The sequence below is a fragment of the Ostrea edulis genome, chromosome 7 (assembly GCF_947568905.1).
Source record: "Ostrea edulis chromosome 7, xbOstEdul1.1, whole genome shotgun sequence".
Classification (NCBI taxonomy): domain Eukaryota; kingdom Metazoa; phylum Mollusca; class Bivalvia; order Ostreida; family Ostreidae; genus Ostrea; species Ostrea edulis.
In genome coordinates, this window is record NC_079170.1 from 2,637,089 (window position 1) to 2,703,453 (window position 66,365).

Here is a 66,365-nt window from a genome sequence, read left to right on the forward strand (position 1 = left end):
ACAATACAGTATTTATTGTGCATGTTTAATTTCGTTGATTTTCTATTTCATAGGCCTAGTTCGAAGGCCTATCAACGCATCAGTGTTCCATTGTCCAATGTAAAATTACAAAAGGAAAAGTAGTGTCTTCTTGGTTGTCAAGGAGGTGTGTCCCCATACCAAGTTACATTTATCCAATATAAACAAATATTTTTTTCAGCATGCTCAACAAGTCAAATTTCGTGATACAAGTAAAATTAAATTATGACAGACGGGCTGAATGCTATATTATATATGTTTTGCCAATTAATAAACTGGATATGTGTTTTGCCAATAAATATATCTTAATTTAATAATCCAGCCTACAATAGCAATAGGAAATTGTGCTTAAATTGCCCAATCTTCAAAACCTTAAATTGTGTACATGTGTGTGGTGGCGGTGGTGGGTGGTGGTCTTCAGCAACTCAAACTGTCCCAATCCCCCTCCCGAATTCAATTTCTTTGAGTGTGCAGTGGATAGATCGCCACATCGACCCATCCAAGTCTGCTGTAAGGGTGTTTTGAAATCTCGGTATCAAATGCAACTAGTTTACACAAAAAATATACAGACAAAATGATTTGAGGATTTGCATTTTAGTTGCATCTATTCATACACGCTATACAACTGTACTGAATCTATAACTTCGATCGAGAGAGAGAGAGAGAGAGATCTGTAATTGTATACAGGTACGGGAAGTTTAATCAAATCTTAGAATGAACAATATTTTTCTTATTATTAACCATTCCACTTCATTCTGATATATTTAATTTCCCTTTTTTCCGTGTTAAATTATTCGGCTGGCGCAAGTTAGGACTGTCCCTCTCTTTTTTAAACCGATGTTACGTGCCTAACTATCAAACGTTTGTTCATTTTTAAAGTTAAATGATCCTAAAAGTCTCTTATTTGGTGAACTCGTGCTGCTCGTGCTGTGAAACAATATGCCGACTAACACGTACGGGATGTCGAGAATTTGGGCGTTTCATAAAGGTGTGAACGTCTGCGGGGAAGTCTGCATACGGATATATATCAATATCTTGATATATCTATATACAAGAAATAATCCCGATTTACAAACATGTTGAGGTTTCTATTTAGAGATAATTAAAATCCATTTAGCGACACTGTCCACTCTATTTCTGGGGTTTTTAAAAACAATTTATCTGCTTCAAACATATAAACGTGAAAAATTAATACATAACGAACGTCATAAGTTAAGAGTAATTAAAGACAAAAAAAACACCGTACGGTTGCTCCACGGATCACTGAATGTGGGCGGAGCTTATCCATGGTCAATGTTATTTACCTGGAATTTACCTGGCCAAGAGATCAGTTGTTGTGTATATTTTTATGATATACACAGGAAATTTCTCAGGTTATTACAAATTATACTTAGTGTCTTGATTTGTGCAAAAAAAAATAATTGAAATTTCTACCTATATGCATACCGCATTTCTATTTCCCGTAAACCTTGGTCATATGATTTACTGATAGGTCGGACCAAAACAAAGTCGGACTATAACAAAGTCGGACCATAACAAACTCGGACCATAACAAACTCGGACTATACTTATAATTGTGAATGTAAATTGAAATTAACAAATTAACTCATTTAATTTTTCTTTTCTTTTACATTTGGGCGATATCATGAACTTGAAAGTGACAGATTTACCTGTAGATGTGACATTTACAGGATCCAGCGAGGTGAAGGGGGGGGTGGGGTGTGTGAAATTTCACAGTTTTTCTGTTGGGGGACTTGTAAGTTTACTCTACTTGGAATTTATTTTGCCAAAGTTAAAGAGAAAAAAAAGCAACGGTTTCAATATAGAATTCTGAACACAATTTTAGCTTCAAACTCATACTTATTCTAAATCGAAATTATGTACATTCTGTCAGAAACCATTGAACATTTGTTTTAGGGATTTGCTAGTGTTCAGCATTTCTTCAGAGAATTTGAAGGTTATTCAAATATCAATAACAAAAAATAATTTTATGAAATTCAGAAACATAAACATATTGCATATAAAAATGATGAAAAAGATATATCCATATATATACCTTCAGTAGTTTGTTATAAACATTTTGTACAAGTTTCTTTGCAGAATGTATTTACTGTATGCATATAAAAAAGAAAGAAATATAAAAAACAAAGGTTTTCTATTAGAATCTATATACTTGCACCCCCACAGTGTGAACCCCCCCCCCCCCCATTGGAAAATTAACCTGGATTCGCCCTTGTGATTGATTGTTTATACGATTGATGAAAAAATAGATTATTATATGCCTAAACTAATATTTACTAGATTACTATATGCGTAAATGATGTTTTAGGATGAGAAATGGCCAACATATGTTTTCAAAATAAATATTTTATTTTCCATGGTATAAAGAACAGTGATATTATACAAGACAGTCACAGAGATAAAAGAGATCAGGTTTACAATCAAGCACATCACAGTATCATACACAAAGTTCAACGCATTGGCATATCACACACTCGGACACATCAGGGATTATCAGTCAGTTTGGCCCATAGATTCCTCCACACTCCCGCAAAAGCTGCGATACTGTCAGGAATTGCTGCCACTCATACCACCCAGGATGATAGAAACGTCAAACTCCCTGTATTATGGTGTTGTGTCCAAAGACTATATGAGTTGAATCCCTTGACCACTGTAGGAAAGGAATATATATATATATATATATATATATATATATATATATATATATATATGATAGTACCATCATGTAAAATCAGCACTCGTACTGTATATCAGATTACCACCACTCCTCCACCCCCTTAAAACACTATATGGTATGTATACAAGATTTATCAATAAGTATATAAAAAAGATATGATATATGATGTGGATTTTAGCATGTAATATTCTCTATATATAACTCAAATATTTGCGCATATTGCACGTTTTATTTCATACGACTTAATATTACCCAAAGTTTTAAATTCCATACCTGATTGTTTCTTCTTGGCTTCCCTTGCATCTGGTGCAGGTGAAGTGAATTGTAACATCTGTAACATCTCTCTGTACGCACGCACAGAAATTCTATAATATAAATTAAAGTATTATTTCATGAATTAGCTCTACGAATGATTGATTTTGAAATAGTTATTCAATTTCAATTAACATAATACGATTACGGCAAGGTATGACATTCAATATGGACTCCGTAGATTTGTGACGTTTTGAACGCCAAATTATCATTGTGACACATAGCTATATGCATTCGACACCATCGTAACTTTGACAATAAACTGCATGTCGTGTTAAATTTTTGTTCAAAAAACCTATTTCTAAAATCGTTTTAATTTAACAACGACCATTAACTTAATATAACCAAAAAACTATATTAACAGGCATCATAGAATTGTGACACATAATCTAACTAGCATAACCGCAATGAATAATCCACATAGCAAACACATATGCTACAATATTAATCGTTTCTTAAGTATATCACTTATCCAAATATCAATTCAATTTTGAAAAAATAATTCAGAATTCTTTCAAATATCCAAATTTACCTACAAAATGTATCATGGACATGGTCTATTTTCCTAACGTTAAGGCTTATAGATGACATCACAATCTTGATAACTTATATTATCAAAATCACCATCTTAGTTATTCTTAAAAATTTTATGTTTGTATCATTAGTTTTAAGAAAGCTATCGACATTTTGGTAAAGTGTTTGGGACACTGTCGTTACCTTTGTATATGCTATATTTACGTAAATATTAGAATATCCAAACTAATAGATTCAATAATTCGTATTTTAATGACGGGTATTGATATCGAATGGATAGATTGTAAAACTGTCGTCAAAATTATATGCAACTTTCGTATAATAAAGTGTTTTCATTCATATAAAACAGCGTAAATGCTACCATAATGCTATGTAATACGTTTTTCAAGACACCCATTCAACAGTGCACGACGTCAATACATATACAATAAATAAATGCAATAGTAGCAACTATTTTATCTATTAATTCACTTTACTCAATGTGTATGATTTTGATAGAGAAATGCTTATACAGAATTTTTTTTTTAAAATTGAAAATTTGATGGTAACAAATGAATATAAATTACACAATTAAAGCAAAGGAACGTTTATACTTCTCAGAGTCTCAACAATTCATTATTTTGATATGTTAATATACAAAACACATGCGCTATTTTTTCTTGAAACTGAATAGTTTTTCATGTACCTTTATTATCAAATTAATTATGTTTAAATTGGCATACATGTATAGACCCGACGGGCTGGGTGTAAATTTTAATTGTATATTGGTTTAAAGATTATGTATGATTGCAGTTACATATTTTATATATTATTTATTCTATGCTATAGACAGTTTTGCAATAAAGCATGTTCCAATGAAAGAGAAAACATATATCTGTTTAATCTCTTCTCTTTACATTGTGTCGAAAGTTCAAAAGAGCAAGGGAAATGGTATTCACAATTTTCATGGAGTGTATTACTCTATACTGTTACTTCAATAACTTGTGTAGCAAACCAAAGGATTACATAAAATATTTTAATATAAGCAATTATTAGCGTAAATCGTTAGTAAAAGTAAGTAGTAAGTATTTGTCTAAATCAACTATGATACATAATGATAAATTTCTGCAATATTTAATGTATTTAATGTTCCTGTGAATAAAATAGCATTAGAACTGGCTACTACTTAATCAAAATTTTGATGAATCAAATTGTTTCATACAAACTTGTTTTCTATGGATGATATTTATCTTTCATTCAAAACCTAGCGCTTCTAAAGACCTATGTATTAATAATTATTTGTAATTTGCTTATAAACATGCGATGATATACATGTGTAAATAACTTATTTCATATAAAAATCTATACACTCACCGGTATCGCATATTCTGTGTTGCCAGTGGTTGCAGCAATCGTTTTTCCAGACCAAGGTTATGTTCTTTAAGGATCATTATCTGTCATTATTAAATTGACCGAGTTATATTCTATTTATCGGTAGTCCGACTTTGTTTTGGTCCGACTTTGTAATAGTCCGACTTTGTTTTGGTCCGACTTTGTTATAGTCCGACTTTGTTTTGGTCCGACTTATCTGACAGCGGGTCATATTTATGTATTGCAAATGACAGGTTTAGCCCATTTCTAAACCTTTGCTTTTTATAACTTCTAATTAAATTGTTATATATCGTATATAAATAATTTCCTAAATATAATATTACCCCTCGTTTCCGGGCACTTCCTGGTGTCCTGGGAGTTCGCGGTGTCGTGGGTGTAGTAGGTAAAATATCCATGTTTCGAGAGAATGAATGAATTCAAGTAGATCTGTGTACATGTACAACCAAATGAAGAATGATCAAGATACCCCTCAATATGGGCTGTCTGTAGGGTTTCTGTAGCTGTAGTGTTTGCGTAATGGTGGTATCCCAAACAGAAGCTGACACAAGTCCACCCCCTCCTCTCTCTCTCTCTCTCTCTCTCTCTCTCTCTCTCTCTCTCTCTCTCTCTCTCTCTTTAGGGTTTCTGTGGACGTAGTGTTTGTGTAACGATGGCATCCAAACAGAAGCTGACACGAAGTCTACACCCCCTCCTCTCTCTCTCTCTCTTTAGGGTTTCTGTGGACGTAGTGTTTGTGTAACGATGGTATCCCAAACAGAAGCTGACACATAGCTAGTCTAACCCCCCACCCCCCCCCTTTCTCTCTCCCTTACTCTCAATCATTGACTAAATGGGTAATTATTGTCATACGTATGCAACACTGTTGCCATGCCATATTATTTCATCTATATTATTGCTACAGTTTTACACATTTCTCTCTCTCTCTCTCTTTATAAATATAAAACGTGATAAATTATAAATAGCTCAATAACTCTCTCTCTCTCTCTCTCTCTCTCTCTCTCTCTCTCTCTCTCTCTCTTTATCTTTATAAATATAAAACCTTGATAAATTATAAATAGAAATATCTCAATAACTCTCTCTCTATCTCTATAAATATAAAGCCGTGATAAATTATAAATAGAAATACCTCAGTAACTCTCTCTCTCTCTTTCTCTCTCTCTAAATAAAAAGCCGTGATAAATTATAAATAGAAATATCTCAATAACTTATTTATGCTTTTTTTTTTAAACTATTGTTTGATTTCTGATTGTGTAATTTATAATAATCCATGTGGTATCTCAAACAGAAGCATTTTTTTTAAAACTACTGTAACAGTTTTACGCATGGGCAATATAACCATTATACATGTTAATGTGCTGCGCCAATAAAGAATTGTTCATGTTTTTATAAATATAAAGCCACAATAAATCATTAATAGAAAATATTCCAATAACTTATGTTTGTTTGGTTTGTTTTATTATTATTATTGTTTGATTTCTGATTGTTTAATCTACAATACATGTATAAAGATGGAGAGAGAAAATACGATGATAAATTGCATTGTATAGGGGACGTTAGAAATTAAAATATTCTAGGTGCGAGTCAATGCTATCAAAACTCAGGTATACTGGGGCTTTCCTCAAGATCTGAAGACTGCCGGTCATCATTAGCCATGATTGTTATTAAAACATATTTCTCAGGTAACTGTAGACCACGGTCTCTGCAAACGTCAATCAACCTAAGCTCTATTGTTAAAAGTTTGATTGACCAGTGGCTTATCATTGATGAATTGTTTCGAATAGCAAACTCCAACATGTAAACAATTTAAGTAAGTTATCAAATCAGTATGATAATTCTTTAAAGATAGACAGTGAAGGTACATTTTTTTTTTAAATTACTATTTTAAATTTACAATAATATATATCATTAAATGTATGAATATATACAAGTCGCCGTTTTATACGTTTTAATTTTCACCCACTAATATTTCGCTTAGTATTTATTATCTTTTTTTATCACATGTACATATGTAGGTGCACGGTGGCACAAAGGAGACACAGATGTCAGATACATGTATGCACTTAGATCCTCCGTGGACTTAAAGGTCTACCTTGCTCAGAAAATTAAGACTTCAGAGGTGCCGACAATTTTAAAGGTCCACCGTGTTTTATTTTTTAAAATTTTAGTTTACGAGGTGGATGTTCAAAAAATCAATTTTTCTAATTAGTTACTATAATTACTCAAGTTTAACCAAAATTATACAGTGGTCTCTCTTTTTTTTTATCGTCAGTTAATATCAATTTTAATGGAAATTGATACGAATAGATATATGCAACTTGAAAATATAAACTCGTCTTTGAGATAGACGGTAAAACAATACTATTTGCTGTGGTCTTTTCACTGAAAGGAATTTTAATTTTTGATCACGATTTTTCAATTATATCCAATATAGCGGGAAAAAATAGTAAAGTGTTATGTAGTGGGGAAGGGGGATATATCACAAATTTAAACATCGTGATAGAAAATATACAAGTTCCTAGTATTTTAGCAATTGTGATTTACAACCAGAATAAGCCCAAAAAATATATATTAACCTATGCGTCCATTTGTTGTGTATTACACTGTGATTCTCATAACGTCAACACCATGACTTTATATAGCTTTTCTGTTGAAAAACAACACAAAGTTTAAACGACTGTAAAACGAAAACTAGAAAAGATATAGTTGTAAAATAAATTGTTCTATAACCTATAAATCCTAGAGCATTCACTGTGAAAGTCTCATTTATTTTGGCGAAAGGGCCAATTTTAGTACTTTGTGGCTCTGGTCATAGACTTTGTATGGGAAATATGACGACCTCGTTTTTTGTCGCGCCAAAAAACTCGGTCGTCATATTTTCCCATACAAAGTCTATAACCTATAAATATCATTTCAGTTGCGGATTTAGAGGGGGCATCCCCCCCCCCTTAAAATTTTCCAATTTAAGGTAAATCGCGGTATCTTGTTTCGGAAAATGTACTAAACGATAAAAGAAGCAATAATTTTCCACTCCTGGAGAAATAATTTAAATGACAAAATCTTTTGATTTCTTGAATTACTTTATTGGGAGAACTTAAGAGGGTGTGCATTGTGAAATCAGGTAGAGGTCGGCACATGCTATCTCTCAGATTTTCATGAAACTTTGTGTACAGGTTCTTACTGACCCCAATATTGAATTTGCCAAATAAAAAGTTTCTATCATATTTCGTTTTTGTTTAACATGAAATAACTACTCTAAAGTCATTTTTCGGTGCAAAAAGGTCACGAAATATTGAGAAGAAGTGCAAAGTTTGAATAGCTCTAAAATATCATGCAATCAAGAAATAGAGAAAACCAATATTTATATGTTAGATATACACTATATGCAATAACTAAGAGGGTTTTTGTGTGTATGTTCATCCAATGAATGAATCTATTAATGGCTAAAGTTCCACATATTTCCTATCAATATATTCTACAAGATAATGATCAAATTTTAAGATTTCATAAAACTCAATACAATGTCACCAAAGAAATAAATTCTATATACCCACAAAGTTGAAGAGGTGTATTTTAAGTTACAAAAATAAATTCAGTGGGGTAAACAACGTTTGATAAAAAAAAAAAGTTGAACTGAAATCTCTAAATTTTCAATTAGTGCAAAAAGGTCAACCACTTTAATAAATGTCGATTATCTACATAAATTGTAAAAAATATAAAGTAGATATTACCAATCAATGATTAAAAGATTAGAATTCATGACAAAACTAGAACCAATAAAAAATCAGTATTAAATTTCAATTTTTATATACAATGTACATTGAATGTAACCAAGGCAAAACAATGCTTAGGTCAGTCTATAAAATTCTATAATGTTGATTAGTTTGGGGTCATTTCTCTAGGATTTAACATTAATCAACACACACTAATGAGCACACACATAATACCAGTAAAGCAATTACACATCGCAAAGAATCCTCGGCTAATACATTCACTCACACTACCAATTTATTAGCATTTGTCTTTATTCCTGGTCCTTGTTTTAGTTTGCAAAAAAGAGCTAGCATGCATACATGCTACTGACACTTGTTTAAAACAAACTCCCCCCCCCCCCCCCCCCCCAGAAATTATGAAAATTGATGGAATTTATATATAATATGTAGATACAAATCACATACTAAGTACTATGGATATAGTATGGAGTCTTATTTGCCCCCCCCCCCCCGCCTCTCATTTTATATATTATGCCCAGTATATAAGGAAGGGTAATATCATAAACTTTGAACATTACATGGAATTTGAATTTTAGAAAATTTCATATTTGTTCTAATTAAAACCAGAATTGGCAAAGAACAAGGGACGTTATTGGCCAAAATTGGCCGCGCTTCAAAAACCGATCATATTTTGCAGGTAGAAAGGTGATAATTTTCTCGTTTCATTCATATATAACATGTACCATTTACTTGTTGCTGATATTGAGAAAATAACGTTACAATATTGCATTGTTAACTCTGACGCTATCTTCCGACGGTCGCTTTTTCGGAACGACGTCATCGACCTTATAGGATTTACAGTCCCCTGATTCTTCTAGAATATTTTTCTAAAAGTTACAATTTTAACTTTTTATATAAAAATACTCATTGAGATCAAAGACTATTGAAAACTGGCATGCTATGGAAAATACATTATTCATTTACATGTAACTTTATCGTGGTCATAGACATTTTGCGGAAGAATCTTCTGTTAATTAGAGTGAGGAAAATAATGCGTGCATTTGTCAAAAACTGTTCAGTAGAACGCAATCATATTTTCCAAGGTGCTGTTCGATGTCCTCCTATTCAAATGAAATATGAAAAATAAAATGGCTTTTGAATTTTCTTTTTCCTGGTTTTGTTTTTTGGTTATAAATATTAACACTTTGATTAAAAACGTCGATTGAGTCGGATAAAATTACATGTACTTGTTATGCCATGTACACCAAGGACTATATAACAGGTCTGCTTACATGTGTATGCAATATACATGTTACAGTACATACGAATAAAATATGATGTGGGTATTTACAAAATATATTGAATAAAGTGTGGTAAATGTACATATACTAAACGATACAAATTTATGTGGCATGAATGGGATATCATTTTCTTGGGTACACTAAAACACGTCAAGTAATATGCATGTAACTTCAGATGGTATATTTCATATAGCAAATGCATTTAAAAACCTCACAAAAATGCGTCCAATGCATTTAAAAGCCTCACAAAAATGTGTCCGTGTTTATATCTTTACATTCCCCTAAATGGTCAACAAAGTAGTTCCAACTCTCTCTCTCTCTCCATATAGTGTTCATCTTTGATAAATGAAAATACATCAGTCAGTGGGCATGTCATTGCATGTACCGACATTCAGTGCAATCTAGAACGGACTCTGGGAAGTTGTTTGAGTACATGTATAGACAGTGTGATATACGTAACTGCTTTTCCCAGGCACTTATTTTCATATGCGAATAAGGATATATTGAGTGAACCCCCCCCCCCCCCCCATATTCTTGATAGTAGTATTGAATGAGAAAAAAAATAGGCTTAAAATTATTAATTGAACCCATGTAGCGAAGGATAACCCTCCACCCCCCGACGATTTAAGAATTCGAAGATCAGGCAGAAAGGTTTTTTTCATTTGCTAATTAACTACCAACTTATCCTTCGACCCCCCCCCCCCGATAAATGATGCTACGTGTATGTTTCCAACAGACAGTATATGTAACTACAACAGACCTTTTATAAAAATGAATTTAATAAATATCATGCATGTATTTTCGTTTTTCAATGTGCGGGCCAGGCCTATCCAGAACACCTTGACATGAGAGAGAGAGAGAGAGAGAGAGAGAGAGAGAGAGAGAGAGAGAGAGAGGGGGGTAGAGGAGAGAGAAAGAGAAAGAGAGAGAGAGAGAGAGAGAGGAGAGAGAGAGAGAGAGAGAGATGTCTACATCACCTTACGGTTATACTCCAGTATTCCTAATCATGGAGGGGGCGTACGTCAATACTAATATAAACTTTTAGTAACAATCATCACAACATATATATTATACATTTTATAAGATTGATAAACGTTGAAGTGTCATTAGGCTGGTGAAGTTGTTCCCATAGCAAGGGAATGGTCAACATCCCCCCCCTCAAAGTGGAGGGCAACCCCTTCTCGATACTACGGTGTCTGAATATTTATATCTATACATGTATATATACACATGTTCATCCTGCCCAATTACCTTTGTTATATATGTGTACCTGTAAATGTGCATCTATTACATATACATGTATATATGAACCCGTGGGGATCCGGGTTTGAGTAAGTCCTCAGTACTCCTTGCTTGTCGTAAGACGCGACTAAATGGGGCGGTCTTCGGATGAGACCGCAAAAACTGAGGTCCCGTGTCACAGCAGGTGTGGCACGATAAAGACCCCTCCCTGCTCAATGGTCATAAGCGCCGAGCATAGGCCTAAATTGTGCAGCCCTTCACCGGCAGTGGTGAGGTCTCCATGAGTGAAATATTCTCAAGAGGGGCGTTAAACAATATTCAATCAATCAATCATGTGCGATATAGAAAAAAAATCTGCCACCACAATGGTCGAAGTTTCAAATCGATCACAGGTTTTCGACGTTTCAAAGAAACCACATCTCGCTGGAAGATATAAATAATGATTTGCTGTTATTTTATTTTTAATTTAAACCGTTTTAAGAACCTTTGGAATCAATATCTTGTAGCGGTCAGTCGGGTTCGATCGCCGGTGGCTCAGTTTCAGTTTCAGTTTACTTTATTCACTCACACCATATTATGGTACATGAGGTACAATATATACAATATTTACAAATAGAATATATTATATGCAAGGTACACGTGAAATAAGCAGGGAGTTGTTTTATATACATAAAATGAGTTAAGGAGGACAGAATTGGTCATATATTTTAGATATAAAACTACACAATATGATAAGTGGCCAGTTAGCTCAGTTGGTAGAGCAGCTGACTAAAAATTCAAGGGGCCCGGGTTCGAATCCCGGCCCGGTCCGTTGCATTTTCTCCCTCCCCGTTACAATCTAATTACTAATGTAGTAATATTTAATTTCAACATGCATTATATATACATACATGCAAATGATATATTTGTATAAAAGATAGTTTAAAATTTAGCGAAAAAAGTAACAGAGTATCTAGCTCTTGGGATATAACGTATCAGTACCCATTTTTGCCGAAAATGAACGAATTTTGGTCCGATTTTTGTAAAAAGAAAATAAATTCGAGTTTTTAAAGGTCTATGTGTGTCTTTGATTTTATTACTTTTTTAATGCAATTTATTCTTAAATAATCTTATTTTGAAAAGACAGGACGTCCAAATATATTCCCGTGACCTTTAAAAACGAAAGTAGAATAATTTCCATTCATCATGCGGTGGATTTTTTATCCGCCTCCGTGACTCGAAAGGCAGACATCATCTGCATTTATTGGGTGCATTTTTTTATTGCAAACTAGGTAACGCATTAATTGTTTGACTGGACATACATGTATTTATTAAATCGCAAAGAAAGTAAAAGTATATGAGGTTAAATGATGGAACAGTTTGCTTCAGTTCTATAAAATGCAAAATATTGACTTTGTGTATCGAAAACAGCCGATTTCGCATTCATTCTTTTTTAAAATTCATTTTTGCTAAAGTCTATTCATAATTTATTTCAAATCAACAGATTCCGCTAAACAGCTCATCTTTAGCGTATATTCATGACGTCATAATAAAATATTACGTCATTTTCATGTAAGTGGGATTAGAAGAACATCCTAGTTGTGTAAATAAAAATAATAATTAAGCATAGTATGAAAGTTGAAAAAATGAAACAAAATCTCGGCGGTATATAGCCAATAACGTCCCTTGTCCTTTAATAATGCATAATCCTAAATGTGTGCGAGGAATCGCTCACAAAATGAAAATACTTGCTTCTTTTGCATACGTTTTTAAGGTCATCTCCGAGGACCTGTGACATTCACACCTGATGCTGAGCGTTTGGCAATGGAACTGTCACTAACTGTTTTAACGACTTAGGGTTTGTCGCGGCCGGGATTCGAACCCCGGCCTTCTGCATGCGGAGTGAACGCTCTAACCTCTCGGCCACCGCGGCGGTTGAAAAAAATGCTGTGGAAGCCAAGGATTTGTGTATATATATATAATGTATATGTTGTGTGACCTAAACCTTTACTAAATGACTTTGATTAACCTTTGTCTGAAAGTCATTTGCCTATTATTTTATTTGTGTGTCATAAGGTCAATACCTGTTCAAAAACTTGCAATAAGGAAGTTTTTCCTGATTTAAGGTACGTTCTGATCTCTGTTTTCTTTAGAGCAATTGTAAATGCAAGACAATGGTATAATTATATTCTGTAGTAAAGAACAGATTGCTACAAAATCTTAAAGAAAATGACTACGTCCATAAAGTTAAAAAAAAAAATGTGAAACGAAAATATCAATAACTTCCTTGAATGTTAGAGAATCTCAATAAAATCAATAAAAATGACAAGTGCACAACTTCATAATACATAATATATACACAAAGTGTGAATCAAATCTGTTCATTGGATTCTGAACATTGATAATACCCCTTCAAAATGGAAAAAAAATATCCATGAATTTCTTTAAAAATCTCAATCAAAGTAGCAGGTGCACATTCGACATCATTATTCATATAAGATGTACATATCAGCTCATTAGTATTAAAGATATTCTGGACCAATTATGTTTACAGACAGAGAGACAAACTGAGGGACAAGGTGATTTAAATCAAAACACACTGGTGGTTCGGGTTCTAAAGTTCTTTATTGTTATATCCTAATTCTGGAGGATGATCTAAAAAAGATGTAAAATACATGTAATTAAATTCTCTCTCGCTCTATCATTCACACTTTTAGTTATATTAAAATAATGATTTCAAAATATTTATAAATTAATGTAATAGATAAATATTTACCGATAGAGTAAGTTCAAACTCTTACCGTAAACTCGGAAGAACAGAAACTGCTGTGAAACTTAGTTTATTTGATATGACAATACGTGAATAATAAGGCACTCGGTCCGGGTATGGAGTGTTGCTGGGTTAGTTTCTGGAATTGGCGCGAATCTTGCTTATATAGCACCAAACCAGTAAAACAACTCACAAGATACTCACAACTACACACAAACCATACTGACCTTTCACACTCCTCTCTCTACCAATCAGCGTTAATTCATCCCGATGAATATGAATGAAATGAAACGACTTACGATGAAATGAGTAACGTAATGAAATTATATTAGTATGTTAAATATGGATTATTTCATCCTGTGACATACGTAACAGTCAGTACTTATCTGACTTCTTTCATTTCTAGATAGTATAACACTCACATGCCAGTTGATGCCCTTTTCCCCATAAAAATCAGTTTGCTTTTCGCGGTCTATTCATGGTAGAAATTTCATGGCCCAGTCCATTACAACAAGGGCTATTCTCATAAGTTCTCATGACTTAGCGAGTATTGTATGCAATGGTCTGGAATGTGTGAGCACTCTTCAACATATCATCGGTAATCATATGAGAGATATCGCTTTGCAGTGTGCAATCTAGACTCGATATCCTGAAAAATAGGGGGAAATTTTAGATATTGAAGAAAAGACATAAAGGTAAATTTTAGAAACAAGAGATACTGTGAGCGATGCTTACCCCAATCTCCCAAAGGGTGTTGTTAACAGGTATAAATTACCTCTTACCTAAGTGTTAGAAAACAAGAGACCCATGGGCCACATCGCTCACCTGAGTCACCTTGGCCCATATCTGAAGACTTTCCATATATATTTGCATGTAAAACCTTAGCCCCTATTATGGCCCCAACCTACCCCTGGAGGCCATGATGTTTGCAAACTTGAATCTACACTATGTCAGAAAGCTTTCATGTAAAAGTCAACTTCTTTGGCCTAATGGTTCTTGAGAAGATTTTTAAAGATTGTCTCTATATTTGGAGGCCATGGTTTTAACAAACTTGAATCTGCATATAACGTCTGGAAGCTTTCATGTAAATCTCAGCTTTTCTGGCTCAGTGGTTCTTGAGAAGATTTTTAAAATATTGTTCCTATATATTTGTATGTAAAACTTTGATCCCCTATTGTGGCCCCATCCTACCCCCGGGGGCCATGATTTGAACAAACTCAAATCTGCTCTATGTCAGGAAGCTTTCAAGGTTTACAGACAACAGACAACAGGCGATCAGAAAAGCTCAGGTGAGCTAAAAAGGTATGACAAAACCTTGGATAGTCTCTTCTCTAGAACTGCACTTGAACTTTGACCTTTTGACCCGAAATTCGATAGGGAACATCTTCGTCCCATGGGTAGTCTATATGTATGATATGGTGACTGTAGGTGGAAAGGATAACGCTTTAGAGCCCGGAAACCATTGCGTCTACAGACGGACAGACAGACAAAACAACCCGATTCCAGTATACCCTCCAACTTTGTTGCAGGGGGTATAAAAAGTAATGTTATAAATATATTCATTCCAAGTTTCATACCCATAAACAAGAATATTACAAAAACTGATGGATTCTCCACGAAATACTTCTAACCAATGATCTATTTCATATGAGGAATGACTGTTCACATATAAAGTATATGTTCAGTGATGTTGACCTTTACAAAATGACTTTGAGTGACCTTTGTTTCTCCCAAATTTTTATTTTTAATAAGGCACTTTTTCCTCATATAAGGTATATGTTCTGAGTGACCTTGACTTTTCCGAAATGACCTTGAGAGACCTTGGTCAAAAAAATGAATAACTGTTGAAATAATGTTAAAATGAATAGGAATACATGGTCACCTGTGAAATATGAAAGTTCTATTTCTCATTGGTCTAAAGTTATGGTCAAGATTAATAGTTTTGTACAGAAAAAGTTCAACATCAGGAGGTTAAATTTGGGTACCATTGGAAAGGTTTCATCATAAGTACACTTGTACATTGTACACGTATTTCTAAATATTTCTATTTAATATACATTGAATTTATGTACACATTTTCTCTTGGATTTGAACTGTATGCAACCATATTTTCTGATAACTGCACCAGTTTGTCAAATGCTGTCATGCCATCTGCTGTAGTATTGTCCAATTCAAACAGGCTTTTCCTCTGGCTTGCTGCGCACTGTTTTAAGATGTGATAAAGACTTGATCTCTTCAGTGCATGGAAATTGACTTCCGCACAATATGCAAGGTATGAGGATATTATTCTGCTACTAATCACAGTTCTTACTACATCGGGAATGTGTACTTTTTGGCCACTTGACAGTTTTAAGATTCTTTCTCCAAAAGCTACATCTTGGATAAATTGTGACTGGGAAATGAAATTGGTGAAATGTTGAACTTTGTGAGGAGTTTTGATGAGAATGAAGAGGTTGAATCAAGCTGGTCAGTTCTATTCACCATATCATACTTCCTAGCAGAGTCTATCTTGTGCTTTGTGTATCCGGGTATAGCAGGAAGTGTTTCTTTTGAATAGTGGTTCATAAAGAGTGATAAAATTTGTCGCTTTAAAAATGGAGATCCTGCTTCTTGATATGCTGCAACCATAGAGTTAAAGTAGTGGTCATCATTATCTTTGTCAGCTGTAAATTGTTTTCGAGAAATATCTGTCAACAAAATGTTGTGTAAATAAACAAGAATATCAGTAAAACTCATATCCATCACTCTGTCACTCAATGTCATAGATTTGAGTTTTTCCGGTCTCTAACTTCCATACTACTTGGTTGTCAAGGGGGTGTGTCCTCATAACTGAGCAAGGTTTCATTTCAAGACAAATCGATCAACAACACCCCTCCCCCCCCCCTTGACTTTAGTTGCTTGAAAATTATCAGATATGACTAGCTGACTACTGATGGTCCTGCTGTTATTGAGAGAAGATTTTTTCTACACATTTCCATGTAAAATATATTGAACTAGTTCTAATTGTAACGGGGACCGTTACAGATGTTCCCCAAACCTCCCCCAATTAAAACGTGATGTCCTTGTGAATCTATAGCAAAAAATCATTTTATTTTAGCCTTTAATTACATGTAGTACGTTCAATATGGTCATTTCAGTACCAATAAATGAAAAAAAGCGTTGCACGTGCATACACGCGCACGCGTGTATGATTCCGAATTTTTGCTGATGTCGTTCAACAGGCTTTTGTATCATATACCCACAATATGAATTTCATTACGTTTCCACCAAATATAAGGAAGTTATAGCAATTTTAAAATCGTCCAATCAGAATTCAGCACACGTTTTATTTAATTTTCCAAAGTGGTCGTTTTCTATAGATTATATAGGCTCCTCAGAGAAATGAAATGGGCCAAGTTTTGGCATTTAACAATGTTTTTTGTGAAATTCACTTTACATACGATAAAATTGGCGTATGACCTTAACTTTTATTGGGTTTGAATAAAATTTTGGGGAATTGCATGTGTCAGCCTTATTATAGCGACTGCCTGATATCTCTGTGGACGACCTCTTAATTTTTTCCAAAAAACCCTTTTAGGTCATTTTATTAATTTCACCTTATTAAAATGACAGAAAATAGTACAAATGACTAAATAGGAGAAATATTTCAAGCCCCATAAAATCTGTAAAGTCCTGGACCTTCCGGGGGCTTCGCCCTGGACCCACTACCACATAAAGTGGCGCCCCCGTAACGGCAATTCCTGGAACCGCCCCTGCATTTGTCATTTAGAAATTAAACATCCGGGGGGGGGGGATTGGGGGGGGGCGCTATGTTCAACGATTTTAAATAAAATTCTGCTTGTATTCCTGTGGTTTATTTTGTATCTGAGAATTGCGAAAAATGTTCTTTCAAATCAACCTTACAGCCAAAGCGTAAAAAATTGTGGCGTGGATCTACTGTAACGGGACTTTCAGTATTCCCGTGTATCTCCGTGTTCAAAAAGAATAACGAGTTTCAGTGTTTAAGAATAAATAATATATTCTTATTAAAATCAAATGTATTTACAAATTAATTAGCAAGATATGAAACCGTATCATAATAAGTCCAGGGGAGTGTGATATTTACTATTTAAAAGCTGTATAATTCTGAATTTAGCCCCAATCTAATTAAAATCACACTTCTTAGATCCGCGCCGTATACTCTGGGTAAGTATTTTAGCGATTGTGAGCGTATCCTAGGATCTGATCTTAATTAGATTGAATTTAGCCCTGGCAGTCCCCGAAATACGTCTAAACCGTACTGAAGTAAGTTGTTAACTCACTCTAGAATCCCCGACCAGCCGGGTCTTACAGTGGCGGATTTAAGGGGGACGCAGCCGCCCTCCCCTAAAATTGTCAATTTTAAGGTAAATCGGTATCTTGTCAGTTTAAAAAAATATATACTAAACGACAAAAGAAGCAATCACTACCGCAGAAATAAATGAAAAAAATCTTTTTTTTTTCTTGAATTACTTTATTGGGAGAACTTTTTTTTTTCCTATTAAAATTTGCGTCATTTCATTAATTGCACCTTATTAAAAATGATAGACAATAGTTTAAATGACTTAATATGAGACATACTTCAAGCCCTATAAAATCTGTAAAATCCAGGAGCTTCCGAAGGCTTCGCCCCGTGTACCCCCACCAAGGCTGTGCCCTGGACCCATCAGGGGCCTCAAGGCGGTCCCAAGACCCCCTGTCTAATAAACTAGCTCTCCCCGTAACCGCAATTCCTGGATCCGCCCCTGTGCTACAATCCCGCATAAGATTTAAGGTAGATCGATCATCATGTGGTGTCATAGGTTTTTGCAAAAATCTTAATGAATAATCTGCATGATAGAAATATATCTATCTGAGGAATTTTATTCACTGGATATAATAAAAAATCTGGTAAACCGTCAACACCGAAAAAGTTTATATTTTCCATAGATAAACAATTATTTATGATTTTAAAAATGTTGTCAAGGGCAATAAATCCTACGCTGGAATTTCCTCTACTGGATGCCTATTATACATTGGTTTCCCTAATATCCACACTTAATCTATACATATTTGTGAATTATCAGTTTTTTAAAACTGTTTGATATTTAAATTTTGTCACTTCAAGAAGTTTTTATCTATTTTAATTATTCTCTTTGACGAAAATGTGTGACTTTCTGATGTTGATGTATGAAGCATCATATGTTTTTGTATGTTTGACATCTTTAAAAAGGTGGCAACATATCCATTTTCTTTGGTTATTAATCAAATTAAACTATATTGAGTGGAGATTAATAAAGTTTTTCCACTTTTAACCATTAATATTGATAAGTCACATGAGAATGGAGCTACCTTAAACAAAGGGAAGTAACTCTGATAGAATACCCTCACACTACAAATACTCTGACAATCTAATAAATGCGTGGAGTGGGAAGAGATGATAGATATTCGCTGATATTTTGTAATGATAATTTTTAGCTGAGCACTACATAATTTACAGTGGCGGATCTAGTGGGTGGGTTTTATTTTAACATTATCAACATTTTTTTTTAGCAATATGCTATTTTGCGGTCTTTGATTCACCTCTCCTTTTGAGAGAATTTTCTGGATCCGCCAATGATTTTGTTTTCAAGAAATACAACTCTTTCCATGCCACGAAAAATCTACCAGAGTTGTCTTTCTTTATGAAGCAGAAGACACTTGCTGTGAAAACGAAAATGGATGCCGCGCCATGAAAAACAGTTCTGAGTTCATTTTAAAGATATTTGCAGGTACTTACTAACTTAGTAAAAATAACTATTGGGTATTTCGTCTTGTTAATTATCTATATATGTGAGTTGCATATGTAACAGGAAGGGAGAAAATGCAACAGACCAGACCGCGACCGGGATTTGAACCCGGGCCCCCTGAATCTCTAGTCAGTTGCTCTACCAACTGAGCTAACTGACCAACGGTGATCGAATGCGGCTGACCGCTACACATAAAACAAATGTATGGGATTGTCGACCTTTACTTCGCCTGACGTAACTTTGAGTGCGTTAACACCAGTGGCGGATCCAAGCAATATTGAAAGGGGTGGGACCTATGTGTATACTTTTTGCCACCCAAAAAGGGGATAAAGACTACGAAATGAGAAAAATTACTTTCTTAAAATATACTCAACCAATTGTGTGTGTGTAGGGGGGGGGGGGGTAGTTAACCCACTGCATGTTTTGCTGTACTATCAGAATTGGGAGATTTCCTCTACATCATGATATTTTGAAATCAATCATTTGTTATTGGTACAGGCTTGAAAACCAAAATGAATTTAAACTACTTAAGGATGCTTATCTATGTAGTAAATCTTTACATTTAAACAGCTAACTGTCATGGTACTCACTAGTAGAAAAAGCTTTAGAATATATTAAAATTGGATATCCGTTAAGAGATTTTAGTCAGTATAGATTTAAGAAAATTGTAAAGAAATTACTCTGTGATAAATACACTGAAACCTGGTACAATAATCGAAATAAATTAATTGATGGGAAACTGTGCACTTATTTTAAGCTTAAGGAGCACTTTGGTTTTGAGAACTATCTTAATAAAATTAAAAATTTTGATATTAGACGATCTATTTGTAAGTTACGGATATCAGCTCATAAATTAATGATTGAAGTTGGTAGATATTCTGGTATTACTAGGAATGAACGAATATGTAACAAATGCAACTCCGGTTTATTAGGTGATGAGATCCATTTTTTGATTAAATGTGAAAAGTTTGCTGATGAAAGAAGATCTTTTTGTGGTGCTATAGAAAAAACAGTAAATTTTTTTACCAAACTCAATGATGAACAAAAATTCATTTACATACTATGTTCTGAAGAGCCATCCATTCTAAATATAACTGGAAAATTTATTTTGAACAATATATGACACTATTTGTATATAACTATGTGTTATGTAATCACTTCTTTCTTTACTTGTGTATGTATATGTACATTATTTGTATGTATTTTCATGCTGCCCCTTGAGGGCCCTTGATTGGAAATAAAAATATATAGTATATAGTATTGTTTAGGCCTCGGCTGTCTGTTACGGAGAATGATGGAATGTTAAAAGGGGTTCAAAGATTTAAATAGAATTCATAATATTAGAAATCTTTTTAAACTCAAGAACCACTGGGGTCGTCGCGCGCAAAATCCCCCATGGGGATTTTTAAAAGATGGCATGTATGACGTGTATTGAGTTCTATGGGAAAATAATTGGTACTCTTTTCCCTTTGAAAAATTTGCAAAATTTGAGGTATGAAAGGCACGGGACGCTATATATTTTTTTAAAAATTTTGGTTAGTGCTTGGAATGAACTTTCAAATGATGTAAAGTATTTGTCTGAAATCAGTATAGTGAAACAGCGAGAGCACCAAAGGTTTGTATTGAGTTCTATGGGAAAATAATTGGTACTTTTTTCCCTATAGAGACCCCATTTCTGACTTGTCATGTGATTTAAAAATGCAAGTAGTGATTTTTTCTAGTATATTTGTGAGATGGATGTGTTCTTTGAACTATTGAAAATAAAATTAGACCAAAAAAGTGAGATGGTGGGGAAACCGGAGGGCGGCTGTATCATTTGGAAGGGTGCGGTATCTAGTAGTGGGTATGGGGTGCTGAAGGTGAACTGGCCAGAGGAGGGTAGTAAGCAGGAAAAGGCGTACCGGGTGGCTCTTATGGTAGATATGCACCTGACAAGGTCACAGTTCCCAGGTGGATGTCTGGAGGTTAGCCATCTCTGCCATAAGAAGCTGTGTGTCAACTCGATGCACTAAGTAATTGAACCACATGCCACAAACTTGGAGGGGATGCATTGTTTCCACCAGGGGGTTTGTTGTGGGACACACCTTCCACATTGCATCATATAATGTAATTATATAAGAACAATTAAAATACTAGTGATTTAGTTTAGAGTAATTATGCTCGGAAGCTCCATTATTTTTTTTAACTCGGGCTCGAAGTTCGCTCAATATTACATTTTTCTGGTATTTGACTTCTTGATGCCTCTCATAAAGTTTGTACAATTTTTTTCATTTGACAACTCTTTTACTTTTGTGGGATGGCAATTTCTGATAAGCCTTGTTTAATTCATAATCTTTTTGTACTTTATCTAGGGTTTTGTCCACTGAACCACTGGTGGGGATGGCAGCACCTACCCCTGCACAGAGACCCCGAATAGACCTGCCCGGACCATTATTAGAAGAGTGGACAGCACTGTGCACCTGACCGGAGAAGTTCCTCGTAAATGTTACATTGCGAGGCAGAGATCGTCGCAGGGTTCGATTAAAGCTCTCGACCTTCTGAGAGTTGCTGTTTTTGATCGTCTTAGCCAGGACAGCTGGAGACAATCTTTTTGAGATACAAGCATGGAGCAAGTTCTCATTCTCGGCCGAACAGGGTATTTTGAAATTGTCACTCAGATATGTACTTTTTCTTAACCAGTTACTTTTTAATCCCCCTTTGCACACCAGAGAGTGTTTTCTGCATGATGCATGATCACCCATGTAGCAATGCACCATTGCAAGTTTAGCATACGAGAGCTTGTTTTTCATCTTTGCAGCATCCCCTCCAAATACCTCATAGGCTTGATTTATCTTGGCTGTGCATCTGTCTAGTGTCTACTGCATCTAAGGCAAAATTATGCAAAGTTTTTATTCTTTCAGCCTTGTTTCTTCCAGGCATGACCTGTGCCAGTTTTTCGTCTCTCTTGATAGACTTTCTGATGTATTCAGACAATGCCGAGTGTCGATATATAATGAATTGGTTGTTCTTTCAGAAGCCCATCCTGATAGAAGGAATGCGCCGCTCGGGTCAGTGGTTACCTCCTGTACCTCGAGGCCAGTCTCACTGAGGAGTTCTGCTATTCCCTCCTTAGCCCAGGTGAACTCATCCCCTATGGTGTGATGCATTGGAAGGTTTGCCCCACATACCCCAGGACTACAACAGTGGTCAACAGTGCCCTCATCAAGTAAGTGGCCATGTTTGGAACAAATTTTATTTTTTGTCACCACTTTAATTATTTGATGTTTTGTGGTGACATTCTCTGCAAAAGAATACACAGTTTGTGTCGCCGGCTGGAATGGTGTCTCACCCACCCCCGAGTACAGGGGGTTATTAGGTCACCTGAATTCATTCAGGTGACCTATTGCTATCTGTTTTTGTCCGTCGTCGTTCGTCGTGCGTCATGCGACGTGCGTCGTGCGTTAACATTTGAACATTTTCAGCTTCTTTTCTGAAACCCCTGAACCAATTTCAACCAATTTTGGCATATAGCATCTGTGGGTGGAGGAGAACAAAAATTGTGAAATTCGTGGTCCCTGCCCCCCTGGGACCTGAGGGGTGGGGCAAAAACCATCAAAATGAGTGTAATTTTAAAAAATCTTCTTCTTTACTCCTGGACATCAAGAAGCCAAACTGTGGGCATAATTATAATGAGTGTTGAGCCCTCTACCAAAATTGTGAAATTCATGGCCCCTGGGGCAGGGGTTCTTGTGTTAGGGTGGGGCTCTATTGGTCATATAGTGAAAGTGTAGAAATTCTTTGAAAATCTTCTTCTCGGTCTCTGGGTATGAAGTAGACAAACTAATAGCATGGTAATGATGAGCAAGGATGCCTCTTTATACCCCCCGCAACAAGTTGTGGGGGGGGGGGGGGTATACTGGAATCGGGTTGTCTGTCTGTCCGTCCGTCTGTAGACGCAATGGTTTCCGGGCTCTAAAGCATTATCCTTTCCACCTACCGTCACTATATCATATATATGGACTACCCATGGGATGAAGATGTTCCCTATCGATTTTGGGGTCAAAAGGTCAAAGGTCAAGCACACTGGACATCGAAGTAGCAATATGGTTTCCGGGATCTAAAGTGTTATCCTTTCCACCTACAGTCACCATATCATACATATGGACTACCCATAGGATGAAGATGTTCCCTATCGATTTTGGGGTCAAAAGGTCAAAGGTCAAGCACACTGGACATTGAAGTAGCAATATGGTTTCCGGGCTCTAAAGCGTTATCCTTTCCACCTACAGTCACCATATCATATATATGGACTACCCATGCAATGAAGATGATCCCTATCGATTTTGGGGTCAAAAGGTCAAAGGTCAAGTGCACTGGACATTGAAGTAGCAATATGGTTTCCGGGCTCTAAAGCATTATCCTTTCCACCTACAGTCACCATATCATACATATGGACTACCCATGGGATGAAGATGTTCCCTATCAATTTTGGGGTTCAAAGGTCAAAGGTCATGCGCACTGGACATCGAAGTAGCAACACTCAGAAAAGAGGTAGTTTATACCTATTACCAACACCCTTTGGGAGATTGGGGTAAGCGGGGGGTATTCTTAGTGAGCATTGCTCACAGTACCTCTTGTTAAGAAATTGTGAAATTCATGGCCTCTGGATCAGGGGTTCTGGTGCTAGGGTGGGGCTCTATAAGTCATATAGTGAAAATGCATTATTTCTTTGAAAATCTTCTTCTCTGTCCTTGGGTATTAAGTAGACAAACCAATAGCATGGTTATGATGAGCAAGGATGCCTCTTTCAAAATTGTGAAATTCATGGCCCCTGGGTCAGGGGTTCTGGTATTAGGGTGGGGCCCTATTGATCATATAGTGAAAATGCATTTTATTTCTTTGAAAATCTTCTCCTCTGCTGCTGGGTATTAAGTAGACAAACTAATAGTATGATAATGATGATCAAGGATGCTTCTTTCAAAACTGAAATTGATGGCCCCTGGGTCAGGGGTTCTGGTGCAAAGGCAGGGCTGACCACATAGCTATTCAATGTTTCTTCCATCCAAAAGTAAAATTCTTATATTTAAACACAAACCTAATTCAAACATTGGAAGGTTGTTACATGATACTCAGGTGACCTATAAGGCCCCTGGGCCTCTTGTTGTACATACCATCGCTCTGAACAGAGATGGTATGTGGGGACTCATTTCCTCTGAGGGTGTTGATTTCCACCAGCTGGTGACACCTGTGACTCATATTCTCTTTATTAAGGTTGACAATTTTGGTCTGACCTTTGTTACTTGATTTTTGTAGGGACTTGCGTGAAGGGGGAGGGGTGTTGGTTGAAAGTAGAATTTTCCTCAACCCATCATTTCCTAAAGGGGTTTGACTTAGGCCAACTTGTAAACCATAGTTTACAGTGGCAGCCTTTCTCCCTGGGGATTTGGTCTCTACCTCCTCATACAAATTGTACAGGCCAGACAGGAACGGACACTCGGAGCATGTCATCCTCATCCGGGTGGCAAGGCCACGCCTCTCCTCAGTGTCTAGATCCCAAGTCAGGATACCCCGACAGTCTGGACGTCCTTGCTGGTGGAGGCGGAACACCTCGTTAAACATGGCCACTGTCTTGCCGAGATGTAGCAGCCTGTGCGAGTCCTGGTTTACCCTAAGAAGAGTCAGAGAAGTATTCATTTCTCTCATAAAAGGTTTGGAGTGCAAATAGTTTACAGGCAGTTACTTCCCTTAGACTTTGAGAATTATCATACAACACTTACAACTGATGTATTTTTTAATTTTGTTGTTTAAATCTTCCAGATTGGTAATTAGTCAGATGCATGACCTATTAACTGCTTGTATCATGCCTTAGTTTACATATATCTGCATGTATTTACATTTAGCAGTAGATTTCATGAGAAACACTCTCTGGGGAGCTATATTTTTCATATTCTCTGATGTAACATATAACGAGGTGGTTCCTTTGCCAAAAATGTCTTGAAAATTTCATCGATGATCATTAAATTAATCAAAATTTTACTTACATGTATAGCATTTGAGCATTCCGGCACTCATTTCCACCTTCAATTTTCAGCTTCCTGGGCGTAACAAATGGTGGCACCATGGCCGCGGGAGCATTTCCTGTTTTTCTGAAGCTGAAGGAGGGTCCTTCACTAACTGATCCATTTCAGGAGGCAATCTTTCATATGGAGCAGGTACAATTTTTTCTTTCACTCTCTGCATGCCCTTATTAGAAGGCACAGATTTGAATTTAAAGCCCTGGGTATTGCCCTTCTCAAACTTTGGCATGTTGGGATATTTTCAATTTTTCCAATTTCAAATTGCAGTATTTTTCAAATAATGGATGTTGTTCAGTGCAGTAGAGCCTGAGCTGTGATCATGTAGTAAAATGCTGGACTGACCCTTATCTAAGATCTTTGTAAACAGATAAGATGGGGAGGCACTGGTCATGTCCCCAATGTTCTTGTGTAAGGGGGAGGTTAAAGTTATCTCACCTACATCAGCAGCTGGGAGAACATATTAAGAACCACTAGATTTATTAGATTCCTACATGGTTTCTCTTTCTTGATCTTACAGAAAATTGTTATTCAGACTTCTTTGAAAAGACATATTTAGCAGTTTTTCTTACTTTTTTTGCAATTTGGGAGGTCCTCCTTAAAATCGGGGTAAAATCTACCCTTATAAAGAAATTGTCAATATGATGCCTTAAAATTATTTCATGCATAAGAAAAAAACAGAATCGTGTAACTTTGATAACATTTTATTTATTACAGTCAAAAATCAGGTCCAAATATCATCAGAATTGTCAGAGTCTTTCATTCCTGGTAATGTCAATGTCCATAGATGGTGCAGCTCATTCACATGGTGACAGATCTCATGACACAGAAATTTCAGAACTCAAATTTCCTACATGTGCACAGGTAGGTTTGTATTGAGATCTATGGGAAAATAATTGGTACTCTTTTCCCTGTACTTTCGATTTAATACCGGAAGTGAACATTTTAATTAACTTGTACAATGTTTCAGACTAAGTAAATTAAGATGTCAGCGGTCTATTTTTTGGAAAGTAAGTTGGGAATTTTTAGTCTCAAAATTGGGAAAACTCTACGGTTTTTGGCATTGGGAATGGTTCCGTTTATCGGTGCCAGTTATATAAGGGAAAAAATCGCTGGAGCTGCAAAAATATGAAAAGCTTGAGTGACCAGTAACGCCCATCAAGTCACTGTCATAAATCTGAAGAAGAGTCGCAATTGTTACTGGTATATATAGAGAAATCAATATACATGTATCCTCATGAAGTGTACATTCAAGTTTGTTCATACCATAACTCCTGAGGTCAGTGTGAGGTCACAGAGGAAAACTGTTTTCTTCTAAGATAAATTTTCTATTTAGGAACCACAAATTTAAATTCATTTTACAAATAGATATGCAGGCATCATCTTGTACATTAAATTTGTGCACAACACAACTCTTGGGTTCAAGATGGGGTCATAACACTGTAACTCAGATGATCATCTTCATGTGTAGATTACAGTTATTTCATGTTAAGATGACCCCTGGGGGAAGGAAGAGGTAAAAAAGAGTTCTAATTATTACGTATGATCAATCTAGACATTTTTAATGAAAATCAATTAAGGACCAAATGAATGCAATTCTTCAAAATTTTGTGTTCTAGCATCTTTATGGTTTGTAGAGTCATAGTTTGTTTACATCACCACCCTTGTAGAGTTGTAGTTTGTTTACATCACCACCCTTGTAGATTCGTAGTTTGTTTACATCACCACCTTTGTAGAGTCATAGTTTGTTTACATCACCACCCTTGTAGATTCGTAGTTTGTTTACATCACCACCCTTGTAGAGTCGTAGTTTGTTTACATCACCACCCTTGTAGAGTCATAGTTTGTTTACGTCACCACCCTTGTAGAGTCGTAGTTTTTTTTTATATCACCACCCTTGTAGAGTCATAGTTTGTTTACATCAACACCCTTGTAGAGTCATAGTTTGTTTACATCACCACCCTTGTAGAGTCATAGTTTGTTTACATCACCACCCCTGTGGAGTCATAGTTTGTTTACATCACCACCCTTGTAGAGTCATAGTTTGTTTACATCTCCACCCTTGTAGAGTCATAGTTTGTTTACATCACCACCCTTGTAGGGTCATAGTTTGTTTACATCACCACCCTTGAGCCCAGGTAGGGAGGGTGCACTATTTTCACCTGTAGAATTCAGATGTGGGGCACAGCATCAAAAGTTAATCATGTGTACTCAAGTCTTGTAGATTCACAATGAAGTTTGTTTACAATACATCATGACCCCAGAGTAGGGGGGGGGGGGGCACTATTTATGCCTGCGGGATTTCGCTGTGGGGCACAGTCCATTAAAACTGCATCATTTTGTGTAAAAATTAAAAATAGATTACTATCAAAGAATAAATTGAAAAACTAATGATTTGTATCTGAACAATTCGAATGATGCTCAGAGTCTCCACTTTTTTGGATGAACAATTAGAATGATGCTCGGGATATCTACATTTTTTTGTCTCGGGCTCGTGATCCTGTCTACATTATGACTTGCTTGTGTTTGAACTGAGATGTTGATGTGTTTTATTCGAATCATGTTGTTGATATTTTATCTAGGGTGGTGTCCACTAAGCTAATGGTGGGGATAGTAGCAGCTATCCTGCACACAGACATTGAATGGAGCTGTCTGATCCATTATCAGAAGAGTGGACAGCACTATGCGTCCGATCAGAGAAGTTTATCAAGAAGCATTACGAGGTACAGGGCTACATTATTTTAAATTATGTATACTTAATTCGTGGTCACTTGGCCGGCTATCAACTTATTTTTTTTAGAATCCTCTGAGAACTTTTACTGCGGTTTTGGCCCAATGGATAGGAAAATGGTTGACTCAAATTGCATGACTGAATAAAATAAAACGCTTTCATTAAAAAAAAAGTTCTTAGATTTCAAACATTAATTGTTGAAACTTACTAACATATAGTATATATATTATACCTAATAACCATGTTAACTACTAGCAAATAATTAAGAAAGCCAAAAAAAATATTTTTAATATCTTAAAGAAATAAATCAAATCTTCTTGTGACACACTTTAAATGTTTAAAGGCAACTACATGTATTTAAAAATGAGTCTGAGGTTTTATTTGTCATATAAACTAACACTATACATATAGTCAACATCATCTTTGTTTTGTCATTTTCTTCATGTAAGTGACCATGTATTCAGCAATGTTCATTCTTTGTCAACATTTTAATTATTTTCATGCTTTGAGGTAACACTTCCATGGAAGGAGTACACAGTTTGTGTTGCTGGCTGCAAGAACGACTCGCCCACCCTGGAGTACATAATGTGTACAGGGGGTTATTGTACATTGCATCACTCTAAACAGGGATTACATGTAGGGACTTGGCTCCTGAGGGACGTGATATTTCCAGCTGGCAACATCTGTGACTCAATCATCTCAGCCTCATTTACATTCTCAATTTTGGCAATAACTTATCATTGAAATTTTTTAGGGACTTGTATGAATGGACAGAAGACATTTTCTTAATTCACCACTCCATCATTGCCTGGTGTTGAAGACTGAACACTTTATTGAAAATTGATAGGATGTAGCAATCAATGGGTGTCATCATTTGCCCTGAGAAGACTAAGAGAAGTATTCATATTTAATGTAAAAAGTTTTGATCATGTAAAGAGCATGCTGGCAAATTTTACAGTGATCTCCCTTAGACTATGTAAATTATAATACAGCACTTGTTAATGGTGTTATTTTACATATTAAATGTTGTTTGAATGTTGTAAATTTGGTTCATAGTCAAAAACATGAATTATAGCTACATGCATTGTACCATATTATAATACAGGAATGTCTGTATGTCTGTCTGTAGATGGGACGTATTATCGTACAGCAATGTCTGTATGTCTGTCTGTAGATGGGATATTACGATACAGCAATGTATCAGCCCTGTATGTCTGTCTGTAGATGGGACATATTTTGATACAGCAATGTCTGTATGCCCATTTGTAGATGGGACGTATTATGGTACAGCAATGTATGTATGTCTGTCTGTAGATGGGACGTATTATGGTACAGTTATGTCTGTATGTTCGGCTGTAGATGGGGCGTATTATGATACAGCAATGTCTGTATACCTGTCTGTTTTGATAATTTGTATAGGAGGGTCTACCATCTGAATGCTTTTTAATGATGTTTGAAAAGCCCTCTAATTTCTGGAAATTTTAGGGTCTGTAGGGGGCTGAGAGAAGTTCTCATTCCCAATGCCAAATATTCCATTATTTTTCCCAATGGAAAGGTCCAGACCCTCGAAATGAAGACCTTAAAAAACCTGAATGAAAATTGTAAAATCCATGACCCCTCTGTCAGAGTCAGGCTCAAAGACAGGTTCAATATAGGAAAATTGTTATTGACTTTCTAGTCTTAGTGTTACATATAACCAATGTTCAGGTTACCAATAAGGACAGTGAGTCTTCTGTTTAAAAGAGAACAAGCTCAGGTTTCCTTTCACAAAATTCAAAAGGATTTTAATTTGCTCAAACTTTCATTTACCTGTCTGATTTCTGGCCATTCCAACACTCATTGTTACTTTGGTTTTTCAGCTCCCTGGTCCTCATGAGATGGTGACACCCTGCAGTAGGAGCAGTTCTTACCGGTATCTCTTAAAAGAAGACAGAGGTTTACTTAGCATCTGATCCATTTCTGGAGACAAACTTTTGAATGGAGCTGGTAAAATTTCTATCTTTTTAACTCATCTGAGCTATAAGCTCTAGTGGACTTTTCTGATCACCAGTTCTCTGTTGTACATCTGTTTGTCCGTCTGTCTGTAAACTTATTTTTGAACTTATCTACAATCACAGAGCCCAATTTCAACCAAACTTAGTACTGTTAAAGGATTAAAAATCGTTTAAATGAAGGGACTCCCACCTTCAAGGATTAGATAATCAACAAATGAAAAAAGATAGGATGGGGTCATTTATGTATCGTCTTCAGAACTACAGAGGTAGAAATAACGAAACCTCTTTAAGTCTTGTGAAACCCTCCTTGAATATATTATTAACTTTTCAGCTCACCTCATCTCAAAGCTCAAGTGAGCTTTTCTGATCACCCGTATTCTGGCGTCCGTCCGTCTGTAAACTTTTAACATTTTTTACTTTTTCTCAAAAACCACTGGGCCAATTTCAACCAAAGTTAGCACAAAGTATCCGTAGGTAAAGTGAATTCTAAATTGTTAAAATAAAGGGCCAGGCCACCTTCCAAGGGGAGATAATCAAGAAAAGGTAAAAATAGAGTAGGGTCATTAAAAAATCTTCTTCTCAAGAACCACTGGGTCACAAAAGCTGAGATATATAGATCAGCTTTATTAGGTAGAGCAGATTCTAAATTGTTAAAATCCTGGCCCCCGGGGGTCGGATGCGGCCACAATAAGGGATCAAAGTTTTACATACAAATATATAGGAAATATCCTTAAAAATCTTCTCCAGAACCACTGAGCCACAAAAGCTGAGATTTGTATGAAAGGTTCCTGATATAGTGCAGATTCTAAATTGTTAAAATCCTGGTCACCGTGGGTCGGATGGGGCCACAATAGGGGATCAAAGTTTTACATACATATATATAGGGAAAATCTTTAAAAATCTTCTTCTCCAGAACCACAGAGCCACAAAAGCTGAGATTTATATGAAATGTTCCTGATATAGTTCAGATTCTAAATTGTTAAAATCCTGGCCCCTGGGGGTCGGATGGGGCTACAATAGGGGATCAATGTTTTACATACATAGATATAGGGAAAATCTTTAAAAATCTTCTTCTCAAGAACCACAGAGCCACAAAAGCTGAGATTTATATGAAAGCTTCCTGATATAGTGCAGATTTTAAATTGTTAAAATTCTGGCCCCCGGGGGTCGGATGAGGCCACAATAAGGGATCAAAGTTTTACATACAAATATATAGGAAAAATATTTAAAAATCTTCTCAAGAACCACTGAGCCATAAAAGCTGAGATTTATATGAAAGGTTCCTGATATAGTGCATATTCTATATAGTCAAAATCCTGGCCCCCGGGGGTCGGATGGGGCCACAAAAAGGGATCAAATTTTACATACAAATGTATAGGAAAAATGTTTTAAAAATCTTCTCAAGAACCACTGAGCCACAAAAGCTGAGATTTATATGAAAGCTTCCTGGTATAGTGCAGATTCTAAATTGTTAAAATCCTGGCCCCCGGGGGTCTGATGGGGCCACAATAGGGGATCAAAGTGTTAAATACAAATATATAGGAAAAATCTTTAAAAATCTTCTTCTCCAGAACCACACAGCCACAAAAGCTGAGATATATATGAAGGGTTCCTGATATAGTGCAGATTCTAAACAGTTAAAATCCTGGCCTCCGGGTGTCGGATGGGGCCACAATAGGGGATCAAAGTTTTACATACAAATATATCGGAAAAATCTTTAATAATCTTCTTCTCAAGAACCACTGAGCCATAAAAGCTGAGATTTATATGAAAGGTTCCTGATATAGTGCATATTCTATATTGTTAAAATCCTGGCCCCCGGGGGTCGGATGGGGACACAATAGGGGATCAAAGTTTTACATACAAATATATTGGAATTTTTTTTAATAATCTTCTTCTCAATGACCACTGAGCCACAAAAGCTGAGATTTATATGAAAGCTTCCTGATATAGTGCAGATTCTAAATTGTTAAAATCCTGGCCCCCGGGGGTCGGATGGGGCCAAAATAGGGGATCAAAGTTTTCCTTACAAATATGTAGGAAAAATCTTCTTCTCAAGAACCACTGAGCCACAAAAGCTGAGATTTATATGAAAGGTTCCTGATGTAGTGCAGATTCTAAATTGTTAAAATACTTGCCCCCGGAGTCGGATAGGGCCACAATAGGAGATGAAAATTTTACATACAAATATATAGGGAAAATCTTTTTAAAATCTTCTTCTCAAGAACTTCAGAGCTACAAAAGCTGAGATTTTTATGAAAGCTTCCTGATAGAGTGCAGATTCTAAATTGTTAAAATCCTGGCCCCCGGGGGTCGGATGGGGCCACAATAGGGAATCAAAGTGTTACATACAAATATATAGGAAAAATCTTCTTCTCCAGAACTACACAGCCACAAAAGCTGAGATATATATGAAGGGTTCCTGATATAGTGCAAATTCTAAACAGTTAAAATCCTGGGCTCCGGGGGTCGGATGGGGCCAGAAAAAGGGATCAAATTTTACATACAAATATATAGGAAAAATCTTTTAAAAATCTTATTCTCAAGAACCACTGAGCCATAAAAGCTGAGATTTATATGAAAGCTTCCTGATATAGTGCATATTCTATATAGTTAAAATCCTGGCCCCCGGGGATCGGAAGGGGCCACAATAAGGGCTAAAATTTTTACATACATATATATAGGAAAAATCTTCTTCTCAAGAACCACTGAGCCACAAATGCTGAGATTTATATGAAAGGTTCCTGATGTAGTGCAGATTCTAAATTGTTAAAATCCTGGCCCCCGGCGGTCGGATAGGGTCACAATAGGAGATCAAAGTTTTACATACAAATATATAGAAAAAATCTTTAATAATCTTCTTCTCAAGAACGACTGAGCCACAAAAGCGAAGATTTATATGAAAAGTTCCTTATATAGTGCAGATTCTGAATTGTTAAAATCCTGGCCCCCGGGGGTAGGATGGGGCCACAATAGGGGATCAAAGTGTTACATACAAATATATAGGACAAATGCTTAAAAATCTTCTTCTCCAAAACCACTGAGCCACAAAAGCTGAGATTTATATGAAGGGTTCCTGATATAGTGCAGATTCTAAATTCTTAAAATCCTGGCTCCCGGGGTCGGATGGGGCCACAATAAGGGATCAAAGTTTTACATACAAATATATAGGAAAAATCTTTAAAAATCTTCTTCTCCAGAACCACAGAGCCACAAATGCTGAGATTTATATGAAAGCTTCCTGATATAGTACAGATTCTTAATTGTTAAAATCCTGGCCTCCGGGGGTCGAATGGGGCCACAATAAGGGATCAAAGTTTTACATACAAATATATAGGAAAAATATTTAAAAATCTTCTTCTCCAGAACCACAGAGCCACAAATGCTGAGATTTATATGAAAGCTTCCTGATATAGTACAGATTCTTAATTGTTAAAATCCTGGCCTCCGGGGGTCGGATGGGGCCACAATAAGGGATCAAAGTTTTACATACAAATATATAGGAAAATTCTTTAAAAATCTTCTTCTCAAGGACCGCTGGGCCACAAAAGCTGAGATTTATATAAAAGGTTTCTGATATAGTGCAAATTCTTAATTGTTAAAATCGTTGTCCCTGGGGGTTGGATGGGGCCACAATAGGGGATCAAAGTTTTACATACAAATATATAGGAAAAATCTTCTCAAGAACCACTGAGCCAGAAAAGCTGATATTTACATGAAAGCTTTCTTACATAGTGCAGATTCAAGTTTGTTAAAATCGTGGTCCCCGGGGGTCGAATGGGGCCACAAGGGGGATCAAAGTTTAACATACAAATATATATATTCCTTCAAGAACCACTGAGCCAGAAAAACTGAGATTTATATGAAAGCTTCCTGATATAATGCAGATTCAAGTTCGTTCAAATAATGGCCCCTGGTGGTAGGATGGGGCCACAAGGGGGGATAAAAGTTTTACATACAAATATATAGGAAAAATCTTCTCAAGAATCATTGGACCAAAGAAATTCACATTTAAATGCAAGCTTTCTGACATAGTGTAGATTCAAGTTTGCAAAATCCATGGCCTAGGGTAGGTTGGGGCCATACTATGGATTAAGGTTTTACATGCAAATATATATGGAAAGTTTTCTTATATGGACCAATGTGACTCAGGTGAGTGATGTGGTCCACCCATGGGCCTCTTGTTAATTCTGGCTCCAGGGGATAGAATAAGACCATCGGTGCCTGGCAAGGGCAAACACAACAGTCCAATGACCCCAATTATGGTAAAACGGTGGGGATATTCTGAAATTTATTGGGCTGAAAATTATGTACATTAGGTCCATTTTTATCTCACCAGAGCCGAAGGCTTAAGTGAACTTTTCTGACCGAAATTTGTACGTTGTCCGCTGTTTTGAGGGTCATCATAAACTTTTCACATTTTCATCTTCTTCAGCACCAGTAGGCCAATTTCAACAAAAGGTGGCACAAAGCATTCTTGGGTGAAGGGGATTTAATTTTGTACAAATGAAGGACCATGCCCCTTTCCAAGGGAACTCAATAGGGAAATAGTGAAAATACATTGACGATTTATGAAAATGTTCTTGTCTAGAACCACTCGAGCAATTTCACCATGGCATAAAGCATCCTTGGGGAAAGGGAATTCAGGTTTGTTTCAAATGAAGGGCCCTGTTCCCTTCAAAGGGGAGACAATTACAAAAAAATAGGGTGGGTCTTTTTAAAATCTGTTTTTAAGAACCACTGGGCCAGAAGAGCTGGTATTTACATGAAAGCTTCCTGACATAGTACACTTTTAAATTTGTTAAAACCATGACCCCCGTTGAGGCCACATTAGGGGATCAAACTTTTACATGCGAATATATAGGTAAAATCTTTGAACAACCTCTTCTCAAAAACCACTGCGCCAGGAAAGTACAAATTTACATGAAAGCTTCCTGACATAGTGCAGATTCAAGTTTGTTCAAATCCTGGGCCCCGGGGGTAGGATAGGGCCATAATAGAGGATCAAAGTTTTACATACAAATGTAGTGTTACCATGTTATATCGCCAGCTATTGCCGTCCACATATATGTGTAAAAATAATTGTTTTGCTTTACTTCTTTAAACTTTGCTAAAAAATGTATATTCTGCCCTTGTGCATTTGTAAAACATGTAAGTACATCTACAATAGTTTCATTTGTGTCATGGTAGGTTCTATGCTGACTGAGTGGGTTGAGCAGGTTGTCAAACACACATGCAATGACTGCAACTTTTTTCTGGGACACAGAAATATGATGTCACACAAATAAATACACACAAAAGTCGCATGATACACAAAATGTACAGCAGTTGATAGCAAATCCCATCGAATAGAGATTTAGTTTAGTGTGCACATGAAGATTGGTGGAAGTTTGCAGCCGATAGTAGTTTCGTTTCTCATTGTTCATGCGTAGGCAAAACTACTGGACAATTTTAAATGAGTATATTCAAATTATTACCGTATATACTCGCCTATAAGTCGGATTTTTGGGAGTCAATTTTTGGTCCAAAACTCTATGTCTGACTTATAGGCACGTCCTAAGAAGATTGGTATTTTTCTGGGCGGCGTAATGTAGTGGTTTTTTAAAACAACTCCGACAATTATCATGGATAATAAAATTGAATTACGAACCCGATTTAATATTGAAATATTCATACGTATACTGGCTGAAATATATTTCATAAAAGATTGAATATTGTTAACAGATAGTTTATATCATCATTCTTGACTCTTAAAAAAATATATTGTTAATACAATAAATTTTACCTGAATCCCACAATAACGGTTTTCGCGAGGTGTGTGCCACTAAGTAAACACGATGTCAGGTACTGGAAATTAGGAGACCATAATTGCTTAGGTAAATCATTGCCCATCATAGATCAAGGGTTGCATTTAAACCCCAAACAGATAAGGCTTGGATATTGAGCACCTCATAATTATTAATTTCTCAATATAGTTTTTGAAACATAGGTAAAAACACTAGAGCATTGACTTGAAATTGTCAACCGATTCTGACAAAAATTTGTACCGACTTATAGGCGAGTATATACGGTATTGCAGTTACCAATACTTACCTGTTTTCATGACACATACTAAATTTAGTTTCACTCTGATTCAGCGGAGCAGACCAACTATGTATAATTAGGGCTTCTGATCCTTGGTCGTTGGCATTGTCGTCGGGTATTTAGAAAGGCAGTTTGACCTTTTGTACCTAAAAACAGGTGGCGATAGGCGAGGTTGGCGTTATATAGAATTTTTAGCGTCTATGGAAATCCATTGTACACATTTCGATGGTAGTATGTGGTGATGGCGATATAATGACGGGCGATATACCGAGGTAACTAGGTATGGGGAAAATCTTTAAAAATCGTCTTTTGAAAAATCGCTGGACCAAAAAAGTCTACATTTACCCGAAAGCTTCATGACATAGTGCAAATTCAAGTTTGTTAAAATGATTGCCCCCATTCATGGGAAGGATGGGTTCACAATAATGGATCTAAGTTTTATAAACAAATATATAGGGAAACTCTTTAAATATCTTCTAAAGAACCATTGGCCCTTTACATTTACACGAAAGCTTCCTGAGATAGTGCAGATTCAAGTTTGTAAAATTCATCGACCCTGGAGGTAGGATGGGGGCACAATAGGGATCAAAGTGTTACATGTTATTATATAGGAAAAATCTTTAAATATGGACCAAGGTGACTCAGTTGAGCAGTGTGGCCCATGGACCTGTTGTAAACGTTTTGTTGTTGACACCAGGTACACTAATTCACCAACACATAATGTTTTCTATTGATTTTTCATCAATCCTTTATTCTTAAATTCTGAGTTGAATCTGCCCTTAAGTAAAAATTGTTAATATGATGCCATAAAATGTATGGAGAAATAGGAATAAGTAACAATGGACTTTTAAGACTCTTTATTCATATATGTACAGGGTTTAGGTATTAAACATATTTACAAATACTGAACTTTACATTGGGAGTTGAGGGGGTGGTGAACTATTTTCTGAACTTTACGTTGGGGGTGAGCGAGTGGTGAACTATTTTCTGAATTGAACGTTGAGGGGTTGGAAAACTGCTTTCTGAACTTTATGTAGTGAGGTGACAGCTAGGGATTAGAACTATTCTATGAACTTTATGTTGAGACGTGGGGGGATGGAGAACTATTTTCTGAACTTTACGTTGAGATATGAGGGTATAGAGAACTATTTTCTAAAATTTATGTTGGGAGGTGAGGGTGTGAGAAACTTTTCATTGATGTCACATAGGACTTGATGTATACAGAGGTTAGATATTGTGTTATGAATATTTTTAAATTGAGGTTTGTTCTACTTTGGTACATTCAGAATGCTTACATGGATTTTTTGTAGACATTCATGTTCTAATAGTGTGAAGAAGTCATTTTGGTTACCAAATCCTTAATGTTGAAATAAATTTTACAGGGTAGCAGTTACTCGAGATGTCTGGCTGATTGACGACGATAATTGTCCTGCGTCTGACATTCTGGTAGGACTTGGATAGCTCTATCACTGTAGAAAATGTCAGGTTTGTTTATGAAATTATTCAAAATGTTCCGTTTTTATGCCTCATTCATGCAATGACTGGGGCATGTAGTGTTAACCCTTTTTAGCTCACATGAGCTGAAAGCTAAAGTGAGCTATTCTGATGAATTATTGTCCAGCATCAGTCTATTCGTCTCTTCCTTAACTTTCTTTCAACATTTTCGACTTCTTCTCAAGCATGTACCACAGCTCTAATATCAGCCAAACTTGCCTCAAATGGGTAAAATGGAGTCACAATGGGTGATCAAAGTTTACATGGTGATTCATAGGATAAAGCATTAAAAATTCTCAGGGAACAAAAGGGTCATAATAGAAATCATATTGATATGCAAGCATTCATTCCCAGGCAGTACAGATTCAAGTTTGTTCAAATTAAGGTTGCTAGGGGTAAGGTGAGGCCACTATAGGGAATCAGAGTTTTACATAGGAATGTATAGGAAATATCTTTAATAATCTTACATCAGGGTCATGAATACTTTGATATACAATTATCCCCAGGTAATGTAGTTTAAAGTTTCTCCCAATCTTGGCTTCTGGAGGTAGGATGGGGCCACGATAAGGGATCTAAGTTTTAAAGGGAGATATATAGGATACATATTTAACAATCTTCTTAAGAAAAACAGGGTCATGATTACTATATGTTAATGTGCAAGCATTTCCAGGAAGAGCAAATTCAAATTTGTTCAAATTTTTGCCCCTGGGGATAGGGTGAGATCACAATAGGGAATCAAAGTGTTACATAGGGATTATAGGAAAGGCGTAGATAACGAACAGTGATCAATCTCATAACTCCTATAAGTAATACAAAATAGATAGTTGGGCAAACACGGACCCTTGGACACACCAGGGATGGTATCAGATGCCTAGAAGGGGTAAGCATCCCCTGTCGACCAGTCATATTCGCCGTGAGCCTGATGTCCTGATCTTGTAAACAGAGTTATCTGTAGTCAAAATCAGTGTGCCAAGAACGGACTAACAATCGGTATGAAACACGTCAGACAGCATAGGGAATATCTTTATAACTCTGACAGCAGGGTTATGAATACTCGTACTAATATACAAGCATCCCAAGGTATTAAAATTGAAGTATTTTCAAATCATGGTTATATCGGGAGGGGGGGGGGTTGATGGGGTCATAATGGATGATCAAAGTTTAAGTGTACAAAACCAAATCATCCGGAATTGATAGGGTTCTTTATGCTGACTCAGAAATCTTGAATCACGTGATTTAAAATGAAAGCAAATTTGTTGTGTAGAAGCCTGTTTAATAGAAGTTGTTTTTATGAAAAACAAATAACTCCCCAGCTCCCCAAATTGGACGTGCATCAAATGAAACCTCCTTTTATGTACAGCATGGTATGAAGGAGCAAGCATGGGCAGGAACAAAGACATAATGAACTCCGATAAGCCATATAGGAGGAAATATGTACACAAACTAGTTTACACTCTCCACCCCTCAGATCCACTATAACTTTGTACAAAAATAATACTTCTCCCCCGGGAAGAGGGGAGACATAAATACCCCTTAAAGGATCCAGACTTACTTTTCAAGTATGGGATTATTTTCTGCTGTAGGACAGCTTAATTTTCCATGAATATTTGTAGACATAGCTGTTTGCTATAAAAAATACAATGGACTAGATTGGAAGTCAAACCCAGGGTCCCAGAATATCTAGTCAGGTGCTATTAGAAACTCTAGTCAAGTGCTCTCAGAATCTCTAGTCCGGTGTTTTCAAAATCTCTAGTCAGGTACTCTCAGAATCTCTAGTCAGGTGCTCTCAAAATCTCTGGTCCGGTGCTCTCAGAATCTCTAGTTAGGTGCTCTCAGAATATCTGGTCCGGTGCTCTCAGAATCTATAGTCAGGTGCTCTCAGAATCTCTAGCCAGGTGCTCTCAGAATCTATAGTCAGGTGCTCTCAGAATCTATAGTCAGGTGCGCATCCAACTAAGTAACATGGAACCAGCCTCGGGCCAAGTTAAAATGTCATGCTTAAAAGTACTAGTAATTCATCAGTCACAAATACAAGAGCCTCATAGGCAACAATGCTCACCTGAATCAAGGTAAACCCTCTTATTCTGCTGTTGGGATCTTGAAAAAGATATGTTTTCAACCTTTATTTCAACGTAAAAAAAATTAACCCCATATTGTAATCCCAACATAGCCCAAAATGAGCACTACATAACCTTGATACAAGGTCAAAGGTCATGGTATGAGATGAAAGGTTTTCCCACAAGGAATCTATATATGAAGTATTAAAGACCTACCTAAATATTTAAGGAAATATTGCCTTAAATAAGATTTTCTACAAGTAGGTCAAGATCAAGGTTAAGGTTACAAGGTCAACAACTTTGGTAGGAAAGGATTGATTGAATATTGTTAAACGTCCCTCTTGAGAATATCTCACTCGTATGGAGATGTCACCACTGCCGGTGAAGGGCTGCAGAATTTAGGCCTATGCTTGGCGCTTTTGGCCTTTGAGCAAGGAGGGGTCTTTGTCGTGCCACACCTGCTGTGACAGGGGACCTCGGTTTTTGCGGTCTCATCCGAAGGACCGCCCCATTTAATCGCCTTCTACGACAAGCAAGGGGTACTGAGGACCTATTCTAACCCGGATCCCCCACGGGATCGGTAGGAAAGGAAAGGCCTCGTCCTTTATTGTGACAAGGTAGGAAAGGAACGGCCTTGTCACAATATCATCTTATCAAAGGGTCTTGTCATAACGTATTTCATATACAAAATATGAAAACGCCAGCTTAAATAGTTCCAAAGATATGATCTTGATGAGGTTTTCTTAAAAGTTGGTCAAACTCTGAAGTCACAAGTTTAAAAACTTTGATATGTAAACATGTTTTGTCACAAGAAGCACATATGAAAAATGAAAGACCTATCACTCACAATTCAAAAGTGATGAGCAGCAAGGTTCAAGTTTCAGATCAAGTTTTGAAAGATAAGTCAAACTTTAAGGTCAAGACTGCAAAGTCAAAGAAAATGGTGTAAGATGTAAGGTTCTGTCATAAGGAATCTATATACAAAATCCAAACGCTGTATTGAAATAGTTCAGGAGATACTGCTTGAGTTTGATATTCTTAATAAAAAGTCAAACTCTAATTACAGTTAAGGTCACAGGGTTAAAAACTATTAGGAAGGTCTTGTTGTATAGAATACCGATATATGAAATATGAGAGCCATATGACCCACAGTTCAAAAGTTAGTACACATGTAGCAATAATAAAGTAAGGGGCAGACATACAGGACAGGACAATATGCCCCCCTCCCCAGATATAGTCGCAAGATAATGAACACTTAAATCCGCACACCTGCTACACTTGAAAATGATTTGTTTAAGTGAATTACCTGCAATATCTGAACGTGTTTACATATTAACATGACCCTGCTGTTGTTGAGATGAAGAATTTCAAAAACGTGTCCCTAAATATCCCCGTATAAAACTTGTGTCCATTATTGCCCCCCCCCCCCCCCCCCCCCCGAGGACAACATCTTGAAGAAACTTGAATCTGTACTACCTGGGCATGCTTTCATATTGATGTGATTAATTATGACCTTCTAGTCTTGTGAAGATTTTTCCTCTCTATCTCCATGTAAAACTTTGATCTCCTGATGACGTCCTACCCCACTCCAGGCAGACCATGGTTCTAACAAACTTGTATATATGATACATATCAGGAAACTTTTACATCAATCTCAATTTTTCTGGCCCAGTGGTTCTTGAGAAGATTTTTAAATGACCCCACCCTATTTTTCCCTTTTCTTGATTATTTCCCCTTTGATTCTTCATTTGAACAAACTTGAATTCCCAGAGAAGATCATAATGCGAAAAGTTAATAACAACAGACAAATTGTAATGGGAAAAGTTCCCTTTGTACTGTGGATATCGGAGTGGATATCTCAGAGGTTAGAGCACCTGACTATTACATATGTAATACAGGGGTCTCGGGTTTGATTCCTCGTCCAGTCAAACCATTGATATCAATCTGGATAGTTCAGTGGTTAGAGCACCTGACTAGTAATACAGGGGTCTCGGGTCCAATTCCTGGTCCTTTCATATCGTGGGAACGAAGGCCTTGGATTCGATCCCCGTTGTGACACCGGTTCAGCCATATCGTCTTTTCCTTCCCATTACATTGACATCTATTTAAACATGTAAATATATCACAGACTATCCTTGACAATTCAGTTTGATATGATTACACTTTGTTTATTTTGTAGGACGGTGGAGATTTAGATAAGTGGTGTGATGTTATTGATGGTAAACAGAAGACTGTGACCTTGAATCTGAAGATCTGTGATGAAGACTGGACGTTTGGGGTCACTCTCTGTTACAGTACTACAAATCTAAGTAAGTACTCAGTAATAATGTAAGACTGAACTCTGTATCATGTTTATCTAATATATACATTGTAAAATCAAACACATATTGAATTAATTCACAAACAAAATAATGTTCTGTTAAACTCACAAACACAAGTACATGTTACACATCACAAATAGAGGACTGTAATGTACACAGGGCTGTAATTAACACAGGGCTGTAATTAACACAGAACCCTAATGTACACAGGACTGTAATTAACACAGGGCTGTATTTTACACAGGATTGTAATTAACATAGAGTTGTTATGTACACAGGACTGTAATTAACAAGCAGATGTAATTAACACAGTGTTGTAATTTACTCTCTGATTAGACATGTAATTAACACTGTGTTGGTAGATGTAATTAACACTGTAGAGCTGTGTAATTAACACTGTGATTATAGATATTGGATTTTCTTCACTTTAGCAGTGCCCCACTCAGCCACAAAGAGGTTGTCTCTGATGTCCACACATAAACCCCATGGAGCGAGTAAATCACAGTGAATGTAACGGAGGAACTGTCCGTCCTGATCTAGGATGTGGATACGGTCATTGTCTGCTGTCAGGATGTGACTCTGGCTGTCTGTAGTGATGCCGTATGGATAAAATGATTGCTCGGTATTAGAGGGATGACCAGTGTATCTAAATCGGAGTTTTCCTGACTGATTGACCACCACTACTGCACTAGCTTCATAGTCAGCCACACAGATATCCAGGTTCCTGTTCTCACTGAGGTATTTAGTGTTACCACCAGATGAGTAGAGAGGACGACCCTGATCATCAAACTGAATGCTTTGTTTCTCTGTGGAGCCGGAGTAACGCACGACTTTGGATTGTTTGTAATCATCACTGATCATGGTAACCAGGAGATCGTTACCCGCGGTACAGCAGACAGAGAGAGGTCTCCACCCCTGTAGTGTGATCACGGTCTGTATCTGTTTATTCTTAATTAAGTTCACGGTGTTATTACTAGTGTCAGTATAAACAAGATCTCCGTCCCGTGTCACTGCTATGTCCTCTGGTATTCCCCCTGACTTGGTTTGTATTGATGTCAGTAGTTTACTCTGGAGGTTGAGCAGCTTCATGGTTTCGTTATCCCCGTGTGTCCAGACTTGATCTTCACTCAGACAGCTAACACTGTATAGTCTGTTATACCCAGTGTCTATGGTGGCGGTGACGCGCGGCTCATCAAGCAGTGGTTTGACTGGAGGAGACGATACAGCTTCTGCTGACTTCATTGTGTCGCCATGTTCTGTGTTAATGGATAATGGCGGCAGAGAACCAAACATTTCATTGAGCTGATCTTTGTTTATTTTCTGAGGAGAGAAACTCGGTAATGTAACTCGGACTTTAGGCGGTAATGTTCTAAATTGGGAATTCCTAGATTTATAAGTAGAGGTTAAGGAGACATCATTTGATTTTAGGATTGATTTCAAGTCGGACATGATCTGTTTGAGTTCCGCCATTTTCTGTGTGATTTCTTCTGTATTTTTATTTAGTGCGTCCAGATGTTTAGTTTTCATCTCCGCAATGGCGGATTTCCGTCGGTTGACAATGGCGGTAATCTCCCGGTGTAAGATTTCTCCTTGTTGGTCAGCAATTGTGGTCAGTTTCCCGTATTTCGTTTCTAACTCGGCTTTTTCAGTTTGCACATGGGAGGCCATTTCTTCATATCGCGGGTAAATTCTTGTCTCGAGTTCTTTTAGATCTTTTTGTAAACTTTCTGTTTTAGCGCTGAGTTTTTCCAAAATATCTGACATATCGTGACCTTTGTGTTTACCTGAGGAGACGCAGGTAATACAGACAGGAATGTTGCATTCCTCGCAGTGAAGCTCGCAGTGTTTTTCGGAGTGTTTCGGACATTTTGGGTAGTTAGGGGTAACCTTTCTCTGTAAAAACGGCACGACTTTGTGTCTTTTAGACGAGTCTGAGAGATGCTTTACTGCACAGTTAACACAGAGATTTATATTACAAAGTTCACAATGACTCTGTAGGGGGATAGTTTCACAGAGGTCACACAGTAGGACTTCCTGAGCACTGCGCCGGGGATGCATTTCTGATGGCGGGATCACACGAAAAGTTTACTGTCAATAAAAAAAGAATCTTAATTAGAGACGTTGACAGGTCAAAACAATTGAGAAGCTAGAATTATAGCATGATATGTAACACTGTGGTCATTAAATTTGATATTTCAAATGACATTTTATGAAATTAGTAACGAAGTGAGCAGATCGATTTCGTTGATCACAGGTTAAGTGATCAGATCTATCTCATTAATCACAGAAATATCGATACTACTAACACTACAATGTCAGAATGCGTATATATAATTTTGTCTCACCTTAAAATCCAACATGGCCTCCCTGTTCTTTCGACCTTCCGTCTAGTCCTGAGAATTAAATACCTGTGCGGCGTGTCAGCCTGTATACACTATCTACGTGTTATCGATTGTCTAAATAGTTTTAAAACTTGTTTTGACCTGAATCACGTTGGATAGCTGTGTCAACATTTCCGTCAGAAGATAGAATTTCCTTTCATAAAAAATAAAATGCAATCAAATATGTATACAATGAATAACTGCTTTCTTTAATTATACTTATTGTAATTACGCCCCGTGCACACAAATAATATTGCGCTTAAGGTACAAAAGAAAAATCTGCAAGGTCAACTTGAGGACACTGGGGAGGAGAGGGGGGGGGGTGTCATTCAGTGGGTCCCCGTTTGACTCGTAACAGTGAGGGTTCTTTATTTTGACAACGCCCACCATGACACGGGACCTCTGTTTCCATCGTCATATCTGAAGACCTGTGGCTTATAGTTCTACATTACAGGGCACTGTAAAGGGCCATTAACTACATTTGTGAAATATTTTACTCATGCACGGTAAATTGCGATATTAACTTTTTTATGTATATTTTACTTCAAAGCATCAAAAATAAAACATGCATATATTTATAAACATATTAAGGGACAAGAATAAAAGTTCAGTGTTTGACAGCTTCTTATGTTAATGTTAATTTTATGCTCTTCTTGATAGTACATTATATATATTTAGTAGTTAAAGTTTTGAATTGAATTCATGTATCAAAAGATGACCCCCCTCTCCCCCATTTAATGTTTAGGCCGTTTTAGTTGATGAATCAATTAAGGATTTGGCAGGCGGGATTATTATTATTATTTATTTTTTTTTGGAGGAATTAATTTTTATTTTATTTTTACTATTTCCCCTCCGATCTGCCCCCCCCCCCTTCACTGTGAAAAAAATGACATGTGCCTATTTAATGAAATTCAACGTTTCTCCACCTTTAAGCACACAACCTCACATCTCAAATTTTTTATTAGTACATGTAATTGTTTGTAAGGGTATGGAATCGTTATCTCACCAGAGGGAGCGTTATGCAAGCTATATTTTCCTGACAGACATTTACAATAAATCGCTCACCTGTGTACAGATAAAGGACATGTAAATTACCCGTATTTTAACGTCCAGGAGAAGCTTGCGTAATGTGCTCTCTCGTGAGAGAATGCCATGAAATACGATACGCATTATTTTGTATATCAATGTACATGTTGTTAATATATTTTGTTTTCTATTGTAGAATGAGTTGAGTGGGAAAATGAGCCTCCAGATGTATATGTACATGTGTATATTATAATTAAACTTCTGTTGCACTCACGCATGCGAGGTTACTCTACATTAGGTGTTCGAGTTTTATTTCCTGAATATTTTAGTTTTTGTTGAAATAGTAAAATACAGCAAAAATAAAAAAAATAAAAAATTCTTCCAGTGATTTATTGAAGAAAAATCACAATATAATGCTTGTTATTGTATTTTGGAGGTTTATATATAGTCAGCGAAACCAACGATTCTCCGAAACCAACACGTACAATATCACACCCATCGCTCGGAGAGCAGGATGATCGGGTTAATGCTTTATAAATTAAAAAAAAAGAAGTTTGCAATCCTAAACCGGACATATTTTGTGGAAATGTCTGTTGTGTGTAAAATCATTATAGGATTGAATATATAAATTATTTTGTTCATGGAGAAATGAATATAAAAACCGAATCGCTAACTTTGTTTTAAAAGAGTTTGCAATTCGGTTTTTACATTCGTTTCTCCACGAAGAAAACAATTTATATGTTAAATGCTTGTAATTCAATTGCAAATTAAAAAAATGTCTGTTTCCGTGAAATGTATTAACAACAGAGTCGAAACAGAAAAAGCTGCAGATTCGCGGAGTAATTTACACGCATGTCGGCCGCCAGCAGAAATCGACAGCAATTGCAGTTTTCTCTGCTTTACTGCAAGGTACACAGTTTGGGACATGCGTATATTAAAAAAAAAAAGCATTGTCGATCAGCCTCAAATTAGGGGCCGAAGGAACGCTTCCCGTCTGTTGGTTGAAGTAGACAGATTCATAGAGTGGGTGCCTGACACACTTATTAAATTTCTCACTATCACTTAATAGATTATCATTATTATTAGCCGAGACTATATTGGACAAAGTTTTGCTCATCGCGAGTTTTGGATAATTTGTGCATTCCCTTGAGTAACTTTACAGTGAGCCCTCTTTCCGATTACCATAATACTCGCCGCTCCAATGAGCAGATAGCGCCGTTAAAATTTTTCTCAAATTTTGGTTTTTAAGTCGGCTCGCGAATTTATCAACGGCGTGCGGATTCATCGTGTATCACAAACTTTCTGTATATTCTTACACCGACAGCAAATTAATCCCGCGCACAAAGATCTTCAAAAATTGTTCATTTGCTTTTTGAACAGCTTCATTAAGTTTTAAAGACAAATCATGCATGTATGTTGACATTCTTATAACAATGTAATTTAAATGAGTCCCCTCAATACGTTTAAAAAAAACTAAAGATAGTGCGCACGAGAGTTTGTAGCAATAAAGTTTTAACAGACTCGAGATTTTCTTTGTTTAAAGTTCATATATATATAACATCACCCAAGCTTCGAAAAATGATGCACCAAGGTGCGATATAACGAGCCCACCCCCCTCCCCCCGTAATTATAAACAAATCAAAAATTAAAGCCAGTAATTTAATTGTTATTAAATGAAGAATTCAAACGTAACCCTCTAAAATTTCGCCGCATTTAGATGGGTAAGTACATCAGTCGTTTACTGCAAAAGGAAAGTTAAAACTCGGAAGTAATCGCATATTCCCAGGCTTAAGAAAATCGTGTAACATGAAGAAATCTGACAAAATCAAGTGACAAAGGACGCGTACACGTACAAAACATGTGCTAGTCACGGTATCATAATATCATGGCAGTTTTAAAAATTGCACGATGAAATATTTTAATTGACTGTTTCATAATGATTAGTTACAGAGTGTAAGATAATTTTTTTAAAAACAATTTTACGGTTTTAGATAGGTAAACAACGCGGCGAAAAATTATAAGTGCACATTGCATTGACTAAAACAAAATGAGTCAAAAACCTTTAGTGATATCTATAATGTGTTCCTTTACATAAAAAAAAAAAATAATTAAAAAGTGGGTTAGGGTTAATTAATAAGCATAATGCAGGGGCGGATCCAGGAATTGCTGTTACGGGGGCACCACTTTATGAGGCAGATGGTCCAGGGTGAAGCCCTCGTGGGGGTCCAGGGGGCGAAGCTCCCGAATTTTACAGATTTTATGTGGCTTGAAATATTTCTCCTATTTAGTCATTTGTACTATTTTCTATCATTTTGTGAAGGTGAAATTAATAAAATGACCAAAATTTTAAGTTTTTTTTTTTTTAAATGAAGTTCTCCCAATAAAGTAATTAAAGAAATCAAAAGATTTTGTCATTTATTTCTCCGGGAGTGGAAGGAAATATTGCTTCTTTTATCGTTTAGTACATTTTCCGAAACAAGATACCGCGATTTACCTTAAATTTGAAAATTTTAGGGGAGGAGGGGGGGGGGGCGCCGGCTGTGCCCCCTCTAAATCCGCCACTGTAATGTACTATTCCGATTGTATTTTTTTTTTTTTTTGAAGAATTATGGAATTCCATTAATGTCATTGTAATAGTCAATATTTACGTTTTCCGAAGTACGGAAACCCATTTCAGTCATATTTCTAAATTCATCCGACGGTATATATATGAGATTTTGTAAACAATTACTTATGCCCCCTTTCAAAGAAGAAAAGGAGGGGGTGTGCTTCGTACTTGTCGGTCGGCAGACCACATGTTCGCTCTTGGGAACCATTCACTTGATCGTTATGATATTTCAAATGTTGGTTGGTTATAAGTAGAAGAGGACCCCTATTGGTTTTTAGGTCGAAAGGTGAAAAGTCAGTCCATTCTGGACATAGGAAAATACTGTCCATTCAATATCTTGAGAACCCTTTTTTTGACAGACATCAAACTTGGTACACTGGTACATCCTAAGAAGTAGATGACCCCTTATGATTCTAAGGTCATATGGTTAAAGGTCAAGGGTAAAAATGGACATAGGAATATACTATTCACTCAATATCTCGAGAACCCTTTGCTTGACGGACATCAAACTTGGAACACTGGTACATCTTAAGAAGTAGATGACCCCTATTGATTGTTAGGTCACATGGTTAAAGATCAAGAGTCAAACTGGACATAGTAATATATTGTCTCCTATATTTAAAGAATCAGTAGCTTGACTGACACCAAACTTGGTACACTGGTACATCCTATGGAATAGATGACTCCTATCTATCTTAGATCACATGGTCAAAGGCCAAGGGTCAGTCCATTCTGGACATAGGAAGATATTGTCCACTCAACATCTTGACTTGCATTGGTTTGGTACTAATATCAATTAAATGATGCATGTGTATAACCGTTTACAATTCTGCACCACGTTGGGAGTGGGGGTATTGTTGTATGTTTGTATTGTTTGACAAACATTTCTTGTTTTCTTCATTGTTTTGATGGTAGCATTATATGACTAGTTGATGAATAAACTCTAAAAATATGCATGGATAGTGAGTACAGTAAAAACAGCAATGTTTCTTACAGATGTCAACTGCATAGTCATTGTAACATTGAGTAAAGTTTAAGGAATTGATTTGCTGAACTTTTTGGTTGGATGGTATCTTCTTACAACCACTGTGGTGCTTATTTGAGGGTTTTCTGTTGTGATATAAAGTACTATATGACTACATAATGATTTTCCTCCAATTCTTAGCATTTGTACATCATGGGTTGTTTAGCACAATCATCAGTTAGCAATGACTCTTCACATCCATGTTGGATATGTACATGTAATTTAAATGGCAGTGGCCATGACTTAGTCAAATTTAGTCACCGTACACAGATGTGATGCATTAAAATATAAATCCTGCTAAAAGAAGCGTGCATATGCGAACTCACACACACGATGTTCGTCATCCGTGTACTACTATCTTGCTCCTTTAAGATTACCTATTCCAGTTGACAATGAAGAGTGAGTAGACTCTCACGCCCTTGAGGCCTTTGATTTTTTTATCCATTTTATTTTTGCAAATAATTGGGGGTGGCGACCGTCGCTCCTATGCCGACGCCCTTGGACTTATTTACATAATATGGCCTAATTCTACCCAGCGTCGCTCAAAGCTTACCTTGAATTATTTTCATTGCCCCATTTTGTATTCCGTTTAATAGAGCTGAAATGTTGGCTGTCTTGCAGATATTTGATTTCTTCTGTATTTTTAAAAATCTCTTTGGGTCCTCAATTATAGTGTTTTCAGAATTTTCTTCTCTCAATCTTTTTCCTTCCATTTCTTCAATCAGTTTTTTTTTTATTATTGAAAGACGCGCCTACGTCACTAGTATCGGAGAAGGGTTCTTCTATTTCACCATCATACATTTGTAAGTCAACTATTGTTGTGTTGTCGTAAAGACAGATATATATTGTTTTGTTGTTGTAAATAAAGGTATATATTATTGTTTTTTTTTATATTGTAAATACAGGTATAAATTATTGTTTTGTTGTTGTATATATACACGTGATGTTGGTTTCATTTGATCATGAATGTTAATATAATACATTTTGAATATATTATTTTTATTATTAAACTATTTTCGATTTGAAAGCACTTATGAGGTCGAATTTGAAACTGTTCACGTGCCCTTTGATGGTTTACAAGGAAGTGCATTGCGTGTTTCATCGTTTACATCCATTGAGTTATCCTTCCTTGATCAGAATCTAAGCTAAACCTGCACGAAAGACAGACACTGTGTATGTATGATTCTCTGTAACCGGAAGTCTTTTTGTCTTGTTCTTAACGTTTAGAACGTTTAGTGATGTTTCATAATTACGTTTGACTTGGGAATGATGTATCGATATAATACACTTGGGTTGACATTTAATGGAGCATGGTACAGTACTGTGTTATCAGGAGTTGAACACGAAAGCGGAACACGAAATTCTACAGAAATTCTACAGAAAATGTCGATCATCACACACGATTAGTAAACTAGAGTTGCAATGACTTCTGTAGAAATTTTAGTTTAAGGGCTACAAAGTACATGTACATAGATTTAACAAGCCCTTGCTTATGTTTCAATATATGGAAAACCTGAGGTATACTTTATGGTGAAATCTATGTCATATAGGTACAAATGCATTTAGCCGGATATTGAATCAAGAAATGAATTTTAATTTTATTTTAAAATGACGCGCGTCATGACGTATGCCATTATGTCGCAGTTCAAACCCTCATGCATTTTTTTTAAAAATGAAAATTTCTGATATTGAAATTTTACTTTTAAAACCCCAGAAATTAAAATAGACGTACTACATTCATCAAAATTCATACGCGTATTGTTCACAACTACAGCGCATTTATGAGAAAATAGCTGTCTTTACAATTTGTAGATATATCAAAGGCAAACACAATGAAAATATAATTACCCAAAATTGACAGCCACAGACTGTACATTCACAGTTGTACGTTTTTGTATGTGAATACTGGCGATTTTGTCATGTTGTCATCAACTATCCGACTTAGCATCAAAGGCAAAATAGGTGGAAAGTATGTTTTTAAAATTTGCCATATTTTGTGTTTTTACATATTTGTACACGTTTTATTGGATAGGTTACTTAATGTCACGTGACTAGTCAGCCTGTTTTAAACTCTAACTAGTTAATTTGTGTATGTAGTTGTCAGTTAATTTCTGATTTAAAGAGTTTCGATCCTGACATTTGTAGTATTGTCAATTTTTGGGAAGATATCATTGATTTCTACATTGAAAAAGAATTATGAAATTAAAAGAAATACTGGGGTCATAGTATTGTTATTGAGCTGCAATGTGTTAAACTTGACTTTTTTGCGCTTAAGATTCACTTAAATTCGATTTGTAAGTTGGCATCACAGTAACAGAAATTAATCATTACATAAAATAGATATGCACATCATTCTTCAAACAATATAGATATAAAAAGTTTAATGCTAGTAGATTGAAAAACAAAAATAATGACCTTTTTGCACTTCGTAATTAAATTCATCATATGCAATTTAAAGTTACAAATTTTATAACCGATTTACCATCAAACTTTGCAAGATATCTACATTTTGATATTCTTGAGAAATAAATCACTGAAATTTACATTACAAGACCAGTGTATATATTTGTGACGGACGCAACTTAAAGAAATGTAAGACTGTTCATCAAAAGCTGGCTGCGTTATAATGATGACTATCAGGGTCTATAAGGACCTCTTCTAATGACTGTGCCTCTGTTTAGTTCATGTAACTCAAAACTCAATTTATTTTCTACGTATTTCCCTTTCTACACGGAGGTTTTTTTTAAGGATTGAAAACTATTTAGCAATACGAGGGAAATAAATTAGCAGGGATCTGACAAGGACATTTTGTACACAAGTGTTACACTGAATATGCGACATACAGGTACATGAAGGGGAGAAGTCCCTGCATTCAACAAGACTATAACGAAATTACAATTAGTGTAAGACAGACCCTATATTGGTATAAGACAGACCCTATATTGGTATAAGACAGACCCTATATTGGTGTAAGACAGACCCTATATTGGTATAAGACACACCCTATATTGGTGTAAGACAGACCCTATATTGGTATAAGACACACCCTATATTGGTATAAGACAGACCCTATATTGGTATAAGACAGACCCTATATTGGTATAAGACAGACCCTATATTGGTATAAGACAGACCCTATATTGGTGTAAGACAGACCCTATATTGGTATAAGACACACCCTATATTGGTGTAAGACAGACCCTATATTGGTATAAGACAGACCCTATATTGGTGTAAGACAGACCCTATATTGGTATAAGACAGACCCTATATTGGTGTAAGACAGACCCTATATTGGTATAAGACACACCCTATATTGGTATAAGACAGACCCTATTTTGGTACAAGACAGACCCTATATTGGTATAAGACACACCCTATTTTAATTTCATTTACGTACACTAAGGATATTCCGAAGTTTTGCTTTTACTTTTTAAAAATATGGAACCCGTGTACATCTAAGATGATCAATATAGTTTAGCCCTTAATGAGACAACCTATGTCATACAAACCATACAAATGTATATAACGGTACATACACATGTACATAACGGTACCATACACATGTACATAACGGTACCGTACACATGTACATAACGATACATACACATGTACATAACGGTACATACACATGTACATAACGGTATCATACACATGTACATAACGGTACATACACATGTACATAACGGTATCATACACATGTACATAACGATACATACACATGTACATAACGGTACATACACATGTACATAACGGTACCATACACATGTATATAACGGTACCATACACATGTACATAACGATACCATACACATGTACATAACGGTACATACACATGTACATAACGGTATCATACACATGTACATAACGGTACATACACATGTACATAACGATACCATACACATGTACATAACGGTACATACACATGTACATAACGGTACCGTACACATGTACATAACGGTACATACACATGTACATAACGATACATACACATGTACATAACGGTACATACACATGTACATAACGATACATACACATGTACATAACGATACCATACACATGTACATAACGATACCATACACATGTACATAACGGTACATACACATGTACATAACGATACATACACATGTACATAACGATACCATACACATGTACATAACGGTACATACACATGTACATAACGGTACCGTACACATGTACATAACGGTACATACACATGTACATAACGATACATACACATGTACATAACGATACCATACACATGTACATAACGGTACATACACATGTACATAACGGTATCATACACATGTACATAACGGTACATACACATGTACATAACGGTATCATACACATGTACATAACGATACCATACACATGTACATAACGGTATCATACACATGTACATAACGGTACCATACACATGTACATAACAGTACCGTACACATGTACATAATGATACATACACATGTACATAACGGTACATACACATGTACATAACGGTACATACACATGTACATAACGGTACATACACATGTACATAACGGTATCATACACATGTACATAACGATACATACACATGTACATAACGGTACCGTACACATGTACATAATGATACATACACATGTACATAACGGTACATACACATGTACATAACGGTACATACACATGTACATAACGGTACATACACATGTACATAACGGTACATACACATGTACATAACGATACCATACACATGTACATAACGGTATCATACACATGTACATACCAGTAAGCGTGGGTAAGCGATAAGATGTCACTAGGAGAGATAACTCTACTTGGTTTAAAAAATGTTCGAGGACACGTAAATTCGTGGGTAAGAGTGACCCACGAAATCCGCGAACGTCAATCCCCCACGGACAATGATGATTCCTCAGTATGTCGGTGTGACGAGGCTTCAGGTACACGTATATTATATACTTTCAAAAACTGAAACAAATTTCTTATATTCACATTTTAATCATTTCACACTCGACGGTTCATGTGTAAGGCGACTAATGGGTTAGGCCAAGATTATTCATACGCCGTGGTTAACTTCAGCTAGGGAGACTGTTGAGGAAATAATGTGAATATTGTTAGGTTACCCCTACTCATTTTATGATAACGTGGTTGTCCTAAATACAGTATTGATATATATTTCCGTTTTTGTAATGAAATTATTAGGTACGTTTTTAGAGTTGATCCAGCATGTCTGTTCACATTGTGAATATTCACCACAAAACAACTCGGGGTATTTAGTGCGCTCCTGCTGGATAAGCATTCCTAGTAATTGGTTCCAGTCAGTAATTAGAAACACTAGTTAATTGATTTTGTAAAATAAGGAGGATGGGTAACGGACATAAAAAAAAAACGACTTGGGAATGAAAGCAAATGTTGTAGATTCGTGAATGTGTTCATCAGCAGCGACTGAATGAAAAGAATGAATCAAGAAATGAAGAATGCTAAAACTTCAAATTAATTTGACATTTTTTTTCCGGTAAAGCAGAATTTTTTTTAAATCCACAATGAATCAAATCTTTGGAGATTCAGAGTCAATGAGTTGATATGGCGTTCAACTGATAAAATTGATATACTGTATCTGAACGGTGAGTTGTTAGTGACAGCAACCACTTCATTTTCTACGAATTTAACAGAATATACTAACTTAGAAGGATGGTTGCTATATAGCATCGATGTTCCATAGAATCAAGAAAGTTAAGGTTAAGATAAGTGCATATAAGATAACGAAAAATTATACCATCCTCGACCATGACACGAGAAAACACCTCTCGATGCAACCAGAGGAAATTGAAAAGAAGTCGACGTATATTTACAGAAAACTGAAGTTTGATAACTGTTATGTCAGTGCGGAAGACTTCAAAAGTAAATCCATGTTTCTGTTAATGTTTGAGTATATCGGATTAAATCACAGTTTGACTGCATGTTCAGGGGACAGCGTACAAATGTCCGGTTGAAAACAGTGTGTTGTGCTTCAAGAACAACTGTTGGCCGTATAGTGGCTTCATGTTCCAGCATCCCCGAGAACGCCTCTAGAAGATAATGGTTGATTGTATATTGTTTAACCTCTCGCTCGAGAATATTACTTCCTTATGCATGGACTATAACAAACATTCTATTTCCAGGGCCCCCTGGGTAATAAAGACTCGAGAAAATTTCACTCATATGGAGACGTCGCCTTTGTCTATCGTGCCACACTTGCTGAGGACCTATTCTATCCCGGATCCTAGACTATAATGGAAAACAGAGTACTCAGTATTAGTGGAGCTACAATGTAGGTACTGGTGACGCAGTGTAACTAGATCACGGGAAGTGACGTAATCCGAGATTCTTCTGACGTTATATTGTGACGTGTGCAGGAGAGAGTCATCGGAGGCCGTATTAAAATGTGGGAATTCACCAACACCAGCTGCTCTCGCTACTTTGCCTACCTTTAACTACTTTAATTCGCAGGTCTAACTGCCGAGACACGAGCATTCAGTAATCGGATAACCATTCTACAAGTTAATCATGACTAATATGATGTTATCACCGTTTAAACGGACTAACTCCGACAAATGAAGCATCACTCTGAATTAGATCGCCTCCTCGCGATTCGATTTCTTTGCGCATGACGTTAGCACACAAATACACGAAATTCCAATCGGGATCAACGTATTTATGATCAACTTGAAGAATAAGCATTCGGTTACTGAACCTTCGCGTTAAGAGGCTAGATCTGTGAATAAAATTGTAAAAGGCAGGCAAAGTGGTGACACCAGCTGGTGTTGTGAATTCCCTCTTAAAATTTTCAAAATGGCCTACGCTCAGACTCCCTCCATACGTCACGACATACAGGAGTATGTAATAGTCAGAAATATTGAATTAAAAGGACAGTGGAGAACTTTTCTTCACCATCCTGATTCAGACTACATCTCCATTTCTCATACATTTGAACGGCAATCAAACAACATGAAAACGTGCACCCAACATCACGCTTAAATTCCCCAATGTTATAAGGTGTTGAAATATATACTTTTGTGTTATCGCCAAATCGTAGAGGTAGGAGAAAGATAATGGCAAATTTACTTCCAAGTTGTTACTGAGTGGTTCTTTATAGGACCGATCAAACATACATACCCCGCAATAAGCTTAGTTGATTTCTCTAACAAATATACCACACTTTGATACATGTACTAGTGCTTTTAAAAACGCCACCATCGACATATATTATATACTCGTACTTTTTACTAACACTTAAATGAAAACCATAAAATCCTGGCGCCAATTCCATAAATCTCCAAAATATTTTTTTTTCCGAGACAAAATATATTCAATTTTTATATCACAAAGCTTTGTCAACGACTCAACAATCATGATCTCCAACATGCCGATACATTATTGATATTCTTCCGAGAATGGGCACTCTGTTACATTATGTTTGTTTACAATCTTTCGCTTTTTCTATAAATGTTTCCACTTGCCTAGCTGTCAATTCCATTAGTGCATTGTATAGAAACTGGTCAGGGCTGTGGATTAGCACTGAGCCAGCATTCGTCGTATGGTATGAAATAGAACGAGTTAATGCCATGTCTTTGATCGAGTCATCACTGTGCTTTTACGATTGATTGAAGAAAACACGCTTTTTGACATTAGAATAACGAATTACCATGGTCCGTTAATAGATCAAAGTACAAGGATATTCGTGTTAGGATCGGATATGGCTACTTTTTGGCATTTTTATTGCATAAGGTTCAAAAGCGTCTTGTTAGAATATAATGATTTTCCACCTTGAAAGCGTGCATAGTCAGAATGAATCATGGGTAACGAGTGTGTTTCTCTACACTTGGCGTCTGACATTGATTGAAATGAGATGTCTTTGTTTTTAATTTGTATGTATCCAGTAAGGAAAACATTTATATTAGAATGATAAAGAATTACAAGACACGCAAACGTGTTTGATTGGATAAGAAAAGTATCTACAATATATCTCGTTATTTGATTGGATTAAAATAACATCTCCAATATATGTCCTTATTTGATTGGATAAGAAAAGTATCTACAATATATCTCGTTACCGGGTATTTGATTGGATTACAAAAGTATCTACAATATGTCCTTATTTGATTGGATAAGAAAAATATCTACAATACGAAAGGTGAAGACAATGAATAGTGATCAATCTTATACCTCCTATCAGGAATATAAAATAAAGAGTTGGGCAAACACAGACCTCTGGATATACCAGAGGTGGGATTAAGTCCTTAGGGGGAGTAAGCATCCCCTGCCGACCGATCAAACCCGTTGTAGGTCCTATGCCTTGATCAGGTAAACGAAGCAATCTTTAGTCTTAATCAGTGTGCCAAGAACGGCCTACCAATAGATATGAAACACGTCAGACAGCATTTGACCCATTAATAGGCTGTATTGACAATCTAGATCATTATAACGATCATAGAATTTGCGAAACCCTCAATTTAAACGAGACTGTTGAAACCCATGTAACATCATTTTGTTTGTTATTAGCCTGCTTCGATTTAAAAACTGATCATACGCAGATCATGCTCTTGCTTATAGCATCAGTTGAGAGATACATGTACAATTTGATTTGCTTTGAAGATATTTTATTATATAAATATACAAAAAGATTGCTTACACGTTCTAGCAACTTAGAAAACCTCTCCCGTATACAAAATATATTATGTTATACATGTACAAATAAAGATTGTCGTACCACAGAAAATATAATATTCGTTATATTATACATTTATGAGAATATACAATATATGTTTAGGTTCATGTAAGTACATAATCAGGCATGAAATGCTAAACATATTTTAAAATTATGATATCTTCCGATTAAAATATGTTAGAGTTCTTAATAAACTTCTGAACTGCTCTGAAAATCTAAACTTTACATCATTTGAAAAATATTCATTTCCCCATAATAAATATCATTTAACTAAAGCAGTTCATTGAAAAAACAATTTGTTAGTAGCCTGCCTCGATTTAAAAACTGATCATACGCAGATCAGGCTCTTTCGTATACCATCAGTTGAGAGATACATGTATAATCTCCATATGATAATGGAATATTGCTACATAAATATGGGAAGATGACGATGAAGAAGTTGAAATCATCCCGTTTGTCATAAAGTTGAGTTGTTAGTTTGTCGTTAATATTCATTTTTAATAAAAATATCCAAGTATTATGCGGATGCGGAAAAATGTCTTACAGTAGCATTAAAATCATTCGCCTTTTTCGTTCCTCCATTTCTATAATTATCAGCTATTTGTCAATGCTTGAAAACATCTGAAACATTAGCATAAGATTCTTGTAAGCATGCAAACGTGGCCTTTGGTCTATTCTAAGGTATAATGCAGTTGCAGTCTTTAAATGCGGGGAAAATGTTGAATTCCATTAGTACAGCGGAGATTTTAAAGGACTGAGTTGAATGCTGATTTATTAATTTCAGATACGCTCTGTGTTGTCCCTGTTGAACGGAAGTAGGTAAACCATTACGAATTAGGGACGATTTCCTTCCTTGGGACGAAATTGCAAATTTTCTGCAATCAACAATTCAAAGAACTCCCTTTTGGAACTACTTCTATAAAGCATTCTAAGAACACAATTATATTACAGTGTTTTCTTTAAATGAGTACCAACGTTTATTGTGTGTGTTGCAGTGACTGGACTGATATAGAGGACTATACCAGGCGCGTAGTCAGAAAGAAAACAATATGTGTACACAAAGTATGACAAGGGGTCTGGGGGCCGCCTTGAGGCAAACCTCCCGGAAGCTCCTGGGTTTTGCCAATGAAATAGCCCATTTCTGTGCATAGAAACCGGGTTTCTTGTCATTATTCAAACCCCACGGAATTCAAAAAATTATTTTCTAAACTTTTTTTTTCACGTGAGGATCCGGGTTAGAATAGGTCCTCAGTACCCCTTGCTTGTAAGAAGCGACTAATTAATGGGGTGGTCCTTCGGATGAGACCACAAGAGCCGAGGCCCCGTGTCACAGCAGATGTGACAAGATAAAGATTTCTCCCTGCTCAAAGGCCGTAAGCGTCGAGATAGGCCTAAATTTTGCAGCACATCTCCAGCAATAGTGACGTATCCATATTATAAATAAAAGATTCTCGAGAGGGACGTTAAACAATATACGATCAATCATTGTAGTGTTTTATCATGCCAACTCACCGTGTGTACCTGAAGTGACTTTACATTGGTTTTGACTGGTATATATATTTTAAATGTTACTGATAACAAAGAATATCGATTATCCTAATCTGTCTACTACGTGTATATATATATATAGATACACTTTATATATACAGTAAAATATCTCTATCTCGAAGTCCGAGGGACCTCGAAAAAACTTCGAGATATCCGGGGGTTCGAGATATCCAAAATTGATCTTGGATATTTTTGTTTTGAAGGAGGATATTTGATGCATAGTATGCGATTTGCATTATAAACAAAAACCCCGTTGCCGTTTCTTATAGTTTAATACAAGTTGATAAATTAATATTGTGGAATTTCAAAGACAAACATTTCGTTTTTTAAATATATATAAACATCCAATTGAATTCACAATGTCTTTCAAAATTAAGATGATCGTGCCTGTATGCTTATTTTAAGTTTACTGATGTCCAGGCTCGACTGAGATGTAGTTATTGCGTTGAAAGAACTTATCACGTAAGAAACAAAAAAGACGGATTTAAAAAAAAAACAAAAAAACTTTTAAATGTTTATTAAAGAAATTTTCGTGTTTTCTCTGTACTAGTTTTAATGATGAAGTGTGTATTATTAAATGCATTATCGTTATTAAGAGCATTACCTTCAAGCGAACTTCGAAGATTTTGTGCGTTTATCTAACCCACATGTTAATGATAGAGCGTGTGTCTTTCAAAACACCATCCCTGGAATCGGGTGTGTTAGGTCATAATTGGCGGTGAACTTTAGCCATAATATTGAAAGGCTTCACTAATCACCCAAGCTGTTGAACCATTTATTGCGACCTGGGTCTACTCGGAAAAGGCGAGCGTGGATTAGCGGTCATTAATTATAATTGATGTAGCTGCGGGTGTGAATGTGCGACTTAACGACGCCAGGTATGGTAAGCTGAGCAGAAAATTGACTGCACTTCGAGATAAACCAGGTGAATTTAGGGTATGGGACCTTGAAAATACTTCGACATAAGCGGAGTATTCGAGATTACCGTGTTCGAAATATCAGAAGTTTTTAAAATAATTTATATAGGGAAAACGGCCGGGACCGGCGGTCGACTTCGACTCAAGCGGGGTATTCGAGATAAACCATATTCGAGATACAGATATTTTACTGTATATATATATATATATATATATATATATATATATATATATATATATATATATATGATGTTTTATATATTTATATGATGTACATTAAAGTGATATTTTACATGATGTTAATGATTTGAATTTGAAATTCAAAAAGGACTTTACATTTGACTGATTGGCCATCATTATGCAGATTAATTCATAAACCAGGACTATATAATGCAGTTATTTTTTAGGCATAAACATTTTATGGCAAATCTCAATCTCTCTCTCTCTCTCTCTCTCTCTCTCTCTCTCTCTCTCTCTCTCTCTCTCTCTCTCTCTGTGCTAGGTAACTACGCGCCTGCGTACAGAAGCTTTAGAAGGACCTTACATATCTCACATTACTTATCATTATGACAGGTGCCCTATAATAATCACTGTCTGTTTGTCTGTACATTACTTATCATTATGACAGGTGTCCTATAATAATCACTGTCTGTCTGTCCGTCCGTCCTTCTGTCTGTCTGTCTGTCAACACTTTCTGTGATATGTGATAACTTCAGTTTCCTTAGGGAGATTTTCAAAAAAAATTATGCTCAATACTTTGATTAGTCGGAGGAAGACCCCTTTTTATTTTCAGTTTTATCGACTTTGTCCTTACGGAGTTATAGGACTTGTTTATAGCCACGAGGAATTGATTGATTGATTGTATATTGTTTAGCGTCCCTCTCGAGACTTTTTCACTTATATGTAGACTTCATCAAGACCAGTGAAGGGCTTCAAATTTAGGCCTATGCTCTGCGCTTACGGTCATTGAGCAGTGATGGTTCTTTATCGTGCCACACCTACTGCGGCACGGAACATCCACAAACTTCCGCCAGAGTTCGTTTGCTTACAAACCAAACTCTTCCACTTAGGCATTATGGGATAGCGATTTCGTAGGTCGCGTATACTGTAGAATGACGAAAAAAAATAACGTCAAACGTAAACAACATTCAAAACAAGAACGTAAACATCAAGTTCATTACTTTACACAATAATTTGAACGGAGTCTCCCTACTTTTTAATGATCTTTTGATCATTCTATGTTTAAGATAAAATCCATACTTTTGTATTAATGCTCTTAATGTCAATATCTTCAAACGTTTAACTACTTCTATAGTGTTATTTGCCTGCGTGATAATCGCGGACTCACAATATACAAATCTGTATATTGTGCTGCGTCACATAGGAGAGGTCTATTCGTAGGTGATGTAATGAGGCCTCGACGGGGAGTTTGGGAACATCAGTTTTTAATGTCATCTCCAAGGACACGTGATATTGACACGTGACATTGACAACTGATGCCGAGCGTTTAGCGGTGGGACTGTCACTACAGGTTTTAATGACTTAGGTCTGTCGCGGCCGGGATTCGAACCCCGACCTTCCGCAAGCAGGGCGAACGCTCTACCTCTAGACCACCGCGGACACGAAGAAACATGCAATCCATTGTCCCATAGACGCATTGGTGAAGGGTTTTCATTGTGGATCGTAGGGAATTATTTTGTAAGAAGTTGGGATGTAGAATGTTTAGATAGATCCATGTCGAGGCTCTGATATTTCGATCAAATGATGCAGAAACAGTGTAGTCGCCGCGGTCACCTACTCTGGACATAGTAAGTATGAAATAACTAATAAAAACTAAGTAGAAACAAATCAATGTTAACAAATCAAATAAGAAATGGTTAATAGCGAATGAATAATCAAAGGCGTACTTGTTACCTGTATGTACATGCATGAACAGATGTGGTCTGACCATCTCTCTATTCAGTAGATAACACCACTGTAAAATTCTGAAGTTCAGTCTATAAAAGTAATTGTGTGGAATCTTGCTTTACTGAGTTTCAAAATTACTCATTTTACAATTTAAAAATGATTTCTGAGTACCTAACGGAACAGAAACGTATGTTTGCTACTGGCAAGTACTTCCACTGTATACTTCCTCACAGTTATAAATTCTAAACCGGATCCCCACGGGATTAATAAACCAGTAATGATAAATGTAATATAAAATCACTAATATCAGATGCTTATTAGAATTAACAAATATCTAAAAACAATTATGAAAGGTCCCTCCAAGCTCAGAGCGTTGTCTACTAAACTGCTTTGTATCATATTTCTCTAATATGTTGCTTATACAGCATCCCGAAAACAAAGAATACAGAATTATTGGCCCGCCATCTTGAGATTTATCGGATTGGACAAAGTAAGTCTGGCTCATTCTCCGGCAATTTGTCCAGAAGTCAGGAAGATTTAACTGCCACAAATTACTGTAAATAGATTTATGAGGAAATTCTGCTAAAATCGCCAGACAGTTTTTGTGTTTCGTTGAGGATTTAGGAGCATTGCCTCTCGATATTCAAAATGAGATCAACTATATATGTGTTACTTTGTCTTCGGTGTGTAACCGTACACTCAATCTCAATCAATCATAGAATGGAATGGTTTTTCTTACATGTGGTCATCTAGTTTGCATGGAGTTGTCAGCTGACCGTTTGTTGACCCGACATTTTAAACAGAGGAGACTACTATAAAACACTCGGGAAGTATTACAATTGTCTGCGTACGTTAAACGCGTTTAAAACGAAAATACACTACTTCCTGTAAAATGACGTAATAAATTGAATTATGGGTAATGTGAAAATGGGAATATTCAGGTCTGAAAACTCACAATCAGAGTAAGAATTTACAGTCAATGACGGTATTTATTATGGTAATTTCACACCTCGCTGACTGTACTATGGTTAGTCCAAGGTTCCATAACTTTTTTTTTCATGATTTCAGGTTTCATGGTTTCAGGTTTCATGACTGTGATTAAAGGTGGCCTACTTCAGACTTCTGTTACAGGACTGCACAGTACCACGAAACAAGAACCAGTCTACAGCTTCATGCAAAATAGTGATCTAATAGGACCAGAGTTCATGTTCATTAAATGCAGACAATCAGACAAAATGGACCGGTGGTTGATGGCTATGATTTATTTCTGTATGGAAGCTAGCAAAGTTCGCTGTAACCCTAAAGCGGATTTTTCTTATTCCTGACCTGTAAGTGACTGCAGTTTTAATATTATACACAACTTTACTCTCAGTGTTATAGATGATATCACATATTGATCAGAAATCACTCCATTTGATGGACCTTCAAATTACCCCCAGGCAAATACGGCAAATATTGCTATAGAATCAGTTTTATATTTGATATTCAATAATTTACCAATTCACGGTAAAAGAATTTCTGAGAGCTAGAAAGCATTACACCTAGTCCAATTTATCATAGTCCATATTTTATTCACACAATTGGCACATTAGTTTCCATGAATGGTACATTTTTATGCAATAAATATGATTTGATTAAAACCAAGCGAAATACTCAAATTTTGTCGCTTTCCTGGTCGACCTGTGATCATGACTGCCATCACATGCGCTCTGTCGTCCCGCTGACATCGGCATTATTATGCAGGTGATAAAGGAATATTGCTAAATAAATATGGGAAGTTGACTATATAAATTGATATTTCATAAAACAAAATCTACTATATAAATTGATTTTACATATTTTTTACTCTTTTCCAACTATACTAGCGGAAAAAAGAAACTCATTATAAAATTTATTATAATTTTTCTATATATTTAAGTGTCCGTACGCACGAGTTTTACTGGTCAATACTGTTTGGAGTAAGAAGTGTAAAAGGTTTGTTTGGACACTATTCGTTAAGGAAAGCGCTTTAGTTTTGACAAAATTTATCCTTCTGCCATGCCCGACTCAGCGAAAATCAACGTAATCGTTCTGCTGGGATGCTTCAAGCTGGTATGGCGCAAAATATCGTAGCAAGACACTTTGGAGTTCATCGGAACACCATCCAGTCATTATGGAGACGTTTCCAACAATCTGGTAACACTCGGGATCGACCACGTTCTGGGGGTACTCGTGTGACGTCGCGTCGACAGGACAACCACATTAGACTTGTGCACCTGAGAAATCGTTTCCAGACAGCAAGTTTGACTGCTCGTAGCATTCCTGGACTTCGACCAATCAGTCCAAGAACTGTGCGTAATCGTCTGCGCTAGCACAACATCAGACCAAGACGTCCAGCGGTGCGCCCAAACTGCTTCAACGTCATCGTATCACTAGACTTGTGTGGTGCAGATGACATCTGTGATTCAGAATACAGGACTGGGTCAATAATATGTTCACTGATGAATCCAGAATTCATTTGAATAACAGTGACGGCCGTTGTAAAGTATATCGTCGCGTTGGGAAGCGGTGCCAGGACGCTTGTGTTGTGCAACGTCGAAAATTCGGTGGAGGTAGCGTTATGGTGTGGAGTGGACTAACATCACGTGGAAGGACCCCTCTACAAATTGTTAATGGAAATCTCACCGGCGTACGCTATCGAGACAAAATTATTCAGCGCCATGTGATACCCTTCATACAGAGACAGCAAAATCGGATCACTCTGCAGCAAGACAACGCAAGGCCACATGTTGCACGTGTAGTCAGAGTTTTTTTTTAATCAACAGAATGTCGATGTCTTGCCTTGGCCAGCTGTTTCCCCCGATTTATCGTCGATCAAGCACGTCTGGGATGCAATGGAACGACGTCTACGCCGTTTACCAAATCAGCCAGTGACATTAGCTGATTTAGATCAGGCTTTAACCAACATCTGGAACAACATCCCTCAAGCATTTCTAAACACTTTAGTGGCATCAATGAGGCGCTGTTGTCAAGCATGCGTGAGTGCAAATGGTGGTCACACGCGTTATTAACTTTGTTAATTCAAGTTCGAATACCAGTATCTTTCGAGTGTGCTGAAATTGACGTTATTCGATGTTAACATTAATGGATTATGAAATGTTTTATCGAATACATTTGTTAACAGTATTACAAAGAATTAAATTTGTTCATTGTTATTTTTTATTATTTTTTTTTCATATATTAGATAATGCACAGTTTCTTTTTTCCGCTAGTATATATGGTACTTCACCTACAGCTGGTGACGTCTCAATATGAGGGAAAATGTTTCGACTGGACGTAAAACAAACAAAACAACAGCAATCAAATTTCATGATCAGTAAAGTGAATGACCTTAAAACCAAATTCCCAGAATTTCACGCAGCCACTGCCTAGTCAAGTCCCATCAGATTGGTCAAGCACACTACTGACAAACAAGTTCATGTTACAAGAGGGTCAACTGTCTACTTTAAAGTCAGCGTTCGCAAATTCTATGGTCGTTATAACGATCTAATTTACAAATACAGCCTATCAATGGGTCGAGTGCTGTCTGACTTGCTTCATACCGATTGTTAGGCCATTCTTTACTGATTTGATTACGGATTATTCCTTTTACCTGATCAAGATATATGGCTAACTTCGGGTGTGACCGGTCAACGGGGGATGCTTACTCCTCGTAGACACCTGATCCAACCTCTCCAGGGGTCTATGTTTGCCCAACTGTTTATTGTATGAACCCTGAAGAAAATATATAACCGTGATTAAACAGGATCTTATGGG

General features: G+C 36.4%; 2 protein-coding genes and 3 long non-coding RNA genes across 6 annotated transcripts; 3 read left to right on the top strand and 2 right to left on the bottom strand.

The window, feature by feature from the left end:
* Positions 1 to 2,231: 2,231 nt before the first annotated feature.
* LOC125655700 (uncharacterized) lies at positions 2,232 to 5,115 on the bottom strand. The gene is made up of 3 exons (XR_008796476.1): positions 4,916 to 5,115; positions 2,990 to 3,081; positions 2,232 to 2,689 (listed from the first exon to the last, which is right to left on the bottom strand). It is a non-coding gene; the product is annotated as an uncharacterized LOC125655700 (long non-coding RNA).
* Positions 5,116 to 22,748: 17,633 nt separating this feature from the next.
* Positions 22,749 to 25,912, top strand: LOC130047643 (uncharacterized). 2 transcript variants are annotated; one of them, XM_056143024.1, is made up of 3 exons: positions 22,749 to 22,926; positions 25,176 to 25,386; positions 25,792 to 25,912. In XM_056143024.1, exons 1-3 carry the CDS (start codon positions 22,862 to 22,864, stop codon positions 25,876 to 25,878), a joined length of 363 nt encoding a protein of 120 aa, XP_055998999.1. In that variant the 5' UTR covers positions 22,749 to 22,861; the 3' UTR covers positions 25,879 to 25,912. The 2 variants fall into 2 exon arrangements, 1 of the variants encoding a protein (XP_055998999.1); XR_008796458.1 differs by having other exon boundaries at positions 25,014 to 25,906.
* A 582-nt stretch (positions 25,913 to 26,494) lies between these two features.
* Positions 26,495 to 42,932, top strand: LOC130047645 (uncharacterized). The gene is made up of 7 exons (XR_008796467.1): positions 26,495 to 26,638; positions 28,357 to 28,497; positions 29,260 to 29,402; positions 30,365 to 30,491; positions 37,966 to 38,068; positions 42,314 to 42,443; positions 42,887 to 42,932. It is a non-coding gene; the product is annotated as an uncharacterized LOC130047645 (long non-coding RNA).
* LOC130047639 (uncharacterized) lies at positions 42,474 to 44,890 on the bottom strand. The gene is made up of 2 exons (XM_056143019.1): positions 44,801 to 44,890; positions 42,474 to 44,543 (listed from the first exon to the last, which is right to left on the bottom strand). Exon 2 carries the CDS (start codon positions 44,511 to 44,513, stop codon positions 42,858 to 42,860), a length of 1,656 nt encoding a protein of 551 aa, XP_055998994.1. The 5' UTR covers positions 44,514 to 44,543; positions 44,801 to 44,890; the 3' UTR covers positions 42,474 to 42,857.
* LOC130047653 (uncharacterized) lies at positions 43,253 to 46,156 on the top strand. Its single transcript, XR_008796478.1, has 2 exons — positions 43,253 to 43,386; positions 46,059 to 46,156. It is a non-coding gene; the product is annotated as an uncharacterized LOC130047653 (long non-coding RNA).
* Positions 46,157 to 66,365: the final 20,209 nt, after the last annotated feature.

Excerpts from the sequence above, each read along its gene's own strand:
- LOC130047639 (XM_056143019.1), bottom strand. The coding sequence starts at position 44,513 with ATGCATCCCCGGCGCAGTGCTCAGGAAGTCCTACTGTGTGACCTCTGT.
- LOC130047643 (XM_056143024.1), top strand. The coding sequence starts at position 22,862 with ATGCATTGGAAGGTTTGCCCCACATACCCCAGGACTACAACAGTGGTC. Across the intron at positions 22,927-25,175 it reads GTCAACAGTGCCCTCATCAA|GCCAGACAGGAACGGACACT; the intron begins GTAAGTGGCCAT and ends CAAATTGTACAG. Across the intron at positions 25,387-25,791 it reads CCCTAAGAAGAGTCAGAGAA|CTTCCTGGGCGTAACAAATG; the intron begins GTATTCATTTCT and ends TTCAATTTTCAG.